We start from the raw sequence: 72,089 nt of genomic DNA, 5'->3' as shown, positions 1-72,089 counted from the left end.
TGTGAGGACACAGAGAAAAGAACTGACATCAAAATTCCCATGGAAAAATGCCACATCTGCAAACACTTCTGACCTTTCTTTAAAAGTTACCAAGAGGCAGGGATGGAGAAGCACCAAGCCTCTTTTTCCTCTACATAAAACTCCATCAGCCTGACAGCCACCACATCTCATTCAGAAGCCCCTCCAGCTGCCTGGTACCAGCCTTATACCCCTATTACTATACAAAATACAAGAATTACAACTCTGAATACTGAAAAAGATAATTCTATAACAAAGGGCCTCACTCAGAATCCACACTACTTGGAGAATGGCAGGAAGTTATAAATAGCAATTATTTCTCCTTCTTACAAAGGTTTCAAAATATTTATTGGTCCAAAATGACTAGAAATCTAGGGTTCAAATAAAAAGTGAGACTAAATGTAGGATATCCCATTTGCCACAAAATATATGAAAAGTTCCCAGGCTATAGAGCTGGTTGGGCCTAGTTAGAAAAAAGAAGAAAGGAACCAAGCAGGGGAACTTGATGATGAAAATTACCTGGGTCCTACCTTGACTCCTTCCAGGCTATGGCATGAAATAGCCATGGATTTCCACTCTACCTCTGACACACACTGGCCCTGCAACTGTGGGAAAGGGACGTACATTCCTGGGTCTGTTTCCGCATTTCTAAACCAGAAATTAAATTAGTTACACTAAACGATTACTGTGAAGAATAAATGAGACCGGGTGCAGTGGCTCACACCTGTAATCCTAGCACATTGGGAGGCTGAGGAGGAAGGATCACTTGAGCCCAGGAGTTTGAAATCAGCCTGAGCAACATATTGAGACCCTGTCTCTACAAAAAAAAAAAAAAAAAAAAAAAATTTAAATTAGCCGGGCGTGGTGGTGTGCACCTGTAGTCCCAGCTACCCAGGAGGCTGAGGCAGGAGGATTGAGCCCAGGAGTTTGAGGTTGTAGTCAGCTAAGATTGTGCAACTGTACTTTAGTCTGGGTGACACGAGACCCTGTCTCAAAAAATAAATGAATAAATGAGATAACATATATAAAGTAGGTATTACATTGCAGATAAATTTGATTTACTAGTTGTATTTCATTTTCCATTTAAATTTCCAATTTTTTTTTATTTCATTTGCCTTTACAATTACATCTCTAGCACGTGACACTACTTTTCAATTTCAAGTCGACTTTTCAGATTAACTTTTTAAATGAATTTGAGTTCAGAGACTTACTTGGCGTCAGACATGGCATCATTTCTAAAGGTGGTTTGTAAATAACTGAGGTCTGACCAGGCTAAGCCTAAGTCATAGTATGTGCTGAAAACTGTGCTCCCTTTTGTGTGTGAAGCCACAGAAAATATAAGTCAATATCCTGGTCATGCAGTAACACACAACTCAGCACCACAGGCTGTCAAGTGGTCAAGCAGTCCCTAGGTAACCCTGTGGTGGCTAACAGGAGGACAAGGATCAGTGCTGCAGTTGTTACTAATATCTTCGCTTCTCACATATCCACAGATTTAGCCAGTAAGAAGACAGTGGGCCCAAATGGATCGAAATAGGTTACCACTAGCAGACACAGCAAAAGCAAGATCAGCATTGTGTCAGGTCCATTTCCCTATTCCCATGGTATGACACTGAACCACAGGTCCTCAGTGACAGAACAGATAGATGTTGGGTCTCTGCTGGTGAGGAGCCCACAGCCAAGCCACTAATGTAGTGAGTAGTTTTATACCCCACAGTTGTACCCTGAGATGAGGCAAGGAGGAATGTCCTGTGCTCAACTTAACCTGGGGAGATGGATGAATAATGGCCTCGTGTCAGCCTCCGAAAGGACAAGATATGGAGGCAGGTGAGAAAATGCCCGTGGCAGCACCACACCATGCTGCTTCTGTCCCCTTGATCCAAGTGGAATCAGAAGGTGTTCTTCCAAGACTCGGGTCAGGCTGCAGTCTAGCATGGCCTACACAGCCTGTGTGCTGACACGCACCATCTCCAGGGCAACACGGCAGAGCCACTACTCTACAATGTCTGGCATAAAACAAAGACCCTCTGTGAGGTGCCTATAAACATGCCATCAACAATAAGGACTCCTAAGCAGGGGAGATGCTTATGTTAGGGTCATTACGAACCATCAATTAAATGACTACAGAGACGTGCATGCATGCATGCCATGTTACAGGAAATATCTGGGATGCTGGGAGTCAAAATCCAATGATGCCTGGAGCTTGCTGTGGGGGATATCACACCCTGGTGGAGCAGACAGGCACTTAAATCCAAGAGCAACTGAAGTGCAAAGGAGACATACAGGAAAGGGCTGGGGGTGGGGGTGAAACACTGAATGGAATGGCCAAGCAGCAGGTGGAAAACAGGACAAAAGACTCATTGTGAGAGTGAAACAGACCAACTGGACTTCCCATTTCCATTGCTCACTGGGGTTGCATACTTGATTCTGCTGAGAGAAGCATGAATGACATCTGACATCTGACACTTCAGAACCAGAATCACCAAATTGGACCCACACTTAAATAATCAGAATGACCCCTTTTCATTAAAAAAATACAAATCTCTCTGCTCAGCCCCATTTCATACATGAGATAGCTGACAATAAGAGAAAATAAGTATCTTACTCATCGTCAAAACACTAGTTCCTGATGCAGTCAGCTTTCAACCTAGAATTCTTGCAACTCCTGTGGACTTTTCATGACAGTGATCTGTTTTGCTCTTAGAATTATCTTCTATTGAATTCACATTTAACATAAATACTTTTCCTTTCTCGGTGTGCCCCATACAGTTCTTTTCTTAAATTCATCTGGAGGTTTTCTGTACACTTTAGTTGCCAAACTACCAAAATAGTTTTCAAAGTGAACCATACCACTTTGCATTCCTCCCATCAGAGTATGCGGGCTCTAGTTGCTCCACGTTCTTGCCAGTGCTTGGTATGGTCAGTCTTTTTAATTTTACCTACTCTAATAGGTGTCTAGTCATATTACCTGGTGGATTAATTTGCATTTCAGCATGTTGAGCATATTTTGAGGTGGTTATTTGCCAGCCACATATATTCTTCCCTGTTCAAAATCTCTCATTCATGTTTTATTGCATTGTCATCTTTTTTATTACTTTAAGGATTTATTATTTTTATTATTGGTATTCTCATAGTTTATTGCAATGCCCCTTTATCTAAGTCATTATACATTTGTGTTGAATATCCATGACCATTTTTAAAGAGTATTCGTTCATTATTTTGTTCAGTAATTTCCTCTGCCTTTTTCTCTGTTCTCAGTCACTGAAAATTTTCTTAATCTACTTCTCAGCCACCTTTATAAGACTTTTTATTGTTTCAAACCTTTTGTCATTTTATTCAACTTTCTGGAAAATTCACTGAACTTGTTTTTGCAAGTCTTCTGTTGAATGCTTGTCTAGGTCCTGATTTCTAGGAGATTGAAGTCAACTTCACTACTTTTTCCTAATGGATGCATAAATCACAAATACACAGTCTAGCTAATTAAGATCCCCTTGTCTAGTTCCAATTCCAATATTATGGCAGCTTCCTTCAAAATATTGGAAACTCATTCTTTCCCTCCCTAGTGGAAGGGTTTACACTACACTGGAGCTGTATGTTACCCATAGACTTACAAGCGCTGACATTCCCCAACCTTGACAACAACTTAAAGGTTCTTTTTTAAGGATAAAAGATGGCCCCTGGACAGAGGAATTCTTAAGTTATGTCAACTTTGGAGTACTTTCATTGAGCTAAGCTCAATTTGGAGCAAGCTGAAAGCCAGGGAAACTGACTGATTCTGTTACTCTACTCAAGTCACCTGACGACTGTCTTTGCTTCAATTTGGATGAGGTGGGACTCAAAGGGAAGACAGAAAAGGCAGGCAATAAGGGAAGATGGGAGTTATTTTCCTCACAGAAAAAGATAAAGATAAAAGATTCCTGGGGTCGGGTCTGTTTAGACTTGAGTCTTCCCGTTAAAGGTGTTTGGAGATGTCTTTGTATTGCTCAGGCTTTGGATCACAGACCTTTGTCAGGGGTTGTGTGGCTGGGTCAGAAGCCATACTGAAGATGGGTGCCAGCCCCCCTCAGCCAGGACCTTGGGGAGGAGATAATTATCTAGACTTCCTCTGGCAGAATGTCATTTAAATGAAATCATAGACTATGTAACCTGTAGGCAAAGCTGCTTTCATTTACATGGTGTATATGAGCTGTTGGTTCTTCCTTTTGCTTGCTGAGTAGTACTTAACTGTATGGATATAACACAGTTTTCTCAACCATTAACCAATTGAAGGACATTTGAGTTGTTTTCAGTTGTTGGTATTAATAATTATGAATAAAGCCATAGTATCCATCTACAGGTTTTGCGCAAACATTAACTTTTTATTTCTCTTAGATGATTATCTGAGTGTGGGATTGCTGGGTCATATAGCAAGTGTATGTTTTACTGTATAAGAAACTGCCAAGCTGTTTTCCAAAGTGGCTGTATCACTTTGCTCCATTGCTCCCCTTCCCCAGCAATGTATGGCAGTCCTAGTTGCAGTGCGTTCAGAGAGCTCTTAGTGCTATCAAGGTTTGGGGGGCAGGGGGTTATTTTTGTTTTGTTTTTATTGTTTTGTTTTTTCATTTTAGGTATTAAAATGCGTATATAGTGTAACTCATTGTGCTTTTGATTTGTGTTGTCCTAATGGTTTCTGATGTTAAGAAGTTTTCTCATACTTATTGGCCATCCACATATCTTCTTTGGTGAAATATCTGTTCAAATTCTTTGCCTAATTTTAAATTGGTTTCCTTTGTTATTGAGATTTTAGGGTTATTTATATATAAACAAGTACTTTGTTATCCACATGTGACTGAGCTTTTATTTCTCTAAACCAGGTTTTTGAAGACCTTGAATTGTTAATGTTCAAGTGTAACATATCAACTTTTTAAATACAGACAGTGTCTCACTATGTTGCCCAGGCTGGCCTCAAACTCCTGGGCTCAAGCAATCCTCCTGCCTCGGCCTCCTGAGTAGCTGGGACTGCAGGTGTGAGCCCCGACTCCCGGCTCCAAATTTTTTATGGATTATGTTTATGGTGTCTTATTTAAGAAATCTTCGGGCCGGGCGCTGTGGCTCACGCCTGTAATCCTAGCTCTTGGGAGGCCGAGGCGGGCGGATTGCTCAAGGTCAGGAGTTCAAAACCAGCCTGAGCAAGAGCGAGACCCCGTCTCTACTATAAATAGAAAGAAATTAATTGGCCAACTGATATATATATATAAAAATTAGCCGGGCATGGTGGCGCATGCCTGTAGTCCCAGCTACTCGGGAGGCTGAGGCAGAAGGATCACTCAAGCCCAGGAGTTTGAGGTTGCTGTGAGCTAGGCTGATGCCACGGCACTCACTCTAGCCTGGACAACAAAGCGAGACTCTGTCTCAAAAAAAAAAAAAAAAAAAAAGAAATCTTTGTCTAGCTGAAAGCCGTAAATATTTTCTCCTATGTTTTCTTCTAAAAGGATTATTGCTTAACACTTTAAATTTAGCTCTATAACCTATACTCAATGTTTGTATGTGGCATGACGTATGGGTAAAGGATCATTTTTTTCCTATGGAGTCCAGTTGTTCCATCACTATTTCTTGAAAAGATAATCATTCTCCATCACCTTCGCACCGTTTTGAAAATAAATTTATCATATCTTTTGGTCTATTTCTGGACTCTATTGTGACCTGTTGATTTTTTCCAATATCACACTGTCTTGATTACTATAGGATTAAAGTGAGTCTTGATATTAGGTAGTGTGAGTTCTCCAAAATTGTACTTCTTCAAAATTGTTTTGGCTATTTTAGTTCATTTTCCTTTCCGTATAATTTTGTATCTTGGCTCCAATGAAGTGGTCGAGGGGTAATGGTCTCAGTGTAAGTTGAGGTAGTTTTGCTTTGAAGGACAGCAGATAAATGTTTCAGTGGCTACAGAGGGACATGTGGGAAATGGGTGAGTTTGCTCCCCCTTAGCTTGGGAATGATCCAATATAGAGAGAGCAGTTGATGACTTAGGAGAGAGGAATGATCCTTGCAGGAGCAAAGTCCCTTAGGCGGAGGCATGGGATCCTGAGCAGAGGTGAGGGGGCTGGTTCCAGTGAGGAGCATTGTATGCAGAAGGGAGGCAGTGAATGCCAGGGCAGGAATTAGTAGATTGAGTTTTGGAAGCTCTGAGAATCCCCACCAGATGGCTACTGTCTTCTCAATGAATCATTAGAGGAGGTTATTGGAATGGGAGGAGGGAGGGTTTCTAGCATCCTGGAGGAGTTTTGTAGTAGCGGAGGTAGAATGAGAGTAAAAATGCAAAGCAATTCTCTCATGGTCATGGATTTCAGGTAAAACAATTCAGAAGGTTTTAAAGTTTGCTCATCCCTCCTGAGTTGCTCAGATACAGGCATTATTATATGGTCATTATATTAAGAGGAGGAAGAGGAGTGCTAGCATACAAAATCGATATAATACTCGCCTCCTCGAGGGCACACTAAAAGTATTTGCATTAGTTTGCTAATACAAAGCTGCCATAACAAAGTACCGCATACTGGGTGGGTTAAACAACAAAAATGTATTTCCTCACAATTCTGGAGGCTAGAAGTTTGAGATCAAGGCATCAGCAGGGTTGGTTTCTTCTAAGGCCATTCTCCTTGGCTTGTAGATGACTGTCTTCTCCCAGTGTCTTCACATAGTCTTCCCTCCGTACATGTCTGTACATTCCTTATTTCCTCTTCTTATAGGGATACCAGTCACATTGCATTAGGGCCTACTCAAATGACCTCATTTCACTTAATTACGTCTTTAAAGACTCAAATACAGTCACATTCTGAGGTACTGGGGATTAGGACTTCAACATATGAATTTTGAACACAGACAACTCAGTCCATAATAGTATTATTATTAGTTTTATTTTAATACTCTCTTTACCACTATTGTTAATAAATTCCTTTCATTCTTGCAATTGCCCTGCAAGGTAGGAGGTAGTCACAGATGCTTAGGAGTTATATCTCCTGCCAGACCTCACTAGGAATGAAAGCACTAGTCAAACAGACAAAACACACACATGTGTTTTTGAGTGGAGGGTAGCTGAGATAGCAAGTCAATCTATTTGTTATTATGAACCCATTTGTTATCTTTGAACTATAAATACAAGAGAAAAAGGATGATTGAATTTTATGAATCTATATTATATCTACAGATATAACAGAAATTATACTGGACTTGGAGTCCAGTGAGATAGGCATGGCCAAGCAACTGCAGGAAACTGCCACCAAAGGTCCTTGTTCCCAAAGTCCTGAGGCAGGTGAGTGGTAAGGGATTCCTGAGGCCACTGCAAACATGAAGGAGAGATGAGGGTGATACATCTACTAGCCAAGCAATGTCAAAGATAGCCGGCAAACCGATATAATCCAGGAGAAAAGCATGGAGCAGATTATTCTTCACAACCCTCAGAAGGAATTTACCCTGCTGACCCCATGATTTCAGACGTCTTTCCTCCAGAACTGTGAGACAATACATTTCTGTTGTTGAAGCCACCTAGTTTGTGGTAAGTTTTTACAGCAGCCCTAGAAAACTCATACAGCTTTTGGTACCAGGAAGTAGGGTGCTGCCGTAACAAATACCCAAAAATGTGAAAGTAGCTTTGGAATTGGGTACTGGAGAGGGGCTGGTAATGGAGAGAGGCTGGAAGAAGTGCCTGATAGAAAAAGCTTACATTTCCTTGAAGAGACCATTGGTAGAAATATGGATGTTACACGAAATTTTGGCGAGGGCTCAGAAAGAAAAGAGGAGAGCTGTAGCAAAAGTCTCTGTCATCTTAGAGAATATATATATCATCAGGAACAGAATGTTGCTAGAAATATGAATGTTAAAGGTTCTTCCGGTGAGGTCTCAGACAGAAATGAGGAACATGTCACTGGAAACTGAAGGACACATGGTCTTTCTAATAAAGTGGCAGAGAGTTTGACAGAATTGCATTCTCTTAGATGCAAAGTAGAACTTGTAAGTGATGAACTTGGATATTTAGCTAAGAAGATTTCTAAGCAAAGTGTTGAAGATATGACCTCCTTTCTCCTTATTGCTGATACCAAAATGCAAGAGGAGATAAAAATTGAAAAAGGAACTGCTAAGGAAAAAGAAATCGGCACTTGATGATTTAGAAAATTCTCAGCCTATCAAGATAGCATGCTCTGGAAACAGAGCCAAGGATTTAGCAGAACAGACATTGGCTACAGAGATTGGGTGTGTGAGTCAGGGATCCAATCAGCCATCTCAGCAGAATCCAGGAATAGAGATGCAAATATCCAGGAAAGATCTGTGGAGGACTGATGGTCTGTTGGCATAGATCCTGTGAATTGTATCGGAGGCCAACAAGGTTTCTGAGAGTTTTGTACCCCCAGAAGAACAGCCAGCCTGAAATGAAAGGACAGGTGTGGGACAAAATAATGGAAGAATGACTTGAGGGCAGAGGCTGGCAAAGCTGTCACTCCCACTATGGGCCCAGATAGTAGGGACCCAGGGAGGTGGTCGAGCAACCTCCTCTTCAGTTCCAGAGGGCATATTCACCTCCCCAATTTCAGGGAGCAGGTGGGCTTCTGCCCGGGGAAAGGGACAAGGCCACCACCTATGGCCAACAGGGAAGAGCTGCCACCCCCATAGGCCCAGTGGACACACTGCTGAGCCAAAGAAGATTATTTTGAAGTCTTAAAAGTGAATGGAATTTGCCCTGCTAGGTTTCAGACTTCCCTGGGACCTATGACTCCTTATCACCTTTCAGTTTCTTCATTTGTAATGGTAATGTCTATCCTATGCCTGTACCATCATTATGTGTTGGAAGCAGATAACTTCTTGTCTGGCTTCACAAGTTCATAGATGGAGAAGAATTTTGCCCTAGGATAAATCATACTCTGAGTCTTACCCATTCCTGATTTGGATGACATTTAGATGAGACTTTGGATTTAAAGTTGATGCTGGAATGAGTTAAGACTTTGAGAACATTGAGTTGAGGTTAATGTGTTTTACATGTGAGAGGACATGAATTTTGGGGGTGGACTTTTACGGGTGAAATTGTGTCACCTCAATAAAACTATACCAGCATGCCCCAGAGATACTCCAGGTTCAGTTCCAGACCATGGCAATAAAGAGAATATCATAATAAACTGAGTCACATGAATTTTTTGGTTTCCCACTAAATAGAAAAGTGATGATTCCATTATATCATACTGTAGTCTATTAAGTGTGCAATAGCATTATGGCTAAAAAATATATAACTTAATTTAAAAATACTTTAGCATGCTGAAACATGCTAACAAGTATCTGAGCCTTCAGGGAGTTATCTTTTTGCTGGTGGAAGGTCTTACCTCAATATCGATAGCTGCTGACTGATCAGGATGGTGGTTGCTGAAGGCTGAGGTGGCAGTGACAGTTCCTTAAAATAAGAAAACAATGCAGTTTGCCCCATCGATTGACTCTTCCTTTCACAAAAGATTTCTTTGTACCATGAGATGCTGTAAGACAACATTTTACCCACAGTAAAACTTCTTTCAAAATTGGAGTGAATCCTCTCAAACTCTGCTGCTGCTTTATCAACTAAGTTTATGTAATCTTCTAAATTCTTTGTTATCATTTCAACAATTGTCACAGCATCTTCACCAGGAGTAGATTCTATCTCAAGAAACCATTTTCTTTGCTCATCCGTAAGAAGCAGCTTCTCATCTGTTGAATTTTTATCATGAGACTACAGCACACAGAATTCAGACACATCTTGAAGCTCTACTTCTTTTTTCAAATTTTAATCAACTTTATTGACTATATAGAATATCCTAGCACTCGTATGTGCCATTCATTTAAATTTTTATAATAAGATAATCAAGTTGGCTGGCTAAAAATTATCACATAAAATAAATATTAGTCTTTGATCAGAGGCAAGTATCTCATTCATAATTGACAACAAAATCAATACTAGCTAGGAAAGCACCTAAGAAAAGATACAGAAAGCTTCTTAGGAGATGGTTACAAAAATAATAGCAAGATAGAAAAGGCAGCCTTATTGTCCATGGAATGGAATATTCAGTGAGGTAATAAATTCTTTCCTCCCTTAATCTACCAAAATGGTAAGACTCACCCTGGTAGAAACATCCTATAAAATTATAAAAATTGAGACAGTGTGGTATTGCTGAAGAGTAGGAACATCAATATCAGTGCAACAGGAAAGAAAAATTAAGATTAGACCAACCATATACAAAACTGATAGAAGGCAGTGCTGGTCCTATAAATCATCGAGGAAGGGTCGCATCTGATCACTTAGAATACGATGAAATGCATCTCTTATACAATGAACAATGTCACAAAGAAATTTAGAAAAACACACACATCCTGGAAGATAATGACAAAACACATAAAACTAACAAATATTAATATCAAGAATTTTTATAAACCAAACTCATTAAACTAGTTATTTTCCAATATAAGAAACAAATGATTAGCCCAAATTATTGTTATTAAAAAGATCACAAACCAGCCTGAGCAAGAGCGAGACCCCGTATCTACTATAAACAGAAAGAAATTAATTGGCCAACTGATATATATATAAAAAAAAAAATTAGCCGGGCATGGTGGCACATGCCTGTAGTCCCAGCTACTCGGGAGGCTGAGGCAGAAGGATCGCTTGAGCCCAGGAGTTTGAGGTTGCTGTGAGCTAGGCTGACGCCACGGCACTCACTCTAGCCTGGACAACAAAAGTGAGACTCTGTCTCAAAAAAAAAAAAAAAAAAAAAATCACAGATTATGTTTGAGAGTTTTTTGAAACATAACCAATGTCACCCAGGTAGTTCCCAAATAATAGCCAAGTTAGTGACTAAACTTCTCTGGTACATCATTAAACAAAGAAAAAAAATCACTAAAACCTACATTTGTCTTAGAAGCAAAAAATAAGCAGGGACCTGTACACTTTGTATTTTATTTTCTCACCAATAGCATTATAATATGACCCCATATAGACAAAAATGCCTTCCTGTAGTTTCTATGTAGGCAAATTTAAATTAGTTTCAAAGACATTGATTTAAAAACTAATATTTTAGAAATAAAATTTTAAATTTACAATATACAATTTTAAAGTTCTTAATTAGAAGGCTTTTCCATTGGTTGATAATGTATAGCTCTCAGGCCAACATACTTTCTACAAGAAAACCATACAATATATTTACACAATTCCATTTCCATATATCATGTTGCTACTTCCCTCCTGTAAATAGATAAGGAGTTTAAAAGAGAGCACATGCAAATTCTAAGACATGATGCAACAGAATCCCAAAAGTCATTGTGTCTTCCAGTAATTCTCTTAGAATGCTTAAACTGCAATTGGCCTTCCCCCAAGTTCTTCTTTGTTTTCTTTTCTTCTTTTTTTTTTATTTCAGCATATTACGGGGGTACAAATGTTTACATTACATTTATTGCCTTTGCCCCACCCAAATCAGAGCTTCAAGCTTGTCCATCCCCAAGATGTTGCACCCCGCACCCACTAGGTGTGACAGGCTCTGCTTCTAATTCTTGTTCTCTTACTCTTTCTACCACATTTGCAGTTACTTCCTCCACTAAAGTCTTGAATTTCTCAAACTTATCAGTGATGGAATATATGGTCTGCTGTCATTTTGTGCAGTGTTCTGTGCATGTTAATCAGATGCAATTAGTTCAAGGTATTACTCAGTTGATTTATATATCGCCGGGTTTGTTTTCTATTAGTTCTGTCTGATTTGGTTTCAAGATTTTGAAGCTTTGTGATTGAGTTCTGTGCAGAAAAGAGTTAACATAGCAGGCCTGAGACTACCATCCTTAGAAAGGCCAGCTTGCAAGAAGGGACCTTGCCTGTCATCTGGGAACGTGGATTTCAGGAGGTTTCCCACCAATCTCTACCTCATGAGTGGTTTAATCTCCCTAAACCCTTTGTTCAGGCAGTATGTTTATGCTGTACACCAGCGTTCCTTCTGGGAATCTGCAATCTTGGGGCACGTTAGACAGAGAGTGCCTTTGTGACCAGTCCCCAATAAAAACTGGGGCACTGAGTTTCCAATGAGCTTCCTGGTAGACAACATTGCACATGTGTAGTCATGATTCGTTACTGGAGGGACAAATTGTGTGACTCCACTGGGAAAGGGCTCTTGGAAGCTGGACTGCTTTCCTCCAGACTTTCCCAGTGCACCTTTCCCCCTTGTAGATTCTGCTTTGTGCCCTTTTGCTATAATAAGTCTTAGCCTTGAGGACGACTATAGGTTGAGTCTCTGCGCCCTCCTAGGGCATCACTGAAAGTGAGGGTGGTCTTAGGGATCCCTGACACAGCCGTGTGGTTCACTAGCAAGACCCTGACTCACTAAAATATGGAGAAAGCCTTGTGTGAATAAAGGAAGAAGGAAGGGGGAGGGGTGATGTGCCTTTGACACCTGGGATACTATGGATTTACCCATAATATGAAGCAGCAGCTAGACTGTTGTCTTAAGAGAAATACATGTTACTTGCAGAACTGGAATATAACATGTTCGCTTGCAAGAGACTCGGCTCACAGGACCCCTTAGCTGCTTTTCCATGCTGGATGATGTGAGGGGGAAACTGCAGCCAGATGCTGACCATGGCTTTTGTTCTCTCCTCTGGGCAGGAGAAGAAAGGATCCAAAGGTTCCTAAAGGTGAGCTTTGGGTAGGCCAAAACTGTTAAAACTTTGAATTGCTCCCTCCTGTGTGTGTGTGTGTGGGGGGGAAGGGCAAGAAACATCAATCATTTCCCTGGGCTGGAGCACAGCCTTAGAGAAACCAAAGGGAAAACACGGGAAATGCACTCCAGCCTTGTTGTCAGCTTGGCTGCTGCTGCAGCCCCTCCCAGCACGGAGGCAGGACCTGCCTTGGCCACGGCAGTGGGAACCCTGTGACTCCAAATTTACTGCTAGAGTGTTCAAGGAATTTTCAATGAGATGAAAGCAGGGGGGATTTAAAACATGGCTTTACATTTGGTGACTCTTGCATCTGGTCGTATGATATTAATAATATTGATAGAAGATACCAGCCGTTTGACCATTCAGTGCTGCTGCCCCCAGCAAGGGATTGATCTTGCCCAGCCTGCTGCCTGCATAAATGACAGAGACGAAAGGGATGCAAGCTTATGTAAAACCATTTTTCACACTTTTATCAATTCAGGATTTTATCGTGACCATTTCCTAAACATGATGTATCTTTGTAGTTCAATTATATAAAAAGGTTTTTGTATGAAAATGCTTTTTTCCCTCGTGCTTGCAACCCTTCCAGACAAAAGGTCTGGATGAAAAAAGGGGGTGATCGAAGAAATGGAAAGTTTTGATCACAGAATGGTACACACTGACTGTCTAACAACGGGAGAAATACGAAACCTGGCGCCTTGTGAGAGGCAAGGAAGGGAGAGAGGACATTAGTTCCTGGAAACTTTCCACTTTTGCAGAGAAATACTCCCCATTGCAGCCTTTCCACGCTGTTGTGGGGGCTTTGAAATCACACTGCCTCTGGCCCACATCACAGCTGACACAGTTCTGACAGTGGGGCAGCAAGGGTGACCCCAGCTCCTGAACTTCCATGCAGAACACCTATGGATGTCATCCACACCTGTACAGAGGAAGAAGTGGCATCAGTGACTAATAGCACTGGAACTGACTGCCTCACTGGTGGTCCCTCTGAACCCAAAGATGCAAATGAATTGTTGGGTCTGGATGGGAAACCCCAGAGCGACAGGTCCCACAGTGGGAAGCCATATTGAGGGTCCTGGCGAGCTGTCCTGGCCAATCAATGTACATCCTATCCTGCAGGGGTGCCCCAACATTGCAGTCCCTAAGCCCTGGGCCGTGAAACAGCACTGCCCCACTGCCTGTGAGCGACCGGGCTGCAGAGCTGCTCCACCCCTTGTCCCCCGGCCTCCACCCCATCCGTGGAAAAATTGTGTTCCATGAAACTTAGGAACAGGGGAGGGGATGGGGGGAGCCACACAGCAGGAGGTAAGTGGCAGGCGACCAAGCGAAGCTTCCATTTCGTGGCTCCCTCTTCGTGGCTCACATCACTGCCTGAGCTCAACACCCTACCCCTGTCCCCCATCCATGGAAAAATTGTCTTCCATGAAAACGGTCCCTGAGCCAAAAAGGTTGAGTACAGCTGCTGTAACAGTTGTAAACTCCTGGATTCCAGGGCCATCACATGTGCCCCCTGACTAGCCTGACACTGCCTCAGCCCAGGTAGGCATTCAGGTCAGCTTCAGCTTACTGCCCACATTCTGTGCAGAGCTTGAATTGGGGGCTTGGCCCACGCAAAAAAGGTTAATACAGAAACTTACTAGTAAGTCACCTGCCTTTCTAAGATAGATCTTCATGGTTAATGGGATTTGTATTAGCTGACTGTGATGGTTACTTCCATGTGCCAACTAGCCTAGGCCACAGTACACAGGTATTTGTTCAAACACCAGGCTAGATGTCTCTGTGAAGGTGTTTTACGACTAACATGTGAATCAGTAGAATGGGCAAAGCACATTGGCCCCCAAAATGTTGGAGTAATCCAATCAGTTGAAGGCCTTAAGAAAAAAAAGACTGGGAGCCAGGCCAGGCACAGTGGCTCATGCCTGTAATCTCAGCTACATAGGAGGTTGAGGAGTGAGGATTGCTTGAGGCCAGGATTTTTAGACCACCCTGGGCAACACAGGAGACCGCATCTCTTAAAAAAAAAAAAAGAGGCCGGGCGTGGTGGCTCACACCTGTAATCCTAGCAGTCTGAGAGGCCGAGGCGGGTGGGTCGTTTGAGCTCAGGAGTTCAAGACCAGCCTGAGCAAGAATGAGATCCCTCTACTAAAAATAGAAAGAAATTAGCTGGACAACTAAAAATATATAGAAAAATTAGCCGGGCATGGTGGCGCATGCCTGTAGTCCCAGCTACTCAGGAGGCTGAGGCAGGAGGATTGCTTGAGCCCAGGAGTTTGAGGTTGCTGTGAGCTAGGCTGACGCCACAGCACTCTAGCCAGGGCAACAGAGCGAGATTCTGTCAAAAGAAAGGGAAGGAAGGGAAGGAAGGGAAGGGAAGGGAAGGGGAGGGGAGGGGAGGGAAGGGAAGGGGGAGGGAAGGGAAGGGAAGGGAAGGGAAGGGAAGGGAAGGGAAGGGAAGGGAGGGGAGGGGAGGGGAGGGGAGGGGAGGGGAAGGGAAGGGAAGGGAAGGGGGAGGGGGGAAGGGGGAGGGGAAGGGAAGGGGGAAGGGGGAGGGGAAGGGAAGGGGGAGGGGAAGGGAAGGGAAGGGAAGGGGAGGGGGGAGGGGAAGGGAAGGGAAGGGAAGGGGGAGGGGGGAGGGGAAGGGAAGGGAAGGGAAGGGAAGGGAAGGGAAGGGAAGGGAAGGGAAGGGGGAAGGGACGGGAACGGAAGGGGGAACGGAAGGGAAGGGAAGGGGGAAGGGAAGGGAAGAAGGAAGGGAAGGGAAGGGAAGGGAAGGGAAGGGAAAGGAAGGGAAGGGAAGGGAAGGGAAGGGAAGGGAAGGGAAGGGAAGGGAAGGGAAGGGAAGGGAAGAAGGAAGGAAGGAAGGAAGGAAGGAAGGAAGGAAGAGAAAAAAAGGGTGGGGTCCCTGTCCCCACATGAAGAAAAACTTCTGCCTTCACACTGCCTGTGGATTCAGGCTGCAACGTCACCTCTTCCCTGGGTCTCCGGCCTCACACTCTGCTCTGTAACAGTTGGACTTACCACCCCCACAGTTGTGTGACCCAGATCCTTAAAATTAATCAATAACTCATTCTCATTCTCTTTCTCTCTCTTCCTCCCTCACCTTTCTCCACACAGGACAATCCTAACTTATATACTGGCTAAATCTGGGACCCTCAAAGGGCATAAGTGAGATCAGTACCACAGGTTGGTCTCATTCTGCTACATGGGTCCTAAGACAGAGACCTCCCACTCTCTACACACTGACATCCATACAGCTCATCATTATGACACTGGGTTTGGTCATCCAACCATTTAGAGAGTCCTACAATTCCACAAGTGTTGACTGGCCTTCTTCTATGTATCGGGTCCTCTGCTGTATCCTGAGGACACAGGGATCTGGCAGGTTTGTTTCCAACCTTCCAGGAAGGACCTAAGAGTCTGGTGATGGATTGGACCTGGAAACACAACTCCAGCACAGTAACAGCAATGGACATAGCTGGTTTTGGTCACCGACTCATGAGCAACCAGACTATGAACATCTCTCACTTAATTTTACCCATCAATTAAAACCTTATCCTGGAAAATATCCTTCCGGTTGGTAAGTTGGATTCCTCTGACTTTTCCAGGCATGCTCAGTTACAAAGGAAACTGATACTGGAATGTTGTATCAGACTGGAATCCATGAATGGAATTGCCTTCAGTCATGTGATTTTCCAAAGCAGTCAATAAGTCTTTATATGTTTCCAGATGAGGCAACATACAAGCTTCCCTCAATTTGAAGGGAAGGTACATGTATGTATAGAAAATACAGTTTAAGTCTCTGCAAAAAAAGGTTTGCATCCCTGTAACAGCCCCCAAATGCCTCCAATCATTCCAACAACCTGAATTGCCTTCTGAAATTTCCAAAATGCCCAAATTGGGCAGTAATATTTCTGGTTATTGTGAACTAAAATAAGGTCCTAAGCCCCTCACTGACTGAATGGACGCCCTCTCAACCAAAGGGTACCCCAGAGAAACCTTAAAACTGAGTTCCTAGCCATGATGAGATGGGAGATCAGACATGCATCATTTTATGCCCACCCGTGCTAATAGCCATTAGGCTTTTATTCCTAAGGGCTAAACAGAAACCAGTCTTGTGATCTAGACCAGCATTCTTTCCTGATAAAAGACCACCGCCCATGAAGTGGTTTTAACCAGTCTGCATGCACAGAGAGGGTTTTTGTGTCTTTGCTTCACCTTTTTGATATAAGAGGGTGGCCATAGCATCCTATGTGCTAATGGTCCCTGAGAAGAGCCTATGCCCTTTGGGCATCTGAAAGGTAATTTCCTGTCACCACCTCCATCCTCCACCCCATAAAAGGGCAGAAAGCTGCATTGTGCAGGCACGATTCTCTTTTCATAAATATTCATGACTCCTCCCATAGCTTGCTAAATGTGTATATTTGACTACCCTGCTCAGGATACACTCCTGTTCCCATTGCCCTTGCCTTGAAGCACGTGTTCCTGGCTTCTACCCTGGGGCTTGGCTTTCCAGCCTGTTAGAATGACCACCCACAGGCTGCAACGCTTTATGAGACATAAAGGTCTCCTTTCCAAATTATGACCTTGTTACTTCTTCAGTTAGTATTATAAACCACAAATTTAGGATTAAAAAAGTACCTCCAAACTTCTTACATCAAAAGGATAGGAATGGTGCAGTTGGTGCCAGGATTTGGTGTAGAGCAAATAATCTGGCACAGTGGAGGAGGGCATGATATTCCCCAGGAAAGATTGTGGGCACCTTCCTCCTCTGTCTTGCTTTCTGTGATAAGAAAGTGGTTCAGGGACAGCTGGGATGTGTGGTGAAGCTTCATTTCAAAGGTTAATCACTGCCATGGGACGTTGATGCTCAGGATGGTTTTGGGGTAGTCATGGCTCTTGGCTCCTGGGACTGGTGTCCTTCTCCTCAGCGAGGGCAGCCCTCTACAGGCTAGGACACCAGAGTAAGGAGCCAGGCTAGATCTTTAGGCTACCAGAAAAGCTGCCTGATGTGGGATAGCAGATGAGATCAGGAGAAGGACAGCTGAGAGGAGAAGAGGGGAGATGATCTCCTCGGGTGAGGGGCAGGTTTCTGTGAGTGAAGATAAGACATTGGCCCTAAGTCCTGGTATTGCTCTAGGCTGGCCTTGAATGGACTGGTGGTGCAGGAAAGGAACAAAGGCTGGTGGGAGGTGGGACAGTAGATTGCATCAGCTCATATCCTATGTGCTAATGGTCCCTGAGAAGAGCCTATGCCCTTTAGGCATCTGAAAGATAATTTCCTGTCACCACCTCCATCCACTATCCTTGAAGAGAAGGGATTTGAGATAAACTGAAGCCTTCAGGGAGAAGGGCCAGTGGGAGTTGTGGTATCTTCTCCAAAGAGCTACTCCCTTACCCTGACCTACCCTTGTGACTCTCACCCTGTGTTCACTGTATTCTGCTTTCCTGTGTGCTGTGAGGTTGTTAGGGCCTAGGGCCCATAGATAGCCAATAACCAGCCATTAGCTTCTGTATTATGCTTGCTTGCTTAGGAGAGTGGGAAATTTTCAGTCGACCAGTATCTGACTTCACACCCGCCATCCTGACTCTGCTAGTGTGATTGTTTAGAAACTAAGGAGAAGGGTGGTGGTGCATGGCACAACTGCCCACAAAATATAGCCTCTAGGCCAGGGTCGAAGCGCCCCGGACCCCTGAGGCACCTGACTTGCTTCATGTACCCAGTGGAATGCGTTCTGGCTTAGATCACAGGATGCAGGATGTACTTCAACTAAGATTGATGTTGTCTGTAAATTAGGATACTTCAGAGATGTCCTCTCGGCTGAATCTTAGCTGCAGCCAGTGACTCCTACAAAACCCATCTCAAGGCTTCAACCCCCCCCCCACCACCACCATTGTGCTAAAACAAGATAAGACTGTAAGATTAATGCTTTCTCTCGCTTCTGTAAAAGTGCTTGCTAATCAGATTTTTAGAGTGTGCTTTTGGCTTTAAAAGGGGGCCGTTTTCCATTCTGAGTACTACTTTTCTGTGCCTGCCTCTCTGCAGGACAGGAGTGGCCCTGGCCAGTAACTAAAGACTCACAATTCGGCCCAATTCGGTTTCTAAGGTGGTCTTTTCTCGCACGTTGGACTATAACAAGGTTGGTCTTCTCAACTGAGTGTCTGCTCCAGGAAGAGTCGGTATACTGGAGACAGTCTTGCTACCAATGGGATTTAATAAAGTTCCTGAAAGTTTCCTAGGCTGGGCACTAAAAATCCCAGATTCTAGGGCACCATTGCAGCCACGCTAAATGAGATTTATTGGAGTGAATGGTGGAACCTGCATTTTTATAAAGTTCTTGCCTTCCAACTGAAATGGAAACTTGTCTGAGAACTATGAGAGCAGGGGAATAGTCTTATTTTCCCAGCTACCAGACTTTTTAAAAAATTTGTTGTGAGGATCGGGATCAAGATGGCGGACGAGAAACACCGCCAGACAAAGTGTCTCTGCAGAAAAGACAGATTCTAGCAGAAATTGGAAAAAATAAGCAAGAAGACGAGCATACAGCAGACGAGGGCCACAAGGAGGGGTACCTGAGACCCGGGGAGACTCCACGGGAGGAGGCAGCGGAGGAGAACTGGAAGCTGAGACCGTCAGAGCAGCCCGAGACCAGCGGGAAGGGTAAGTGGATCTGCCGCTTCCCCTCACCTGCATCTGGGACTGCTGGTGGGCTCCCCAGCGGGTGGAGAGACCTGCGGACACCAGCTGAGAGACGGCTGCCGCCAGCTAGCGGTGAGCCTGTAGCGGACGCGGCACCAGGCTCCCAAATCCCTCGGGGCACCTCCGTGTGCACAGACCCGAGCCGCGCGGCAGGTGCCATATTGCCTCCTTCTCTCCTCCGCCGACCCTACCCGAGGCTTCCCAAAGAGACAATATAGCCACGAGCCGGAGGCACCTCCAGGGAATGGGACCTTCCCTTTTGGGACCCTACAGCTGACTAAGGGGAACTCAGACTGTGAGCTCCCTACCCGCCAGCCCTCCCAGGTGCTGCTGGCACGGTGATCCCAGGAGAACAGTGCAGACCATGAGGGTGAGAGACATAGACCCAGCTTGGGCTCCCTGTGGGTAAATTGGGACCAGCACTCCTCTCACTGGAGGGGATACAGTTTGAACTCTGGGACCCAGAGGTCAGACCTGCAGACCAGATCCCATGCACCGAGGTCTCGCAGTGCCCAGGGAGATAGAGATAGAGCAGAGAAACAAGAGAAAAGAGCAAAGCCTACAAGAGATGTGGGATTATGTGAAGAAACCTAATGTGAGGGTCATAGGGTTACCAGAAGGGGAAGAAGACAACACTCAAGGATTGGACAAGCTATTTGAAGATATAATAGAGAAAAATTTCCCAGGCCTTGCTAAAAAATCTCGATACACAAGTTCAAGAAGCTCAGAGGACCCCTGGGAGATTCCATACAAACAGGAAGACGTGATGACATGCAATGATCAGATTGACCAAAAATATCAACTAAAGAGGCCCTTCTAAGAGCTGTAGGACGAAAGTAGCAAGTAACATACAAGGGAAAGCCACTTTGAATAACACCAGACTTCTCCAATGAGACTTTACAAGCAAGGAGAGACTGGGGCCCCATTCTCACTCTTCTGAAACAAAACAATGCCCAGCCTAGAATCCTACTCCCTGCAAAACTAAGCTTCATATATGAAGGAGAAATAAAGACATTCTCAGACAAGCAAAGTCTCAGAGAATTCACCAAGCCAAGACCAGCCCTACAAGAAGTACTCAAAACAGTATTACGCACGGAACACCATAATAAAAACTCACGAATACAAAAACAACCAAAGCCCAAAGATTAAAGGCCAGATAATACAATGGTTCAAGAGAGAAATCAAAGCAACAACATCCAACCCAACAGAATGAACAGTAATCTACCTGACCTATCAGTCGTCTCAATAAATGTAAATGGCTTAAACTCTCCACTCAAGAGACATAGGCTGGCTGAATGGATAAGAAAATACAGGCCAAGTATATGCTGTCTTCAGGAAACACATCTAACCTGCAAGGATGCATACAGACTAAAAGTAAAAGGGTGGAGATCAGTATTCCAGGCAAGTGGAAGCCAAAAGAAGGCTGGCGTGGCAGTTCTAATTTCAGACGATTTAGTTTTTAAACCAACAAAAGTAGTGAAAGACAAAGAGGGTCATTCTATAATGGTGAAGGGCACATTTCAACAAGAAGAGATAACAATTTTAAATATATATGCACCCAACTTAGGTACCCCCAGTTTCATAAAGCAAACCTTACTGGATCTAAGCAAATGGATTAATAGCAACTCCATAATCACCAGAGATTTCAACACCCCACCGACGGCTCAAGACAGTTCCTCCAAACAGAAAATTAATAAAGAAATAATGGTCTTAAACAAAACTCTGGAACAATTGGGTCTGACTGACCTTTACAGGACATTCTACCCAAAATCCACTGAATATACATTCTTCTCATCAGCTCACGGGACATTCTCTAAGATTGACCATATCCTAGGACACAAAGTAAATCTCAAGAAATTTAAAAAAATAGAAATCATACCATGTACCTTCTCAGATCACAGTGGAATAAAAGTAGAAATCAACCCTAACAGAAACTCACGTTTCTACACAAAAACGTGGAAATTAAACAACCTCCTACTAAATGATTGCTTCATAAATGAAGAAATCAAGATGGAAATAAAAAAATTCTATGAAGAAAACGACAATGGAGAGACAAGTTATCAAACCCTCTAGGACACAGCTAAACCAGTTCTGAGAGGAAAGTTTCTCTCCATAAATGCCTATAACCAAAAGGCAAAAAGATCACAAATAGACAATCTAACGAAACGACTCAAAGAGCTAGAAAAAGAGGAACAGACCAACCCCAAACCCAGCAGAAGAAGTGAAATCAACAAGATCAAATCAGAACTAAACGAAATTGAAAACAGGGAAGCTATTCAGGAGATTAATAAAACAAACAGTTGGTTCTTTGAAAAAATAAACAAAATTGACACGCCATTGGCTAAGCTAACGAAAAGCAGAAAAGAGAAATCTCTATAAGCTCCTTCAGGAACAAAAAAGGAGATATCACAACTGATCCCTAAGAGATACAAGATATAATTTATGAATACTACAAAAATCTTTATTCACACAAACTAGAAAATGTGGAGGAAACGGACAAATTTCTAGAAACACACAGCCTCCCCAGACTCAACCAGGAAGAAATAGATTCCCTGAACAGACCAATCTCAACAGCTGAAATAGAAACAGCAATTAAAAATCTCCCTAAAAAGAAAAGTCCCGGTCCAGATGGTTTCACACCCGAATTTTACCACACTTACAAAGAAGAACTAGTACCTATCTTGCAGAAACTATTCCACAACATCGAGAAGAACGGAAACCTCCCCGACACCTTTTATGAAGCGAATATTACCCTGATACCAAAACCAGGAAAGGATGCAACAAAAAAAGAAAACTACAGACCAATATCCCTAATGAATATATATGCAAAAATTTTCAACAAAATCTTAGCTAACCGAATCCAGACGCTTATCAAAAAAATAATCCATCACGACCAAGTGGGCTTCATCCCAGGGATGCAGGGATGGTTCAGCATATGTTAATCTATAAATGCAATTCACCACATAAACAGAAGCAAAAACAAAGACCACATGATTCTTTCAATAGATGCAGAAAAAGCTTTTGACAAAATTCAACACCCTTTCATGATATGAACACTTAAGAAAATAGGCATAGAAGGGACATAGTAAAAATGATACAAGCCATCTATGACAGACCCATAGCCAACATCATTCTGAATGGGGAAAAATTGAAAGCATTCCCACCTAGAACTGGAACCAGACAAGGCTGCCCACTATCTCCACTTCTGTTCAACATAGTGCGGGAAGTCCTGGCTACAGCAATCAGACAGCAAAATGGTATCCAAATAGGGGCAGAAGAGATCAAACTTTCACTGTTTGCTGATGATATGATGTTGTATCTAGAAAACCCCAAAGATTCAACCAAAAAACTCCTGGAACTGATCAATGAATTTAGTAAAGTCTCAGGATACAAAATCAATACACAGAAATCAGAGACGTTCATATAGGCCAACAACAATCAAATTGAGAACCAAATTAAAGACTCAATAGCCTTCACAATAGCAACGAAGAAATTAAAGTACCTAGGAATATACTTTACCAAGGAGGTAAAAGACCTCTACAGGGAGAACTATGAAACACTGAGGAAGGAAATAGCAGAGGATGTAAACAGATGGAAACCCATACCATGCTCGTGGATCGGCAGACTCAACATCATTCAAATGTCTATACTACCCAAACTGATCTACAGATTCAATGCAATACCTATTAAAATCCCATCAGCATTCTTCACAGATATAGAAAAAATAATTTTACGCTTTGTATGGAACCAAAGAAGAACCCGAATATTAAAATCAATTCTAAGCAACAAAAACAAAATGGGAGGCATTAATATGCCAGATATCAAACTATACTACCAAGCTGTAGTAATTAAAACAATATGGTATTGGCACAAAAATAGGAATATTGACCAGTGGTACAGATGTGAGAATCCTGATATAAAACCATCCTCATATAGCCATCTCATCTTTGACAAAGCAGACAAAAACATACGCTGGGGAAAAGAATCCCTCTTCAATAAATGGTGCTGGGAAAACTGGATAGCCACCTGTAGAAGGCTAAAACAGGACACACACCTTTCACCTCTCACAAAAACCAACTCACGCTGGATAACAGACTTCAACCTAAGGTATGAAACTATTAGAACTCTAGAGGAAAAAGTTGGAAACACTCTCCTAGACATTGGCCTGGGCAAAGAGTTTATGAAGAAGTCCCCAAAGGCAATCACAGCAGCAACAAAAATAAATAAATGGGACATGATCAAACTACAAAGCTTCTGCACAGCCAAAGAAATAGTCATGAAAGTAAACAGACAACCTACAGAATGGGAGAAAATTTTTGCATCCTATGCATCCGATAAGGGACTGATAACCAGAATATACTTAGAACTCACGAAAATTAGGAAGAAAAAAATCAAATAACCCCATTAAAAAGTGGGCAAAGGACTTGAACAGAAATTTTTCTAAAGAAGACAGAAGAATGGCCAACAAACATATGAAGAAATGCTCAACATCTTTAATCATCAGGGAAATGCAAATCAAAACCACAATGAGATATCACTTAACTCCAGTGAGAATGGCCTTTATCAAAAAATCTCCAAACAATAAATGCTGGCGTGGTTGCGGTGAGAGAGGAACACTCCTACACTGCTGGTGGGACTGCAAACTAGTTTAACCTCTGTGGAAAGCAATTTGGACATGCCTTAAAGCGATACAAGTGAATCTACCATTTGATCCAGCAATCCCATTGCTGGGCATCTACCCAAAAGATCCAGTGACACTCTACAAAAAAGACACCTGCACTCGAATGTTTATAGCAGCACAATTCATAATTGCAAGGCTGTGGAAACAGCCCAAGTACCCATCAATCCAAGAATGGATTAATGGTGGTATATGTATACCATGGAGTACTAAAATGTGGTATATGTATACCATGGAGTACTATTCAGCTCTAAGAAACAATGGTGATATAGCACATCTTATATTTTCCTGGTTAGAGCTGGAACCCATACTACTAAGTGAAGTTTCCTAAGAATGGAAAAACAAGCACCAGATATATTCTCCAGCAAACTGGTATTAACTGAGTAGCACCTAAGTGGACACATAGGTACTACAGTAATAGGGTATTGGGCAGGTGGGGGGGGGAGGGGGGTGGGTATATACATACATAATGAGTGAGATGTGCACCATCTAGGGGATGGTCATGATGGAGACTCAGACATTTGGGGGGAGCGGGGGAAATGGGCATTTCTTGAAACCTTAAAATCTGTACCCCCATAATATGCCGAAAAAAAAAAAAACACAATGAGATATCACTTAACTCCAGTGAGAATGGCCTTTATCAAAAACACCCCGAATAACAAATGCTGGCGTGGATGCGGAGAGAGAGGAACACTCCTACACTGCTGGTGGCACTGCAAACTAGTTCAACCTCTGTGGAAAGCAATATGGAGATACCTGAAAGTGATACAAGTGAATCTACCATTTGATCCAGAAATCTCATTGCTGGGCATCTATCCAAAATATCCAATGACACTGTACATAAAAGACACCTGCACTCGAATGTTTATAGCAGCACAATTCATAATTGCAAGGCTGTGGAAACAGCCCAAGTGCCCATCAATCCAAGAATGGATTAATAAAATGTGGTATATGTATACCATGGAGTACTATTCAGCTCTAAGAAACAATGGTGATATAGCACATCTTATATTTTCTTGGTTAGAGCTGGAACCCATACTATTAAGTGAAGTAACCCAAGAATGGAAAAAGAAGCACCACATATACTCACCAGCAAATTGGTATTAACTGAGCAGCACCTAAGTGGACACATAGGTACTACAGTAATAGGGTACTGGGGAGGAGGGGAGGGGGGCGGGTATATACATACAGAACGAGTGATATGCGCACCATCTGAGGGATGGTCATGCTGGAGACTCAGACTTGTGGGGGGAGGGGGGGAAGGGCATTTATTGAAACCTTAAAATCTGTACCCCCATAATATGCCGAAATAAAAAAAAAAATAAAACTTAATCCTCCTATCTAGCTGTAATTTTGTATCCTTTAACAAATCTCTCCCTATACCCCCCTTTCCCCATACCCTTCTCAGCCTCTAGTATCCTCTGTTCTGCTTTTTACTTCTATGAGATTAACTTTTTGTAGGTTCCACATATGAGTGAGAACACATGGTGTTTAACTTTCTGTTCATGGCTTATTTCACTTAACACAATGTCCTCTAGTTCCATCCATGTTGTTGTGAATGACGAGATTTCATTCTTTTCTATGGCTGAATAGTACTCCATTGTGTTTATATACCCCATGTTCTTTTCTTTCTTAAGATACAGGGTCTTGCTCTGTTGCCCAGGCTGGAGTGCGGTGGCACGATCATACCTCACTGCAGCCTTGAACTCCTGGGCTCACACAATCCTCACTCCTCAGTCTCCCAAGTAGCTGGGACTACAGGTATATGTCACCATGCCCAGCTAATATTTTTCATTTTTGTTAGAGATGGGTCTTGGTATGTTACCTAGGCTGGTCTTGAACTCCTGGCCTCAAGTGATCTTCCCGCCTCGGCCTCCCTAGTTGCTGGGATTACAAGTGTGAACCACTGTGCCTGGCTTTACATTTTCTTTATCCATTCATCTGTTGTTGGACCCCTAGGATGATACCATATCTTGGCTATTGTAAATAGTGTTGTAATAAACATGGGGGTGCAGATGTCCCTTCAATATAATGATATCCGTTCCTTTGGATAAATGCCTAGTAGTGGGATTGCTGGATCAGATGGTAGTTCTATTTGTAGTTTTGTGAGGAACCTCCATACTGTTCTCCATAGTGGCTGTGCTATTAATAGTTTACATTCCCATCAACATTATATAAGAGTTCCCTTTTCTCTGCATCCTCATCAGCATTTGTTATTTTTTGACTTTTTGATAATAGCCATCCTAATTGGGGTGATATGATACCTCATTCTGGTTTTGATTTACATTTTCCTGATGATTAGTGATGTTGAACATTTTTTCATATACCTGTTGGCCTGTTTTCATATACCTGTTTCATATATATGTTATCTTTTGAGAAATGTATGTTCAGATCACTTGCCCATTTTATAACTGGATTTTTGTTTTCTTGCTGTTGAGATGTTTGAGTTCTTTGTATATTATGTATATTAATCAGATGAATAGTTTGCAAGTAGTTTCTGTAATTCTGTAGGTTGCCCTTTCACTCTCGTTTCCTTTGCTGTGCCTTTTAGTTCGATATAATGTCATTTGCTTATTTTTGCTTTTGTTGCCTGTGCTTTTGAGCTTATTAATAAAATAATTTCCCAATGTCCTGAAGCATTTCCCCTACGTTTTCTTTTCTTTTTCTTTTTTTGACACAGGGTTAGAGTGCAGTGGCATCATCATAGCTCACTGCAACCGCAAACTCCTGGGCTCAAGCGATCCCCCTGCTTCAGCCTCCCAAGTAGCTGGGACTACAGGTGTGTGCCACCGAACCCAGCTAATTTTTCTATCTTTTGCAGAGATGGGATCTTGCTATGTTGCTCAGGCTGGTCTTGAACTCCTGGCCTCAAGCAATCCTTCTGCCTTGGCCTCCCAAAGTACTAGGATTACAGGTGCGAGCCACTGTGCCTGGCTTCCCCTATGTTTTCTTCTAGTACTTTTATAGTTTGGGGCCTTACATTTAGGTCTTTGGTCTGTTTTGAGTTGGTTTTTGTATAGGGTGAGAGGTAGAGATCTAGTTTCATTCTTCTGCATATGGATATCCAGTTTTCCTAGCATCATTTATTGGAAAGACTGTCCTTTCCCTAATGAGTGTTCTTGGCATCTTTGGCAAAATTCAGTTGGCTGTAGATACGTGGGTTAATTTCTGGGCTCTCTATTCTGTTTCATTGTTCTATGTGCCAGCTTTTATGCCGGTACCATGCCAGTTTTGGTTATGAGAGCTTTGTTGTATATTTTGAAGTCTGGTAGTGTGATTCCTCCAGCTTTGTTCTTTTTGCTCAGGACTCTCTTGGTTATTTGGGATCTTTTGTAGTTCCACAAATATTTTAAGATTTTGGTCCTATTTCTGTGAGGAATATCTTTTGTATTTTCATAGGGATTGCACTGACTCTGTAGATTGCTTTGGGTGGTAATATTTCCATATCCTAGCAATGAAAAATCCAAGTAATTAAGAGAAAAATTTCAGGTACAATAGAATCAAAAGAAAAAAAATACATAGGAGTTAATTTAACCAAGGAAGTTTAAGAGTTGTACATTGGAAATTATAAAACATTGTTTAAAGAAGTTAGAGATATGGAAAGACACTCTGTGTCCATAGATTGGAAGACTTAATTTGTTAAGATGGCAATACTCCCCAAAGGTATCTATACATTCAGTACAAGCCCTATCAAAATCACAACTGCAGTTTTCATAGAAACTGACAAGCTCATGCTAAAATTCATATGGAAATTCAGTGACCCCAAATAGCCTAAATAATCTTGAAAAAGGAAACTAAAGTTGGAGGACTCATTCTTTCCAATTTCAAAATTTAATGCAGATGTATTATCAATAGCTGCTTTAAAATAAACTTAATGCAAAGCTACAGTGATGAAGACAGTGTAGCACTGGCGTAAGGATCAATGGAATCAAACTGATACTCCAGAAATAAACTCATACATATATGATGAATTAATTTTGGACAAAGAAGCCAAGACAATTAAAAGGCAAAAAAAGAATTTTCATAAAAACTTGCCGGGACAACTGGAATCCACATATAAAAGAATGAATTTGAGCCCCCATCTCATACCACAGACAAAAATTAAGTAAAAATGAATCAAAATGCAAATGTAAGAGCTACAACTACTATAAGAGAGCATAGGAATAAATCTTTCTGACTTTGGATTAAGCAATAGATTCTTAGATATGCCACTAAAAGCTAAAGCAATAAATGAAAAAAATTAGATAAATCTGACTTCATCAAAATAAAAAAGTTGCCTCAACGCACACCATAAGAAAGTGAAAGAATGACCCACAGAATGGGAGAAAATATTTGTAAATCATGTATTTGAAAACAGTCTGGTATCCAGAATGTTAAAAGAACTCTCAAAAACTAAAAATAAACAAAAAACTCCAATTAAAAATGGGGTAAGCGTTTTAACAGACATTTGAATAAAGAAGATATACAAACGGCCAAAGAGCACAGGAAAAGATGCCCCAAATCATAAGTCATTAGAGAAATAAAAATTGGAAACACAATGAATTACCACTTCATACCTAGTAGTATGGACATGATTTTTTTAAATGACAAGTAATAGGTGTTAGGGCAAGATGTAGAGAAAATGGAACCCTCATACATTGCTGATGGGGATGGAAAATGGTGCAGCTGCTTGGAAAACAATTTGGCATTTCCTCAAAGAGTTAAACGTAGGGTTACTGTGTCACCCAGCTACCCCAGTCCCAGGTATATGCCAAACACTGAAAACCTAAGTCCACACAAAAGCGTTCGTACAAATGTTCGTAGGGCATTATTTGTAATAGCCAAAGAGGACTGGCAACCCAAATGTCCATCAACTAATGAATATATAAACCAAATGCGGTGGTATATCCCCATGATGGAATATTATTCAGCCAGAAAAGCTATGAAGTACTGATACATGCTACAACATGGTGAAACTTGAAAGTGATCATGCTAAGTGAAGAAGCCAGACACAAAAGTCACATACTATATGATTCTATTGATAGGAAATGTCTAGAATAGGTAAACTTACTGAGACAGAAAACATTGTCAGTTTTCTGAAAAAAAGAGAGACAGACAGAAAGTAGATTAGTGAATACCAAAGGGCGGGGGCGGAGGGTGGAAGGGGCAAGGGCTGCTAATGGTATGGAGTATGTTCTGGAATTAGTGGTGATCAGTTTTTCGTCCGGGTATTTTGAAGTTGCATACGCATTCATGATTGTTATGTCTTCTCAATGAATGGAACTCCCTACCATCATATAGTATCCCTCTTTGTCCTTGGTAAAAATCCTCATCCTGAAGTAAACTGTGTATGATGTTAATTTAGCCTCTCCATCTCTCATTTGAGTCAGGATTGTTGGGCATAGCATTTTGCATACATTTAGTTTATTAATTTAGTTATATTTAAAGTGGAATTCTTTCTGAGCATAAAGAATTTGGTCTTGCAATCTCATCCGATCTGAAAAACAAAGCCTTTTAAATGATACTTTTAAACAATTCACACATAGTACATAAACACTTCACTTTTATACCTACAGTCTGGCTGTATCTTTCTATTCATGACATCTATTTGTGTTCAGTTTTCCTGTTTCCTCACTCCTTTTGAATTAGGTGAGCATTTTTTTATTCCATTTTATCTCCACTATTGGCTTCCTAGTTATACATCCTTTATAGTTTTTTTCTAGAGGCTGCTCTAGTGTTTACAATATGTATTTTTACCTCATTACATTACAGATAACAATGCTATTCTGCCGCCTTACGCATGCTACAAGGATCTTACAACTGTATACTTCCCTTTCCTCCTTCTTACCCTTTCTGCTATGGTTGCCTTACATTTTATTTCTACATATGTGATAAATGCCATGGTACATTGTGCTATTCTTGCTTTAAATAATTATCATTTAAAGAGATTAAAGTATTTTTCAAATTTTGTATTGATCCATAATTTTACCTTTTCAGTTCTATTCAATGCTTTGTGTACTTCCAAATTTCCTTCTGATATCATTTTGCTTCTCCCTGAATAAATGCTAAACCATGTATCTGATAAGGGCCTAGTATGCAGAATGTATAAAAAACTCTTAAAACTGAACAATAAAAACACAACCAAATTAAAAATGGGCTAAGATTGATTAAAAGAGTACATCTCATGTTAAGTGTTCATACCAAAATAAAAATCCAAACACACAGAATGGGCTAAGCATTTGAACAGATATTTCTATCGATAAGACACACAAATGGCAATAATCACATGAAAGCATGCTGAACAGTAGTAGTCATTTGAGGAAATAAAAATTGAAAGAAACCATGATGAAGCACCACTTCACATCCATTAGTATGGATATAATTTTCATCATGAAAAATAACAAGTATTGGGCAGGATAAGGAATAATTGAAATCCTCCCACATTGCTGGTGGGAACGCACAATGATGCGGCTGCCCTGGAGAAGGCCGGCAGTTCCTCAAACAGTTAAGCAGACAGCTACTGTATGACCAGAGCTACTCCACTCCTAGGTATATACCAAGGAGAACAGAACACATCAGTCATACAAAAAACTTGTACATGAATGTTCACAGCTGCATCATTCATGACACCCAAACAATTCAAACCACCCAAACCTCCATCAGTTACTCCATCAGTTACTACATATAGACCAAAGTGGTGCTAAATGCATATAATGGAATACTAGTCAGCCATAAAAGGAATGAACACTGACACGTGCTACACCACAACACGGATGAGTCTTGAACGTGTTCTGCTAAGTGAAAGAAGCCAGACACAAGAGAACACATAGTGTATGATCCTATTTACCTAAAGTGTCCAGAATGCACAAATCCATAGAGACAGAAAGCAGGTCAGTGACTGCCAAGGGCTGAGGGATGGGGAGAATGAGGAGGAACTGCCAATGCTATGGGGTATGTCCTGGAATTAGATATTGTTGATGGTTGCCCAACATTGTGAATGTACTAAAAAGGAATGAATTATACAACTCCACAGGGTGAGTTTTAATGTTCATGAGTTATAGCTCTAAAAAGTAAACTCTTTTACAAAAAGAAGAGCACATACAATTGGATATATTTTTGGCCACTCTGGCATAGTCGACTACATCAGAAGACATAGTAGGCAGTATGAAACTTAACTCTATCAGTATGATCATCAGAGGTGACCATCGTACTCAGTTCAGGTGCTTCTGTGCCCGTGTTTTCTGAATTTACAAACTTCACGTGAGCACACACAGGCATGCGTGCACACACACACACACGGGGCGAGTATGAGCACTTCCTAGTCACTACTCTCGGTGAACAGCGAGGAAACCTCCGTGGCTAGTGCAAACTGCTTCCCCTCATTCTGTGTCAAGGCCAGAGGGGGCTCCAGGGCATAATACGGATACTTCAGCCGTCATTTAACCTTCCAATGGTGGTTGGCTAGTAACAGGCACTTAGCATTTCCCCCCCAGTGCTTCCTCCCATTGTCACTGTACACACAGCTCTGTGCCGGTGTGAATGTTTCTCAGCAGTGGAACTGCTACTCCAAAGGATGGTTTCCTTAAACCACCATCAGTGGAGCGCCTCCTCTGGGCCTGACACTGCTCTAAGTGCTGATGAGAAATCAAAGAATAAGGCCGACAGATGTCCCTCTTTCCACTGAGGGAGGAAGGTGCTCAACAGTAACGCTGAAAGGTGCAGCCTCGGAACGCTGCAAAGATGTTCTGCCAGTTCACACTTCCATATGTGGGGCAGGGAATGAATGCCCCTTTGCTGGCACCCTCAGGGCAACTCCTAGGGCAGGGGCTCTTGGCAGGAGGCTAGAGTCTACCCAAAGCTCTCCAGAACATCCTCACAGTCTGTGACTGGCGAGATCTACTAGAACATTTTAGTACAAGTGGGAAGGAGATGGAATGGGCCACTGAGGAGAGCTGGGGTCATGCAGGCCATACCCACTGAGATGTTTTGGGAGAGAGGGAAGCTAGGGATGAAATGACCCATTGGATATAGCTGTGACACTGCCCTGTTGGGCAAGTCCCCAGAGAATGTGGGGACATGAGGAGAGGGGAGAGGTTGGATGAGTGGTGGGTGGTGCCCTGCTCTACTGGAATGTACCACGGGATGCCCAGATGAAGCAGTCTGCTCTGGGTGGTACCACTGGGAAGGGGAGCCTTGTCTTTCAAAACAAATCACTGTGTGCCAGGTGCAGGGGGCTCACCACCAGCAGGGATATCCACACCTCTGTGACCAGGGTGAGGCCTCACCTCTCCTGAGGTCACCATCCTCCCATTTCTGGCCCCAGCCCATCGGCTCTACACATTCAAGTGGGAGCCAGGGACGAGGGCAGAGGAGCAAGTGAATGGTTCCAGGATGGATGAGCAGGGCAGATGGTCAGGACGGCACTAAAATCTGTTCAGTCTGGATGGCACTGCCTGCTCGGATCTTCCAGGGGCAGAATTCTCATTGGTGGGGGCAGCCAACTGTGCTACCCTGGGAGGTAGCAGTTGTAGCGGTGGGGCTTAAAACAGTGGACCTGGAGCTGGAAGTGGAGGGTTCAGGATCCTGCCCAGGAACTTGGCAGACTCACCAGCAAGAGGCTGAACATGCTGCCGGGCCACTGGCATCCCTGATTTGGTCTTTTTCGCCTTCTACTCTATCCGCCCATTCTCTTTCTTAAAAATCCCATACAAGATCCCATTGTATTCATCTCAGAGCCCAGTAACAGTTCACAAGTGCACCGAGAAGACCGCCAATGTCTGGCGTCTGTCCACCAGAATACCTGTGCATCCTCAATGGGCAGGGACAGTTCAGAGAGGGCTCGTGACCCTTCCCCAACCCAGGTTCCTCCATGGAGACAGTGACCTGCTCAGGAAAAAGAAGTCAACGATTAAATCATGGGATTTTAGGCCTTAGACAGGGGGAGATGTTTGGGTGAGTGCATGTAAGTAGGAGACAGGTGGGTTCCTAATACAGTGAACTTCTCGCCAGGCATGTATTCAGCCCTGACCGTGTTGTGTTCAGAGCTCTGCAGGAAGTGTGGGAGATGCAAGACTGGGTTCCTTTCGTCCTGGGGGAGCGCACCTCCACCAGAGCATCAGAGATGGGTCGGTGTGCATGTCCCCCAGGAGGCTGTGGCCCACCGGCCAGGCCCAAGACAGCCTCCATCCCCTGTTCCACAGCCTTGCAGCTGGTTTTGCCCATGAGCAAACAGCCCTGTCCTAGCCCAGGTCTCCTGGTTGGGGACAGAGGCAGGGAGATGTCTGTGCTCCTTCAGTCTGTACAAAGCCCTAGAGCAAGGTAGAGCCCCTCAGGCCCCCGTCCCCTGTGAAGCCAAATTAGGCATGGAGAAGATGGGGACAGGTCTCTTCCCCAGGCATAAGGAGGATGAGAAGAAGGGGCAGCTGGGACATACCCCCCAGTACAATACCGCAAACCCCTTCTGCATCCCCTTCATCTGCCTCTGGTACACTCACTCTCAAGGATCTGCGGGTGTCCTATTCAGGGCAGAGGAGGCAGAGGGAAGCCAGATAGCTGCAGTGCCTCCTGGCCCCACTTGCTCAGGGGGATGTAGCAGTGCTGTTCAGGGCAGGCAGATAGGATGTCCCCAAGGAGTCCATGGGGCTGTGGGACACCTGGCCCCAGTGGCCTCCAGCACTGCTGTGAGCCACACAGGCCCAACCTCCTGTTCCACCCGGGCAGACTCCCCTTCCCCATCCCAAGGCAGCGGCTCCTCAGCAGAAGGACAGCTGGGGCCTGGGGCAGAGTGGGACCCCCCCAAACCTAGAATGTATGTCCATTTTGATGAGTAGAGGGCTCCACTGTGTGTCAGGACCAGGTCCTTCCCTCCAGAGTATGGCCCAGGCCCAGAGCAGCTCAGTCACTGCCCAGAAACAGCCTCTGGGCAGAACCTGGGGTCTTCCCTCCCCTGGAAGAGAAGGAGGTTACTCAGGTGCCTGAGGGAGGGTCTCACTCACTCATGGAAGATTTCCAGAAATGGTCTCCCTAAATCTCATTCTCTCCCCACACCCCATCGCTTCCTTTCCTTCATAGGCTTCGGGTAAGGGAAGGGGCCTATCACTCATGAGGCTCGGTGGTATCTCGCTGTGGTTCTACCTGACATGCGTCCTGTATCGGGTGACTTTTTGCATGTCTATAAGGCAAGATGTCATTTCTGAGTTGTTTCAGGCAGGGTCTATGTCCAGACTTGAGAGCTCTGACCTATTGGAGGTCTGTGGCACAGGTCATGAGGTCTCTGAGCTGTTTCTGGTCTTTGTCCAGGCCATCAGGTCTCTGACCTGTGGGGCCTTGTGTCCAGGGTGACAGTTCTCTGGGCTGGTTAGGAGTCTCTCTCCCAGAGTGTGAGGTGTCTGATCTGTTTCAGGTGCTGTGTCTAGAACATGAGGTACCAGTGCAGTTCTCCCTCTGTGTTTAAGGAATTGGGCTTGAGCTCTCCTGCGGGTCTGTGTCGAAGACGTGACATATGGGAGCCTCTTCAGGCTCCATATCACACAGTTTGATTGAAAGAGAAGAGGTATCTGACTGTTTGGGGGCTCTGCTTCCGGAGTGTGACCTCTCTGGCCTGGTTATAAGTCTGCATCCCAGGGACTGAGGTTGCTGATGTTTAGAGGGGTCCACTGTGTCTCAGGTTGTAAACTCTGGGCTGTATGGACATTTGTGTACCACACTGTGAGGTCTCTTAAGTGTGTGTTGCACGTAACATTGTGCCCCAGGTCTCTGCGTTCCCTGTCCCAGTCCTCTCCGCTATTTATGTGTGTGCTTCCCAGGGTGTGTGCTCTAACATTTTGTGGGCTTCTGGGTCCAGGGTGTGAGGTAATGGGGCTCATAGGTTTTGAAGTTGCTAAAATGCATGTGGGTCTGTATTTTCGAATCTGATGTCTCAGAGCTCTTTTTGTGTCTGTGTTCTCATTCTCAAATGAAAAAGAAATTCTGAGGAATCTGAGTTCCGTGAATTGTTCATTGTTCTGTGTCCACAGTCTTGAGACCTCTGAGCTGCCCTTTCCTAGGTTGGTATCTGGGTTCCATTTGTGATTGGACTATTTGGTGTGGGATGTTTCAGAGCTGGTAGGAGACCTGTGTCCCACACTGATGTCTGGTCTGTCTTTCGTTCCATGTTTCTCTGAGCTATTTGGGCGGTTACCTCAAGATAAGAAACAATGTAGGCTGGGCGCGGTGGCTCACGCCTGTAATCCTAGCTCTCTGGGAGGCCGAGGCGGGAGGATCGCTCAAGGTCAGGAGTTCCAAATCAGCCCGAGCAAGAGTGAGACCCTGTCTCTACTAAAACTAGAAAGAAATTAATTGGCCAACTAGAAAATATATATTAAAAATTAGCCGGGCATGGTGGCGCATGCCTATAGTTCCAGCTACTCGGGAGACTGAGGCAGGAGGATCGCTTGAGCCCAGGAGACTGAGGTTGCTGTGAGCAATGTTGACGCCACGGCACTTACTCTAGCCTGGGCAACAAAGCGAGACTCTTGTCTCAAAAAAAAAAAAAAAAAAAAGATAAGAAACATCGTCACATAGCAAAGTCCAGACAGAGGTTATCTCTGACCTCCTTCTGAAGTTTCATTCTGACAACTGTCCAGAAACACCACACCATGGGAAGTTGTTCAGAATTGACTGAGAACGTGTCCACTCCAGCTCCCCACATCCCAGCTTCCTTGTCTAGTCCCTTGAGTTTAGGTGGCCGGCTTCCCTCTGACTCTCCCCTGGGGAAGGAATCATGCCACTGCTTTGAAAGTCACAGGGTTTCCCTCGGCCCCACCTGTAGAAATCTCATCGTGGGGAAGAGTTTATTCTGTGTCTCTGACAAAAGACACAGAGCAGGAACCCCCTCTCTTGGGGACAGTCAGCACCCACACATCTTGTCCCCCATTGTGTGCTTAGTGTCCCGCCAGAACTCACTGACAGTCCAAAAATAACCTGGACACAACTTCCATGTTGCAGCTCTACAGAACACACACTTCAAAGCCTGGATGCCCTCCACCCTGCTGGGATAGTAGGAGATTCTAGCTCTTTGGATCACCTTTCCAAACCCTAACCTGACAAAATTCTAAAAAACTGTATTGCAGCCCCTTCCCCCAGTCACACACATCCTGTGAAAGCAGAATTCAGGGCTGGAGGTGAGAGAGGTGGCAAGGGATGCAGGTGAACGCCATCTCCAGCCAGGAAGAACGTACGTGCCCGAGACTGGCTCAGCTGGAATGTAGGAGCAACGTGTCCAGAACATTCAGTAGAAATCTGAGTTGGGCTGAGGAAAGAGTAAACTACCACAGAATGTTACCTCCATCTCCAACAAACACACAGATGACTTCTATTATCTTGTGAGGATCTGTGTGATACACTCTGCACCACAAGGCAAGGATTCAGAGTGAGAAAAATCATTGCTCCTTTTCTGGAAACACACACCCTGGGACAATCCAAAAGGGTTTATAACTTCCCTTGCTCTTGCATAAAGTGCACACGTTGGGATCACATGGCAGGTGGAGGTGAGTTTCTCTGCAACCACTGGGGCTGCCGTTTCAATCTGATTTCAACAGAGCAGGAAGCTCTGTCTGCCCTACTAAGGGCCACTTTCTAACATATTCTCGGTCTGATGTAAAGCAACCCCTCTCTTCATTTTCATGCATCCCCAAGCCTGCAAAGGATCAACGCCTCTGCACCAAGGCTGTCATGCAAGAGCACCCCTGTCTCCCCAGGGTGGGAAAACCTCCTTCTCGCTGACATGTTTGTTCTTCAGAAACTCTCCTTCCTGCCTGAGCCTTGTTTTTGGTCATAGTCACATGGTCACACGCACACAGGGCTCCGTCACATGGGGGAGAAGCAGACCCACAAGGGTCCCATAGCCTAGTGGGGGAAGCAGACTCGTTTCTTCAAGCAACAAATCCTTAGTGAGGGTCTTCTATGTGCCAGGCACTGCCCGAGGATTTCGGATAATACATACATCAGTGAACCAAATCAACAGAAAGCCCTGCCCTGGATCTCACATCGCCCGAAGGAGAAGTCGTAGGCGGCACACAGTAAACGCTCCATGTGGTAATTTAATCAACTGGACAGTATGTTAGGAGGTGATGGGGGCTGTGAAAAAAAGAAAAAGTATTTAGATCATGGTAATAAGCTCAGGAATGTGCGGATGAACTGGGTTAGCTGCGGCTTAAACTATTAAACAGAGTGACCTGGGTAGGCTGCATTGAGAAGGTGACATTTTGACAAAGACGTGAATGGGTAGAAGAGTCAGCCAAGCAGGTTTGTGGAGTCAGGGCTTTCCAGAGAGAACAGGTGGGGGAAAGTGTCAGAGGCAGAGCATGCCCAGCACAGCAAAGATGCTACAAGGATGTCAGTGCAGTTGAGAGCAGGGGTAAGGGCTGAACAGGGACAGGAGGTAACAGGGACAGGATCCTGCTGGGCCAAGTAAGCTTCTGGTCAGTCAGCTAGACCAGGAAGGACAACCAAGGGACATAGATACTGAGGGCACATCTGTGTGGACCAGCTAAGTTCAGGCAAAGCAGGGACACAGGGGAAGACCAGTCTAAGACAGGATGGTTTGGGCAAACAGCCAAGACAACCAGGTGAGGTGGACAGAGGTTACCTGAACTTGACTCATGTCTTCATCCTGTCCTCATGTCTTGGTCGCCGCGGACATCTGGGCTGTAGCCACAGGACCACATATTCAATTAGCAGGCCTGAGTTCACTCAACCATTCTCCAAATGAACAGTGCAACTATGTGCACTGGCCACAGGGACATGGGAAACTTCTGGGGACTGACCAGTGCGGTCCCACTGGGAGGCTAGACCTGAGACTCACAGTGGAACAGATCAGTCAACACGTGTCTAAAGAATTTAGTAGCCTCTTTTATTAGGAGTTCTGGAATTAGGGATGGGATAAAAGATACTATCCTCTTCCCTCAACCCAAACGGAAGAGAATGTGACTGTAGAGATGTCCTCTGCTCACTCAGTTCTCCTGTACCATTTCTAGTGCTGAAAGAACTGCTACGGTCACAGCTGCCCATTACTGACCAGCACCCTGGACCAAGGTCCTTCATTCACTGAATGAACATGTCCTAAGAGCCAAATGGACAGGAGGTCTCTACGTACTGGACACAGGTGGTGGATGCAGGGATGCACTGCACTATCCCCTCTGAGCAGGTGAGCTGAGGTGGGGTGAGGCGAGCAATGGCAGAACTCATGGTGCCCTCAGGACACCCCTTCCTCCTCGCCCAAGGGGTGTGTGCGTGAGAGGCTCCTGTCAGGACAGACTTCTCTGGTCAGGAGAGGTTTGTGCGGTAGACCCTTTGGTTATCCACACTTTACACGAGAGAGCGCTGAGAACAGAGAGCTCAACACAGCAGGAGCAGGTTTCTACTCCTGGTTGGTCTTTGGGGCTCCAAACCACCTTTCAGTCTGATCAACTCCAGAGCTGTGTGGCAGCCACTAAAAACACTCCCTCTGGCTGTTTCCCTCCATATTCTTATCTGTTAAACAGAGTGAGGCCAATGGAGACATAATTTGGGGGTGGGGGTAGACTGCAAAAGTCGCTCTCATATGGCAAAGTGCCTCCCCTAGAGGAGCCCTAGAAGTCAAAGTCCTGCTCAGCTGTTAGCTCCCGGGCAAGCCTTTCACACCACGGGACTCCAGGAGAGCTCCTCAGATGGAAGACATGCAGCATCTTAGGGCCTTTCAAGGTGTCTTTGTCCTGCATTTCACAGGGACACGGTGTTGGAAAGACGCTATCCCATCACAGGACAGTATCTGCATCCCGTCAAGGGGGACTCAAGCAAAGTCTGTCGTGGAAAGTGTGTGAGTGGAGTGGACAGAGGCCTGGCTTTGGAGTCACACAGAACCAGATGTGTGATTCCCAGATGCAGCCTTTTCAGCATCGGCGACCTAACCTTTTTCAGTTTGGGTCCTTGTTTGTAGATGGAGGATTTGACACTTACTTCTCTAGGTCTTTGGGAAATAAAACTCAGACATGCGCAGCACACACTAAGTCCTCGCTAGCCAGGCTCCAGGAAGTCCCATTCACATTGTGCCATGTGTTAGGGACACCTCAGTGAGGAGGCAAGCATGTCAGGGCCCCAGAAAACCCTGCCCCCAGACTGTATTTCCCATTCACTGGTCCATTTGGGGATTTAAAAGGATCTCCAACACATGCCCATCAGTAAAAATATTGAACCAGTAAGTGTGCCTTTTTATCCAGATACTCCCAAGGTAAAATAGAAATGGCTCTCCTTAACCTTAGGGCTGAAGGTAAGCAGGAATCAGGCAGAGGAGGAGGGAGGAAGTGCAGGCCAGACAGAAGGGACAGCAGGTGTAAGGCTGTAGACAGCAGAGAGAGAGGGAGGGACAGAGAGGGCATGGGTGGGCATCCGATGAACACAAAGGTTTAGATGTCTGGAACATTAAGTGTGGGGTGCAGCAGCAGGTGTCTGCTACAGCTGAGGTGTTTTGAGGTAGGCTGGGCCAGATGTGCCTAGTCTGGGAGGTTGGACATTATCCTAAGAGCAACAAGCAGCCCCTGCAGAGTTTGAGCAGGGGTAATACGACACCACAAGGAGTTATGAAAGGTCCATCAGGCACTGGGACAGAGGATGCTTGGGGGATAAGGGGACAAGGCTGGCAGTGGGAAGACTAGCTATGATGACCCTGGTGGTCGACAAGGAGAGAGATGAGTGTGACTGGACTAGGGAACTTCCTGTTGTAATGGAGAGAAGTGTAAAGACCTTACTTAGACGTGGGAGGTCAAAGTGGCCAGACTTAGCCACTGTGGGGGTGGTGAGAGAAAGGCAGCAATCGGGATGGCTTTAAAGATCCCCGGCCTAAGCTGCTGGGCAGAAGGTGCTGCTTTTCACTGTGTTAGGCACCACTGAGGAGGGGCAGGTGTCCAGAGAGTGGGGGTGGATGGGTTCAGCTTGGGACATATCGAGTATTAGGTGCTCTGGGACTCAAGCACTTGAAACCTGAGTGACTCTCGGGAGCTGACCTAACCTCTCTGTGCCTATGAAGCCTCACCTGTAATAGGAGAATGATAATAATAATTAGGAATAATGACTAATTTGCTGCATCCTTTTGGTATAGGAGAATGTGTCTTTTTACATAGCAGACTGGCGTTTTCTTGTCAGGTCCTCCCAGGTAAAATGGGAACCTCTATCCATGTATCAGCTTGATTTTACATACCTGTTTCGGGTATTGTAACCATTGGACAGGTACTGCCAATGCTAAAAAAAAAAAAAATAGAAAAATAAATAAATTCAAAGTAATAAGTGTATTATCACATGTGTGCAGTGTAATAGTCCATCAGCCCGTCTCTCAGAGATACCTCCAACCCCTCAAATGTGCTAATCTTCCTCTTGTAGCCCCTCTCTCCCTCCAGAGGGTGGGCTAGGGCCTTTGGGACCCTGGATCTCTAACACTCCTTTCTGTGAAGTCACCTCTGCTGCCCAGGGACCCTTTGAGTGCAATCTGCCTTTGGGGTGTCAGTTGGCTCAGCACGTCTGTAGTTTCAGAGAGAGGACTTAGCCGGATATGTGAGTTTGGAAATGATAGGTGATGGCTGCATAGCAGAGAGGTGCTGAAGCTGCAGACACCTGGATTTAAATCAAGCCTCCACCATTTATTCCTGGTGTGACTTTGGGCAGGTTACTTACCCTCTCTCTGACTCAGTTACCTCACTTGTAAAATGAAGATGATGATAATATTCTGGGATAGTTATGCATTTTTGCTGCCTTCATTTAGATCACAAAAATATTAAGTTTCAAAAATTATAAAATGGTGTTCACAGGTCGGATACTTCCGGGGGGAGGGGGGGAGCATCTCTCTGCTAATTTGTGCAACTGCTTGGACAGTCAGGAAAGATGCCTTGCTTATTTTGACCTGTTGACAATGGGGCACTTCACCTGATTCCTGAAATAAGCCACAACAAGTAACTCTCTGCATGCTTTCCTGTTCTGGAAAAGGGCTGCCCACAAAGGACCACTCTATTCATGTGACTTAGATAAGGGTTGCTGTGTGGCCACTCTGGGCCAGGACTCCCACCAGACTCGAGGATGACAGACACTCCCAGTCCTTGTTCTTTGTCTCACGAAAACACCCTCCTCCATAAACCACCCCATTAACACTTGGTTACGCCTCCCTATAAAAGTAAAGGCAAAAGCTTCCCGCCCAGACACTCTGATCTCCAGACAGGTGCGCTCTCCCTAGGGCAGTAAGCTGAACAAATCCAATTTCCTGACTTGTTTGCTTTCTGTCTTTCCTTTCGAGTGTAAGCCAGACAAACCCTCCATCTACACACAATTATCGCCGACGCACAAACAGTTAGTAAATAAACTAATTCAAAGAGCTGGTGCCACTTCTCACCTGTACGCTGTACACAAGAACTCCCAGCCAATCACCAGAGAAGTCGGCCTCCTCCAATCCCTCCAGCCAGCTCCTACGCGCCTCCCCTGTGAAGTTACCTCTGCTGCCCGGAATTTCTTCCCACGGCTTCCGGAAGCATTCGTCGCGTCCAGGACGGGAGGACCGCTCCTAGGACGCCCCAGGGCACTGCCGGGAGGGCCGGCCCTGACACCACGTCTCAGCGGAGCAGAGCAGGGCAGCGCGGTAGCCACAACTCACCTGGCCGCCCCAGGAGAGAAACCTGATTTCCTTTCCCTCCCGGCGTGCACTGCGGCCCCCGGCAACCAATCGAAGGTCAAGTTTCTCTCAGGCGTCCCATCCCTGTGACGTCAAACAGCCACCACCACCACCACCACCACCCACCAGCCCCCGCCCCCACCCCGGGCACGCACCGCCTTCCCCGGTGTAGCCTTTCTAGCCGGCCGTGGGAGGGCTCCTCTCCGTGGTCTTAACCCTTCAGTTCCGAGCGGGCTACGCCACGTCCCAGGGCAGAGGAAAGAAGGCAGCGCGCTGGCGTCTGGACGGCGGGAACCGGCTCCGGAGCAAGAACGCGTGTGAGAGAGCCCGAGAGAGGGAGACAGAGAGAGAATGAGCCCGGGAGTCAGGGGGAGAGCGTGAGCGAGAGAGAGACGGATGGAGAAGGGGGGTGGGAGACTCGGAGAGAGACAGCGAGAGACAGAGTCTCCCTAGAACTGGACAGGTGTGCGTTAGTGTCTTGGGACTAGAATCCTTCTGTTTGGCCAGCGGGGAACGCTGCTTTCTGAGCGAACACCTGCTGTCCTCTGACGCCCTTCTCTCCTCAGCGTGAGAATGGCGGTGGTACAGTCTGCGTGTGTCGTATTTCTCCTTCCCTAGTTGGGGATGGCCATGTTTAAGCGGAGAAAGCCCATCCTGAAACTTGCTGCGGGCACTGTCAGGCATAGGGATGTAATCGGGCAGCAATCAGTGTTCAACAGGTTCAGGAAGAACTTGTTTCCTTGGCGTCACCTCCCTCCCACCCACCCCACAATAGGACGACGGAATGACTGAAGCATTTTCAAGGAAAACTACATGTCCGGTATAGAGACAGTCAGAGAAACTCTTTCTAGGACGTGTGAGAGAGATGGGTCCTGATGTGGCATAGGAATAGACATGCGTTCAGTAAGTAGGCTCTGTGACTCCTTCATTAGCGTACAATTAGGGAGACCTTTTTATTTTAATCAAATAACCATCCAAGCTGCAGTGTTGAATATTTAGAGAAGGAAGGCATCTTTGCTTGTCCACTTTGCTGGAGTGCAGCCCATCCGGGACAGCAGACCTCTATGCCATCCAAAAGTTGGTTTTATGATTAGTCACAGATTGCCATTTGCATTTCCAGTACAATTTCCCTATATTAACATACCCCTATTGGGTGTAATGAATGTGTGTGTGCCTGAGGGTTCTTTTGTGAGTTTGTGTTTGCAAAAAGCAATAGTGAATGGACTTGCTTGGCTGAGGCTCTCAGGGTCCCAGCAAGGGAGAAAAAGGACAAAGAGAAGGGATTTCTGTATTTTTAGGAAGAGAATTTCAACGGTTGCCTGTCAGAGGGACAGCGTCTCTTACCTGGAACTTTTTGGCATTTAATAAAATGTTTTGTGAATACTTTCCATAGGGAAGCACTGGTTTTAGTGTTCTAGCTGGATATTGATTGCATGTAAAATTGTGCTTGGGATTGGGTGATATAGCTAAGTTAAAACTCTGAATCGCAGTGATCCATTTCCTTTATCCAACCTTTGGGTGGAATCAAACTCAAGATAAATGTTCAGTTCTGGGCTGAGCAATTGTGCGTGGCAAGGGAAATTTACATTTTTTTTTATAGTAAAAGGCCTGATGTGCTAAAACAAAATCTATACTGTATTTAGCAGGTTATAAGAATTTGAAGGTAAGGAGAGCCACAGGTAAAGTATATGATGGTGGATGTGGATTAAAACAGGTGACAACATGGAAACAGAGAGAGAGAGAGAGAGAGAGAGAGATTGAGATTGGTGTACTGAATAGTGCAGAGACTTTGCATTTTAACAGACCTAAGTGAGAAATGGTCCCCAGCACTGTGTAGCTGTGTGACCTTGACTGAGTTGCTGAACCTCTCTGATCCTCAGTTACCTCATCTGCAAGTGGGCATGATAACATTATGTAACATAGCAGGCCCTGGGAGAAGTCGTTCCCAGCCACTTGAACTATGGGGCCCTCGTCTGCTTTCCACGCCTCCCCTGGCTCAGGCCAGCCAGGGAAGAGACAGGCTCTCATGGCGAGTTCTGTCGTTATCTTCACTACACCTCCCTGTCTCCCAGACTGTGAGCACCCTGAGGATTGTTATCCTGCAGGAAACAGTCCCCTGTGAGCCACATGTACCAAAGCACAGATCCTGGAACCAGGCGCTGAGCAGGGGCTGGGGCACATTTATCTGTGAGTGACGATGACCCGTGTTACCCACTTGGTGCAATGTAGCCATGGTTATACCGGCACTTGGTTCATTGGAAATGATATAGTCAGCCCTCCATACCCCAAGTCCCACCTCCCAGGATTCAGCCAACTCCAGATCCAAAAGATTAGAAACAAAACAATACAAATTTTTAAAAATACAGCATGACTATTTACATAGCATTTACATTGCACTAGGTGTTATAAGTAATCTGGAGATGATGTAAAATATATGGGAGGAAGTGCGTAGGTTGCATTAAAATACTATGCCATTTTATAGCAGGGAGGTCACCATCTGAGGATTTTGGCCTCCCTGGGGGTCCCAGCCAATGCCCCACAGACACAGAGGGACCACGGTATTGTAAACAAGTGGATACAGCAAATATCTTGGCTTAATTTTCTGTTAATCCTAAGGGTTTTTGTGTCTTTCCCCCCCCACACACTGTCCAGAACCATATCGTACCCATATTGTCCCCTTCGCCGTGTACAGCTGTTGTGATACCTGCTGTTTCTCCACTGGAAATAACATAGTGTGAATGAGCAAACATGGCCGATCCTGTGCTGAAATTTCTGTTCATCCAGGGCTGTGAGGAGCATCCTGTCCTCTACCCCCACTCTGTCCACAAGTATCTATTAATAGTATCAGTATATTCCCTTCATGCTATACCTGGGTCAAGATTGTACTTCCTCAGACTAGATGTGCCCTGGGGACGGGGCTGTGTTGGATAACTCACTGAAGGGATCGCTGAGTAGAGGGGCCCTCGGGAACACCCGTAGGATGAACGCACCCAGGCCAGTCAGGTTATTTTATTTTGTAAGTGACAGGTGTAGCAGTCACTCTGGCCCAGATCCGTAGAATCTATGACGTGAATACAGTGGCGGGTGACCTCAGGTGAGTCCACGTGAGCTCTTCTCTCGCAGGAGACTTTCTCCTTGGCTGCCTCTTGCTGCTGTGGCCACTCCTCCTTGGGGCCTTCCCCTGTGCCCTCCCCTGTACTCCCGCTGCTTTCCCACAGACTGTGTGTCTCTTTCCCACCTGCTGTGAGGCCCCAAAGGCAGGGGCCATGTTTCCTTGCTCTGTTCATTTTCCCCTCTCACACTCAGAAGTGGGCATCGCTGGGTGTTTACTGGCTTAACTGTTCCTTTGTACTGACGCTGCTAAGAGGAGCGTCCCCTCCATTGTAGACCTAGATGCAGGATGCAGGTTATGTGGGTGGGCGTAACAGAGAACGTGTGTGCCGGGTGCAGGACAAATGCTTTCATTAATCTGAGTGGCGTTGCACGGCTGGGACTCTGACTCTTTATTCCCCGGCATTGCACCAGGCTAGGGGCACAGTTCTCAGCACCCAGCTACCTTGCACAGATCCCAGTCACTTAGCTGTATGATTTTGCCATTTGGAAAAGTGTCAAGCTACTATTTAATGGATGTTATTAAATGAAATTTGTTTCTTATCCCTAAAATAAATTCATTTTATAAGGGTATTTATTTCACATCATTGTGCAACATTGAAAAATCTATGACTTGTCACTGTCTTAATTGTGAGAATGAGTGCAAAGCTGTTCATAGGGCGCCTTGCTGGACATAACATGTTTTGCCTCGTTGGCTATTTTCTTTCTCCTTCCCAACATGAGAATCAAGCTAACGAGGGGGAGCAGATTGTGAGGTTTGTTCTATGCGGCATTCCCGGCACTGAGAACACAGCCCAGCACTAGAACGTCATAGGAAATGGTTGCAGAATCAGTTACCTGACCCCAGGGCCAGCTCTGGACACCCGGGCCAGCTCTGGACACCCGAGCCAGCCCCCAAGACTTTCCTGTGTGAAGTCTGTCCCTCAGGATCACTTTCTGCCTTAGGCATCTGGGCAGGCTGAGAATCCGGTGAGGCGGTGCCGGCAAGGGTGGCTGCATCTGCAGTCGTTTTCTTTCTGGCTGTTTGTGTGATCTTAGGGACATTATTTAACTTCTCCACGCAGGAATGTCCACCTTTGCAACATGGGAAAATATGGATTCTGCAGGGTTGACATATTAAATGAGATGTTTATGAAGGGGCCCCAGATTCTCCACCTTAGGTTTGACAGATGTTTGTGAATGTCCACTGGGGTCGAGGCTCTGTGATGCGTGAAGAAGACAAAGTCCCTGGGTACCATCAGCTCCTGGCCTGGTGAGTGGGACAGACAAATAACCATCTGTTGACAACTGAGTGGGGCTGGGGCCGGGCAGGGGAACTGCAGGGTATTATGGGAGCTCAGAGGAGGGTTCCCCATTCAGGACTTGTGAAGGAGGTCAGCGAAGGCTTCCTGGGGGAAGTGCTGTCTAAGCTGAGGCCGAAGGGGGAATAAGAAGGGCAAGTCTTGCAAGGAGCCTCTTTGGTCCTGAGCCTTTCATCTATGGCCACCATGGTCATCCCATTCTACTTGTTGCAGACTGATTGAGAAACAGGGCTGTGCCCCAGTGCTGGCCCGTGGGAAAGGAAGAAACTGTCTGCTGGGGGGCTTCTGGGATAGCTCCTTGCTCACAGAAATGCTGCAGGAATGGAAAGTGCCTTTCTGCACTCGGATATTGCCCTATCTGGCTGTCAGTCCTGGAGCAAATGTAGCAGAAAACAACAGATTAGAGAGATGGTGCTTGGTGGCAACAGTGGGTCACAGGTTATACCATGCCTAGGCCACCCTTCCTGCTGACCTGCCTTTCTGATTCGGCCCAATGGAGGAAGAATTTTCTTTATACTCACAGACAAAAGCAGACTTCCTGCTACAGGGAGCACTGTGGAATGTTTTTGGAAGGAGCAATACAGTGTAGTGGCTAAGGACACTAGTTGTGATTCTAGGCAAGCTTCCTTCCAACCCAGTTCTGCCGTTTGCAGTCATATCATCTTGAGAAAATTACCCTCCTTACCCGTGAAATGGAGTTTTTACTATTACTACTAATGCTGCCAAACTAAGAGGGGTATGTTTGTGAGTATGTGATGAGACATGCAAGGGAAGTCTATAGAACTGATCCTGAGATGTCACCTCTCATCACAACTACCGGCAAGGCCACGGGGTACTTCGGAGGAAGGCCCTTACAAACTGCATCGCCCACAGAAGGAAAAACATGACAATCTCATTAGACTTCTCTGGCCAGCCCTAGAGCTTCTTTCATTCTCTGCCATACTCTTACCAGGTTTTCCCTCTTGCACCGAAGACCTCTCCCCAGAATGCTGACTGTCCCCTTGTGGGCTCCCCATCTGGGAACCATAAACACTCGTCGTCTTATATTGAGCGATCCATTCACTGCAGCTGCATTTCTGTCCTCAGGTAGGTCGGTGCCACTTCTGTTCTGGGGCGTGCCCCGGTGCAAGTCACAGGGTGTGTGATTCCTCGCTGTTCTTGTGCGCCATTGGAGGCTCTCTGTGACCTGCTCCCACCTTGTCTCTCCAAAGTCCTCTCCCTCTGCTTCAGGTCCCAGAGCTTTCACTCACACTGGCTTCCACCATGGACCCTGGCAATGAACTCTGTCTCCTTAAGCCTCAAATTCCTCATTGGTAAAATGACAATAACTCTACCTACTTTAGAGAGAAACCTACATGAGATGAGGGATATAGAACACCTAGCTCACATTCCCTGGCATGTGGAAGGCACTAATTACACATAAGCTGTTTTCTGTCACGCTGGTTTTAATACAAAGTACTGGACATGTGATAATGTGGTTACTTGGAAATTGGACCACAGAAAGATGTGGTATATTGTGGGTGTATTAGGGTTTTTTCCAGAGGAGAAGAACCAATAGGATATCTATACGTCTATACAACTCTCTCTCCCTCTGTCTATCGGGAAGTTGATTTATTTAAAGGAGTCGGCTCAAGGGATTGAGGGTACTGGCAAGTCTGAAATCTGGAGGGCAGGTCACGTGGCTGGAAATTTGAGTAAGAGTTGATTTTGCAGTCTCAAGTCTGAAATCTGCAGGCAGGCCAGCGTGCTGAAAACTCAGGCAGGGTTTCTATTTATATGTCGCAGTCTTCAACCGAATGGCTGCTTCCTTGGGAAGCATCGGTCTGTGCTCTTAAGGCCTTCAACTGGTTGGAGGAAGCCCACCCCTGTCATGGAGGGTAATGGGCTTTACTTATAGTCTACAGATTATAATAAGTGTTAATCACATCCATAAATACCTTCCCTGCAACATCTAGAGTGGTATTTAACCAAATGACCTGCACCGTAACCTAGCCGAGTTGACATGTGACATTAACCATCACAGTGGGGAAACCCTGCACCAAGGGACATCCCCTCCCCGTCTGAAGCTCTGGTGACTGCTCTTTCTGGGTTCACTCGTGCCCAGCATCTTTTCCCTCTCTTCAGAAGCTGTGTTTGATGCAGGAAATTTGAGGCCGATGTATTTTTGATGTATTAAGCGGGTTCGATGTTAGATTGTTATTCCTTGGGGACAAGTGACTGATGAAGGAATGAAAGGGGGTGATGATGAAGGAAGGGAAGAGACATTACTGCCCCAGCTGCTCCTGTGTTCCCACAGAGGGGACTTCTCCAGGCCTCATTGTCCTTAATGTCTCTGTAAAGGATCCTGAGTAGCTTCATGGGTGTGGTTTGAGAAACTTGTGGTGCACCTCGAGATAGGACAGCAAAATATTTCATTTTACAGAGTCGAAGCAGGGAAAAAGAGAGAAAAGGGTGTTCAAAACACGGGCCGGTTGTGAATTGATGTCTGCAAAGTCTCAATATTTCTTCATACAAAAGTGTTTGTGAGGTGATTTTTGTTGTTGTTGTTGTTGTTTTTCTTTCTGAGGATTAGCTGCCTGCATGAAGAAATACGATCCTGAGAGAGACTGTGGGACATGTGAAAATTGGTTTGGAGGTAATTGTGTTAAGAAGATCATTTTCCACACGTGAGTGTTTGTGCAGGCTAGAGATGGCCCACAGGATGTCACTGAACTGACTAGTTGGAAACACAGATTTCAGTTACTCAAATGTTAAAAAACTCTCTCTCTGGGACGGATGTGTTTGGAAGTGTGCACTGTCATGTCATACGATTCAAAATATTTCTAATATTGTTCTGTGTTTCCTGCCCTGGTGTGTGCTGGTAGACACGATTCGGTAATAAAAATTTCTCAGTACCAGTAGCCTCTGAAGAAAACTAGTGAATTCTGGGTTTCCAAGTTTGCTAAAAGAACAGATCCTGGGATGTGAGGTAATGTTTCGATTTAGCATTTAATGTAAATTATTTTTAGATTCATCCAAGATGTGTTTATTGAAAGAATGACTGTAGAGAGAGGCCCTTATTCTAGACTTGACCACTGGGGGTTTTGATCTGACATTTTTTCTTGGGAGTATAGTTTAGAAGCTTTAACACACACATAGATTCTTGTAACCACCACTGCAGTCAAGATCCAGAACAGTCCCCAGACTCCACAACACTCATCTGGAGCCACCCCTTCACAGTTACACCTTCCTTACCTCTGCTGCCTGCCACCAAGTGATCTGTGTCCTTCTCTGTAGTTTTGTCTTGTGGAGAGTGTCAGCAATGAAACCATACACTTTCTAGCCTTGTGAGGTGGGCTTCTTTACGATGCAACATCTCGGATGAATCTCAAATGCCTCTATCGATTGTCTGTTCTATGTTACGGTGCTGACCATTATTCCACTGTATGCAATACCAAGTTTCTTTCTCCATTCTTCCATTGAAGGACATTCGTGTTGTCTCTAGTTTGGGGCGATTAGGAATAGAGCTGCTTTCAGCATTTATGGGCAGGCTTTTGTGCAAATCTAAGTTTTCGTTTCTCTAGGGCAGGGGTCCTCAAAGTTTTTAAACAGGGGGCCAGTTCACTGTCCCTCAGACCGTTGGAGAGTGTGCACTGTGGGCCCGGGACAAGTCGGCTGCTAAGCAGGACAGGCAGCGGTGGCAAAAACACCCGGAGGGCCGGATAAATGTGCTAGGCGGCCCGCATGTGGCCCGAGGGCTGTAGTTTGAGGACGCCTGCTCTAGGGTAAAGAACCAGGAGTAGGATTGTTGTGTCCTGTGGTAAATGTCTGTGGAACTTAAAAGAAACCACCAGACTGCTTCTCAAACTGGCTGTACTGCTCGCTTCCCCACCAGCAACATGTGGGTGTTCTAGTTGCTCCCATGTTGTCTAGCACTTGGTACCACCAGTACTTTAAACTTGGGCCATTCTAATAGGTGCAATGGGGTATCTCATCTCGGTTTTAATTCACATTCCCCTAATGGTTCATGATGTTGGATGTTGTTTTCCTGGGCTCGTCTTCAATCAAGCCTTTCCCCCATTCTAATGAGGATGTTGGTTGTTTGTTGATTCTGAAACTGCTTTCTCTATTCTGCAGATGAGGTCTTTATCAGGTCTGTGATTTACAAACATTTTCTCCTAATGTACACTTTTGCTTTTCATTCTCTTCACGCACTGTCTTTTATAGAGCAAGTGTTTTAAACTTTGCTACAGTCCACTTTGTTCATTTTTCTCTTACACGGATCGTGCTTTTGGTGTCATGTCGAAGACTCTCCTTTCATCAACTCACAAAGATGTTCTCCTGTGGTTTCTTCAGGAAAGTCATATGATTGTAGCCTTGACGTGTACATCCCTGAACCCTTTTTAGTTAATTGCCTGTAAATGTCGAGGTTGAGGTTCATATTTTTCCATGTGGATATGCAACACCATTTATTGAAAAGATCATCCTTTCTCCTTTGAATTCCCTTTTACATCCCTGTCTAAAGTCCTTTGACCATATTTGTGTGGATGTATTTATGGACTATTTTCTTTTATTGATTTGCATGTCTACCCCTTTCTAACACAGGAGTCCCGAGGACTGCAGCTTTATAGCGAGTCTAAAAATGAGATAATGCAATTTCTCCAAATCTTTACATCTTTTTGAAAAATTGAAACTTCCACATAAATTGTACAATCAGCTTGTTGATATGCATATAATATAAATTTCCATCAAGGATTTCAATGGCCAGTGCATTGGTTGTGCAAAGCAAGTTGAGCATAATTGACTTTTTCCTTTGTTGAATCTTTCAATCCACAAACATATTGTTTCTCTCCATTTAACTAGGTCATCTTTGATTTCCTTCATTAGCATTTTATAGTTTTCATCATACAGATCCTGTAGATATTTTCTTAGATTCATACGCAACTATTCTAGTGCATTTGTAGCTATTATAAACAGTATTGTTTCTTAAATTTAGGTTTCCACTTACTCACGTGATTGTTTTCTGTGTGTCCACTTTGTCCCCTGTGTCTTTGTAAACTCGATTATTCCTTCCAGGAGTTTGGGGAAGATACACTGGAGTGTTCTGTGTAGAGGATCATGTGATCTACAAAAGGGTCATTTTTAAAAATTTCTTGTGCTCTGATATATGTGCCGTTTGGTTTTCTGGCATTATTGCCCTGTCTGGGGACTCCAACATGATGTTGAATAGCCATGGTGAGAGTGGACATCCTTGCCTCGTTCCCAAGCATTCAGGCCTTGACCATCAAGTGGGGTGTTAGTTGTAGGTTTTTCTGTATGTGCCCTTTATGGCGTTCAGGAAGTGTCTTCTAGTCTTCATGTGCTGGAGTTTTTATATCATCCGTGGACTTTGAATCTTGTCGAATGGTTTTTCTGCACATGTTGATGTGATCGTGTTGTTTTTCTTCTTCCTCTGATGACTCAATCTGTGGATTATGTAGATGGATTTTCAGTTATAGAAGGAACATCCCTTGAGTTCTTGGTATAGAACCCCCTCGATTGTGGTTTATTCTTCTTCTCCTATCTTGCTAGTTTGTTGTTGAAAAATTTTGTGTCTGATTGAGAAAGAGTATTGATTGGTCTGTAGTTTTCTTGGTATCAGTGCTGTGGTAGCCTCATAAAATCAGTTGGAAGTATTCCCTCTGCCTTATTTTCTTGTGTAGAATTGGTGTTATTTCTCCACTTAACATTTGGTAGAATACGCCACTGAAACTGCCTGGGCCTAGGGATCTTTTTGCAAAGGTTTTTAAACTATGAGTTCAGCTTCATTAAGAGATACAGGACTGTGCACACAGTTCAATGTTTGAACCACATCTTACGTGACGTTGGTAGCTTATGGTTTTCGAGTACGTGGTCCATTTCATCTGAGCTGTAGAATTCACACAGAGAGTTGTTTGCAGGATTACTACATTGTCCCTTTTATGCTCTCTGGGTCTATAGTGAAATCTCTTCTTTCATTCCTGCTATTGGTACCTTGTTGCTTCTCTCTGTTTTTACCCTGTCACTGTTGCTACAGGTTGATCAATTTTATTGATCATTTCAAAGAACAGGCTTTTGGTTTAAGTGAAGTTATCTATTTTGTATCTGTTGGAAATTTCCTGGTTTTCTCCTGCTCCTATTTTGTACACATGCTGGGAATTTTGAAATGATTTCCATAGCTTGAGCAGCCTTTTTGACTAGACGCAAAATCAGTGATCACGAAGGCGAAAATACAAAAGAATGTGCCGCCAGGTATAAAATTTAGGAAAAGTCTACTTTACGAAAGGAAATAAATGCTTGTGAGAAGAGCACGTGCTAGTCAATCAATACATTGATTGTTCTTAAAATTATTCTATAGAATGGGTTGGAAAGTGTCAGCAAGGAATTGGCATCACTGAATGCGTTGCACCCTTTTGCATCCCGTGTGACAGGGATGCAATGATTGGTGTTGTTTCTAACACCTTTGCTATATGCCAGCCACATTCTGTGCTCTAGGCAGGTATTATCTCAGTCAATGCCCAGAAGCCTAGGAGGTGGGTCTCCTGAGTGTCCCCCTTTTACACACAGGAAATGGAGGGACGGAGAGGTTAAGTAAGGTGTATAGTGACGGCTCTCCTTTCTTCCCTTATCACCTTTTGTTTCAGTCTGGCCACACACCCTCCTCGCTGCCTTCTGGATATCTGAGAACTTCCAGCTTCACCTTCTTGTCCAGACGCAAGGGCCGGGCGGAGCTTCCAGCTCAGACTAGACCTCCATGGATCCACCCCAGAAATGGAATCCAGTGTCGATGTCGGGATCTTCCCAGATGACGGCTGCAGAGAGTGCGCAGGTGGGCACAGCAGCCCCTCGGCCTTCTTCCTCAGGGCAGCTGATGGTGGGCCTGGGTAACCCGCCCCCTGGTCCTGGCTCCAGCCACCCTGCGCCCCTGCCAGAGGGGCTGCTCCAGCAGCGGTACCGAGAGGAGAAGAGCCTGCAGGAGAGGCGGTGGGAAAGGCTGGCGATCCCAGAGAGGAAGAAAGCATTCCTGGGCCACCTGAGGCGCAGACACCGTGACCACATGGCACCTTACCCGGCTGAGAGGGAACCCAGGATCGTTTCCTCAGGGAACAGGGATCAGAATCGATTCCGATGCGAGTGTCGATACTGCCAGAGCCATAGGCCGACTCTTTCTGGGATCCCTGGGGAGAGAAGCGGGGCCCCTCCTGCTTCCTCCTGGGAGGCGCTAGTGCAGGGCCTCAGCGGCCTGACCCTCAGCCTGGGTACCAGCCAGCCCGGCCTTCTGCCCGGAGGGGCGCTCCAGCAGCAGGAGAGAGAGGAGAAGCGCCAACTGGAGAGGCAGCAGGAGAGCAAGAGAGTGTTCCAGAGGCTGCTCAAGCAGTGGTTAGAGGAAAACTGAGACACTGCTCGTCACGCGAGGCAGATCAGGAGGGATTCAGGCGCAGATGCGGTGTTGCCAGCTCCCGGGCGTGGGACCAGACAGTGAGCTCTAGTTGGAGGACGGCCGATACCTGTGTCATGACCAGAATCCTCCCAGCATGATGTTGGAAGGAAGGTCCTACTCTCTCGTGCCTGTCATTCTTGGATCGCTGTGAGGCATTCTGTGGCAAGGGAGACTGCGTACCAGGGGTCCTCACCTCATCTCATGTGGCTCCCATGGTGCATGTTGTCACTTTCCCACCCCGGATCTCCATCTTTGCTCCCTACCTTGTTGTCAGTAAGAGATAAAATGTCTGTGTAGTGTCAATGGCTTGTTGCTATCCATGTGCTTTTGTGCCATTTAACTGACTGCCTCTGAGAAGCAGTGCTAGGTCTGTCAAAATGCAACGCGCCACCCTGAGGTCCAGTTTCAAGAACCGGAAGCTGAACAAAGTGTGGGAAAGGGATGTGGAATGAGAACTCGGTGGTTCACCATTGTACTGTTTGTGTAAACTATTGTGAATATGATAAGCTAAATGTAAGTAAATGTTTCCCTGCTCTTTAACAGTCGAGTCGTATTCCTCCTCGCAGGAATTCCGATGGGGTACCTCATCGTCAATACCAAATAAATATGTGTATGAAAGAAAGTAACCCAAGAATTCAGGTTTGTTTATCAGTAGTGGTTTGTTTCCTGTCGGATCTGAGATCATTACCTTGAAATCCCCAGCAGTGGCTCAAGAGTTCATCAAGGGGAACTCTGTGCTGGGGGGCTGGGGAACAGGGGAGGGTGCACCAGAGAATGCAGTCCAGTCGCTGAGGCCCTGAGGCAGGACCAGCATCCAAATCAGCTGGGTGGCACAAATGGAAGGAAGAGAGTACTCCTACTCGCGGGAGACGTGGAAGCAGAGTCTGCTGCCCACCTTGGGAGCCCCTGCCCCTTGGTGCCGATGCCCTGGCTTAGGGGATCCAGGGGTCATTCTCTGTGGTCTAGTGTGCCTGGGTGGTGACCGCAAACAGCAGTTTTGTACCTGCTTTGTGAGAACCAGAGCATCCTCTACTTATTTCAAAATCGTCTTGGCATTTAGACACGTGTCTTTTAATTTCAAGAGCCACCACTGATTCAATCTACCCTGTTTTCCCCTACAGAATCCTGAGATGTGTACCCAGCAAGTGACCGTACGATTCTTCTGAACTAAAAGCAAATTCTGCTTTGTGTCAGTCTGTGTTTTTAGGTAGACCCCAGAGCTGTGTTGCCGCAAAAATCTACGCGTCTCCTGCCCATGAAAGGGGCTTGAAAACAGGTACGATTCTTAGATTCTGAACTTGGGATCTCATTGGAGAGCTTGACAGTTAAACCGCCCCTGCCAGGATTCCCTCCCAGCTCCAGGGTGACGGAAATTAAAGAGGGCTTTTCTTTCTTGAAACTCAAAGGCCTCAATTCAGACTGGCGAATCGGGTGGGGTTGAGAAGGGGTACCGTGACATTGCACTTTGCCTGTTGTGTACTAGGTGTCCGTGCATATTTCCGGGGTTTAGCTCATTTTGTCCTCTCCCACAGACCCATCATCTGGCAACATTTTCAGTCCCCTTTTAGGAATTTGGAAAGCAGAGTACAGAGAAGTAGGGAACTTGCCCAAGGTCACGCAGGCGGTAGGAGGTGGAACTGGCGTGCAAACCTAGGAGGGCTGGATTCAGAGCTGGTGCCATTCACCTGTTTCTCTCCGTAAGGGTGAGAGGTGAAGGGCAAAGCATCAGGGGCTCCAGTGGACCTGCCATAGCTGGTCGCACCACATCTTAGTAAGAGACATCATTGAATCCCCGCCGCGATGCAGTGGGGCTGATATACGCATCCCCACGTTGCAGAGGGTTCATGGAGGCCGTGAAGTGCTGCGCAGAGACACACGGCCTTTGTCTGACTCGACACACACCGAATTGCTTGCTGTTGACCTCCCCAGTCAATTCTGACCCACAGTGCCAGTGACAGCAACCGTTTAACCAATCATCACGGCTTCAGTTCGCTCGCTTTGCCTCCCCCACCCCCTCCTGTTCTGTGCTGTGCTGGCTGTTGTGGGGAAGTGAAGAGGAATAGCCGAGGGCATCTGTGCCCTCCGGGACTGAGCATTTCATCAGGGAGAGAGATCAGACGCTGCCTCAGTCCATTCTGTGTTGCTGTAACAAAACACCGAAGACCAGGTGCTATGGTTTGGATATGGTTTGTCCCCCTCCAAAACTCGTGCTGAAGCTGGATCCCCAGTGTGGCAGTGCTGGGAGGTGGGTCCCCGTGGGAGGGGTTAGGGTCATGGGGATGGATCCCTCATGAATAGATGAGTGCCCTCTGAAGCCCCCTCCTGCTGGGGTGAGGCAGTGACCACTCTCACAGGAATGGATTCCGTGTCAGGAGAGCAGGTTGTTAGAAACAGTCTCCCTTCCTCAGTTTCCCTCTCTGGCTTCCTCTCGCCATGTGATCTCTTGGCACCCACCGGCTCCCCTTCCACTTTCTGACATGAGCCAAAGCAGCCCAAGGCCGTGAGTGAGGAGGTACAGATGCTCAATCGGCACGTGCCAGCCACCAGAACCGTGAGCCAGAGAAACCCGTTTTCGTTATGTATTACCCAGTTTCCAGTGTTCTGTTCCAACAACGCAAAATAGACAAAGATGCTGGGTAATTTATAAGGAAGAGAAATTTATTTCTCATAGTTCTGGATGCTGGGAAATCCGAGCTCAAGGTACCGGCTTCTGGTGTCTGGCGAGGGCCTTCTTGCTGTGTCCTCCTGTGGGGGTAGAGGGAAGGACGAGTGGGGATGAACCTTGGGTGTCCTCATGGGGCAGAAGAGGGAAAGACAGGGCATGCCCACTCCTCCCAGCCCTTAACATAAGCGGCCTTGATCCCTTCATGAGGGTGCCACCCTCATGCCTTAAGCACCTGCTGATAGGCCACACCTCCTGACACTGTCGCATCAGGCATTAGCTTTCAAGATGAGTTTTGGAGGGGACAAAAATATTCAAACCATAGCAGATACGCGTAGACGTATCAGAGATGAGCTGATTGATCCAACTGTGTGGCACGAGTTGCCGGGAGATGAGAAGAGTGACAAGAAGCTGGGTCGTAGAATGTGGACATGGGGGGCTTTGCTGAGGGAGGTCATAGCTGCAGAGTGACCCCTGGTCTGCAAGAGGACGCCTGGAGAGTGGCTGGGCGGCTGTAACTGGGGGAGTCAGCATGCCCTCCACATGCCCACCTCGAGGACTTGGCCCCCATTCCCATGTATGCAGTGTAGGAGGGGACGTGGGGGTGACAGCCACGACACCATACTATCTGAGGTTGCAGACGAGAAGCTGCAATCCAGCGATGTCCAGGATTTCAAATTCTAAACCAGAGACACAACCAAAGGCACCGGCGGGGCAGAAAATGTTGGGAGGGAGGAGGGTGCAAATGTGATACACAATTAGAAAATCTGGGTAGACCCGGAACAAGTAAGGAAAACCAAGGAGTAAATTAAAAACCATCCCATGAGAGAGCCCAGGGCCAGCTGGCTGCATTTGGTGAATTTTATCCAACATTCGCAAAGGAAATAATCCCAGTCCTCCACAGGCTCTTCTGGAATGTAGACAAGGAGGGCCCATTCCCCAGCACACTCTGTGGGAATACTACTACCCTGCACTACAGCCGGACAGACACATCACAAGCGCACTGTAGACCGATATCCATCCCGCCTATGCGTATGGACGCAAGAAATCTCAACAAAGCGTTAGCAAACCAAATCCAGCGACATGTACAAAAGGCCGTACAACATGACCAAGTGAGATTTATCGTAGGAATGCAAGATTGGTTCAACATTCAAAATACAGATGAGGTATACACTCCATTAATATGATAGACAATCTTCACAGACAAAGAAAAGGGATTTGACAGAGTCCAAGACCCATTCATGATAAAAGCACTGAACAAACTATGTCCAGAAAGGAAGGTCCCCGACGTATAAAGGGGATCTACAAGACAGTACAGCTCACATCATACTTCATAGTGGAGAAATTCATTGTTTTCCCTTGACATCCGGAACAAGGGAAGGGTGTCTGCTCCCGCCACTTCTGTCCAACATCATGCTACAGGTTCTGGCCATGCGAGCATGCAAGGGAAACAAATGTAAGCACAGAGATATTAGAAAGGAAAACATCTGTCCACACAAAGACACCTACTCAAATGTTCATAGCAGCGTATGCGTGAAGCCCCATGGTGGAAACGGGAAACGTCCACCAGTAGGCAAAGGGCTAAACAAGATGTGGCACAGCCACACAGCAGGACACGACTGAGCAGGAAGGAACAAAGTGCTGATACATGGACAGCATGCTGGAATCCCAAAAACGTTATGCTCAGTGATAGAAGCCAGATACAAAAGATGACTTACTGCCTGAGTCAGGTTATGGGAAATGCCCAGAAAGGGCAGATCTACAGGGTCAAAAGTAGGCTTGTGCTGGCCTGGGGCTGAGGTAGTACTGGGGACTGACAGCTGACAGGCAGGAGGGGTCTTTCTGGGGTGATGGCAGTGCTCTCAGCAGGACTGCAGTGAGGGTTCCACAACTGTGTGAATTGACTAAACTTCACTGTCCCCTTTAGGTATGTGCATTTTATGGTTGGAGATGAGACCTCAATAAAGCTGTTCTTAAAATATAATGCAAATGTGAATGTAAGTCATGGATGAAAAGGTATGCCATAGTTTCTTTTGTGTTCGTGTTTTTGTTTCTGTATTTTGCTTTCCAACAGTAAGGTTCCCCCCACCCTTTCCATGGTCTAGGTCTTGCCCATGTCTCCCACCTCATCGCTGGCCTCCCGTGTGTGGACGTGAAGCTCCAGCCAGCCAGAGTCACTGTGCACATCTGGGCAGAAGGAGTGCTGGTCAGTGCACGTGTCCACATGTGTGTCTGTGTGTGTGTGTCTGTGTGCCAGTGTGTGTGCCGGCGTGTGTGCGCAGGCACCCTCTGGTCGCACATCACTAATGAGTCACCCTTCCACGTCTGTGGGTGGCTCCCATAATCCCTCCTGGCCCTGAACTCCGCTTCCGTGCTTTTCTATTCACACGTCCCAAGGGCTCGGCTTCGGTTTCCCTGGTAACCAACCTCAGCCCTCAGCTTCAACCTCTGGTCACAGCAAGACATGGAGAGTGGGGAGGGCTGGTGCCTCACCCACAGGGCCCCTGCCTGAGCTGCGTGAGCCCGTGGGGATGAGCGGCAGCGCGGTTTCCAAGACAACCGAACTCCAGATCCCTTTCCAGCTGTGAGGCCCTTCTCCCTCCCTGCGGCCGGCCTGCGGGCTGCCAAGTAGGAACAGGGAAGTGGTGGCATAAACACACCCCTGAGGCCCTGAAATTGTTCTATACATGGCTGTAGAATAGATATGTCACAAACAGCTCTCAAAAACAAGGAACATGATGAAATTTGTTTTTAATTCAGTAACAACAGACAGGGCTATGCAGTCTGAGATTGTATTGACAGACAGGACAGGACAGGACAGGTGAGGTGGAATGTGTGCCTATGTCCCTCAACCTCAGCTGTGCATCAGAGCTCCCGAGGAGCATTCCTAAAGGGACAGATGATGCCAGACACCGTCCCCTTAGCAGGTCTGGAACGTGGCCCCGGCATGAGTATCATTTTACAGCTCCTCTCCTGAAGGCCTGGGCTGCAGCTGTGGAAACGGAACCATCGTTATGGAGGGAAACCAACATCAGAAATCGGAGGCCCCTCTTTAAAGAGGAAAGCAGGTCTTCATCATTCCCTGCCATGCTAGACAGATTTCTCGGGCTAAGGGAGAAGAACAGTTTCAAAGTGTGTTTGGAATCTTACACCATACTTGCTGTTCGTTCTCAATCTTTCTGAATCAACATGTTGATGTGAGCTCCATGCATCTCCTAAAGAAGCATACCACTTTTTATTATTTTTTTGAGACAGTCTCAACTCTGTTGCCCCGGCTAGAGTGCCGTGGTGTCAGGCTAGCTCACAGCAACCTCAAACTCCTGGGCTCAAGCAATCCTCCTGCCTCAGCCTCCCAAGTAGCTGGGACTACAGGTGTGTGCCACCGCACCTGGCTAATTCGTTTCTATTTTTAGTAGAGACGGGGTCTCGTTGTTGCTCAGGCTGGTCTCGAACTCCTGAGCTCAAACAATCCACCCGCCTCGGCCTCCCAGAGTGCTAGGATTACAGGCGTGAGCCACTGCGCCCAGCCCACTTTTTTTTTCTTGTGACGATCCCTTATGCTCAAGTTATTCTCAAAGCCAGTCAAGCTCTTTGGTAGGCACCATCACGAGACATAGCACAGTAGTTCTTTGAAAATCAGAGACTGCTCAGGTTTGCATCAGTCGGTGTGGATGAATCAGCTCTTACGCTTATTTGCTAAGTGTGTCTGTCTGGTGGTGTTTTCTCACGTTACCCTAATTGGTATTATCAAATGAATTCTTGTGCTTAGATAAAAGCCCAGATGGCACCAGGAAATGTGTGGTGCAAAATAAAAATTCAGCAGCGCGTTGTTCCATGCACAGCCATAGAGACCCGCCTCCGCACATTTGCTGCTCTATAGCTGTTTCTGCTGGATACTGACCTCCGTGTTTCTGAACGGTGGGTTCCTACCACCATGTCCTCATTCATCCAGCTACGTGTTATCTGTTGACATCTTGGAGAAGAGGAGGATTTTAGCCTCTCAGATATATCACAGGGCCCAGGTCTTCTCCTCGGAGTCCCTAGTGGGGGGCCTCCCATTGCAGGGCATACGCCTCTACTCGGGAGGCCTTTAGAGTGTCTGTGCCAAGAACAACGCCCTCACGGAGAATTTTTGCAAGATTGTGGTGGTTACGGAGCATTGCAGGGGAGTCGTGGGGTGAGTGAGGTCAAACCTAGGAGCCTTCGCAGGTTAGAGGAATTGTGTGGGTGGCAGTGTCCACCCATGAGACAGGGCACACAGGTTTGTGGTTCTCCTGCTGGTTTGTAGGGCTCGTGGACATCTGAGTGGAGATGCCCTCTAAGCCGCAGCCTGTGGGGGCTGTGGGCCTCAGCTGAGATTTCCCAGGAAGGGTTGATTATGGCGGAAGCCATCAGCATACCAGCGGATAGGGACAGAAACAAGGCAGATTGGTTTCCAATCGCTCTGGGTGGCGATGCGGGTACCGAAGATCACATATAGAGCAAGAAGAGCCCAGGAAAGAGGCTGGAAGCCAGGAAAAAAAAAACCTCGATTTTTGAGGTGATCAAAGAAAAAGGACCAAGGAGGAGACTAAGAAGTAAATAGTCTGAGGCAGAGGAGGAAAACCAGGGGGTGGCTGTCACAGACGCTGAGAAAGCAGAGTGTTTTGAATGAAGGGATGTCGACTATGGCCAAGACGGCATGCGGTACTTTAGTTTGGCAAGGCGGAACTAGCCAGAGATTTTAGCTGGGGAACATTCCACGGAGGTGGGGTACATCGAGGAAGGAGGGAGAGGCATCCCAGTAAGTATGCTGGTATAGTCTATGCTTTGGACAAGCTCGGCTGGAAAGGCATCAGAGACACAGGGTGGTCACAGGAGAGGGCTGCTGACTTTTCAGGGTGTGTCACTGTCCCCTCAAAATGTGAGAGGAAAGCAACAGGAAGCAGGTGCCAGAAATCCGTGATAATCCAAGGACTGCTCACTAGGTGACCGTGTCATGGAGAGGGGCATGGGCCGCAGGCATGTTTCTCCTTAGTTGAGGCTCGAGGAGCAGTGGTTTCCAAGCTCCAGCGGAGTTGCAGGAAGGCTTCCATCATCCCTCTCCCATCCAAGGTCTCATCACTGTGGCCCATGGTGGGATGGGTTGGGAGATACAACCTCTTCCATGCAGAAGGCCTATATGGGTGGTAATGGGGGAGATTCCCAAATTGAGTTAAGTGAACAACGCTTGAAGTCCAGGGGAGGGGTTCGGAGAGGGTCACAGCAGGTATCGGAGGGAGGAAGAGGCAGCTGGCAGGGCACAGAGCCCTCTTGTGATGGGGGGGATGTAAGAGGCTCGGGGTGATAGGGGCTGGAAACATGGGACCTTGGCTGGCCTGGTGATTCAGGTTGCATATCTGGCGCAAAGATGTTTCTTTGGCCAGGACGACAGAAGTGTGGGGAGCTATCAGGAGCTAGGAGAGATTGGCCTTGGTGTGCAGCCCCAGCCAGGATGGATTGGAAGCCTCTGTAACACTCAGTCCTGCTGGTGAGACTGGCCTTGATGTCTCATATCTGGTGCCGAGAAGACCGTGCTTTGGGGCCCTTTAGGGCAGGATCAGACATGCTGAGCCACAAAGCAACGTCACAGAACTCCCCTGTGATTCTGCCTCTGCAAAGCTGGGACATCAGAGTCTCAGTCCTCAGATCACCAGGAAGGGGGTGCCAGGGCTGTCGTGCACAGGGGGTGTTTGGATGTGTGAGGAGAGGCCCGAGTCTGGAGGTTCAGTGATCTTGCATCAGGCCACCTGTATCAGGCCACCATAAAATAAGAAGTATATGCTTCCCAGTGAAGGTGCAGGGTCCAGTCTAAAAGAAGAGTCCTGCCACGACTACCTGGCCACAGCCCAGGCGCTATCAGGAAATGAAGGTCTTTGTCCAGCAAACCCCATCGTTGCAAAGCTCCTTAACCGCTTCGGGACCGTGCTCACTGGCCGCGAAACCTTGCCCACAGCCAGCACTTATAGTCCGCACGATAGTTTGTGCTGTGCATTGACGACGAATCCATTTGCTCTTGTGCGATGAGGAAAGCTTTGAAGCACTGAAAGTTTGTTTTACTTCACAGGCAGCTTTGTTCACAATTTTATTTTGATGAATGAAAAATTAGAAAAGTCATATCACAGCTGTCGGCTAAAGTCGTTGTGCGCGTTCATCTGTGGGTATCGACTATAGTCGACGCTGGTACCGAAGTGGTTACATTCCCTTTGGGTGGTGGTGGCTGTCATGGTGCCTGATCTGAGAGGGAGCCCCCATGACGAGAGGAGACCAGACTGTGACAAGAGGAGAACCAAGCCCTTCCTCCAAAGTGACCCCTTCCGGGATCCTGGTTGAGACATGGGCCTGGTCCCTGGTTCGCATTTGTCAGACTCGAGGGCCTCAGAGCACTGCTGTTCCATCAAGAAAAAGTGGGGATAAAAACAAAATGGGAGGTATTAATATGCCAGATATCAAACTATACTACAAAGCTGTAGTAATTAAATCAATATGCTATTGGCACAAAAATAGGAATATTGACCAGTGGAACAGATCTGAGAACCCTGATATAAAACCATCCTCATATAGCCATCTAATCTTTGACGAGGCAGACAAAAACATACGCTGGGGAAAAGAATCCCTTTTCAATAAATGGTGCTGGGAAAACTGGATAGCCACTTGTAGAAGGCTGAAACAGGATCCACCCCTTTCACCTCTCACAAAAATCAACTCACACTGGGTAACAAACTTAAACCTAAGGTATGAAACTATTAGAATTCTAGAGGAAAAAGTTGGAAACACTCTCCTAGACATTGGCCTAGGCAAAGAATTTATGAAGAAGACCCCAAAGGCAATCACAGCAGCAACAAAAATAAATAAATGGGACATGATCAAAAGCTTCTGCACAGCCAAAGAAATAGTCATGAAAGTAAACAGACAACCTACAGAATGGGAGAAAATGTTCCCATCCTACACATCTGATAAGGGGCTGATAACCAGAATCTACTTAGAACTCACGAAAAAATCAGCAAGAAAAAAATCAAACAACCCTATCAAAAAGTGGGCAAAGGACATGAACAGAAACTTTTCTAAAGAAGACAGAATAATAGCTACCAAACATATGAAACAATGTTCAACATCTCTAATCATCAGGGAAATGCAAATCAAAACTACAATGAGATATCACTTATTTCCAGTAAGAAAGGCCTTTATCAAAACGTCCCAAAACAATAGATGTTGGCGTGGATGCGGAGAGATAGGAACAATCTTACACTGCTGGTGGGACTGCAAACTAGTTCAACTTCTATGGAAAGCAATATGGAGATACCTTAAAGCGATACAAGTGGATCTAACATTTGATCCAGCAATCCCATTACTGGGCATCTACCCAAAAGATCAAATGACACTTTACAAAAAAGACACCTGCACTCGAATGTTTATAGCAGCACAATTCACAATTGCAAAGCTGTGGAAACAACCCAAGTGCCTATCGATTCATGAGTGGATTAATAAAATGTGGTATATGTATACCATGGAGTACTATTCAGCTCTAAGAAACAACGGTGATATAGCACATCTTGTATTTTCCTGGTTAGAGCTGGAACCCGTGCTACTAAATGAAGTATCCCAAGAATGGAAAAACAAGCACCCCATATACTCACCAGCAAACTGGTATGAACTGAGCAACACCTAAGTGGACACATAGGAACTACATTAATTGGGTATTGGGCGGAGGGAGGGGGGCGGGTATATACGTACATAATGAGTGAGACGTGCACCGTCTGGGGGATGGTCACGCTTGAAGCTCAGACTTGTGGGGGGAGGGGGGCAAGGGCATTATTTGAAACCTTAAAATTTGTGCCCCCATAATGTGCTGAAATAAAAGAAAAGAAAAAAGAAAAAGTGGGGGCAGAAGGCATGATTTTCGGAGGTTGGAGAACCAAAGGGGGCAATGGTTATATAAATGTTTCTAAATCATACAGCTCCATATGAAGAAAGAATGTGATTACTGATTTTGTTTCTGCTAACTGTTGTTGTTGCTTCTATTATCAAATGGGTTCTCCTAGATGGAAAACACACTCAAGGGGCCTAAAACAGCCAACTTGCCCAGAAGTGCAGAGGCGACACGTGTCCTTGACTAGGAGCGTGTGATTGTTTCTCCCCCAGGGACCAAGGGCAGTGTCCTCCTGGAGGGCACTCCATGTCTAGGAGAAATGGGGAGGTTGTGCCTTGAAGAATAGGTTATCTGACAAACCACAGTGTGATGGGCAGGTGATCTGGAAGATAATTCTGCATCTGTCAGGAACACCTGAAATTCTCAGCCATCCTTCAACTCTTGGGAGAAAACTGGCATTATTGTCCTTCAAAAGAAATAAGAAGCAAAAGGCCTCCTTCTTTTTATAAGAAAGAAAAATGTTTACTGCATTTTTTGCAAGCATCCTTTTCTGGCTCTGAAACATTTTTTGATTCCCAGCCATAGGGCTCAGGCCCTGGGACGTGGGGTCTGTGTTGGTGAAGGACACTGGAGCCTGGCATTGTGTGGGAACAGGAAGCCCTGCTCACCTCACCAACACCTCTTATCAGTTACTCCACTGTGTGTTCTGTTCGTCTGGTCCTCTCCTTGTGCTGTGCTCTGTTGTTGAGGTCCATGCATGCCGGGTTCAAGTTGTCCTGGGTTAAAGGAGAAGAGGAGGCTAGGACACCCCAATCCCCCTCTAATGTGGCCTGATAAGATGGCAGGCAGAGGAGCCGGAGGAGATGGTGTGCAGGGACCACACAGTCACTCGTGCCCCTCAGACCCCACAGGAACTTTAGGTTCATTTATTCACTCAGACTGATCTGGTCTTCATCATGAGTATCTGCCCTCTGGACTGGACAGTGAGGGGAAGAAACCCACTGGATTTTTTTCTAATCTGGTGTCATCTGTTGCATTTCAGGGTACTGGCATAAAGACACTCCACCTCCCTATTCCTTTCTAAGATGGGGAATGGGTCTCCCTGGTGATGAGGACAGGGGGTCTATGACATCTTGTTTGCCGCATCCTCGTTGGTCTCTAAGGGAAGGATGACTCTTGTGTGCCGGGTCCTGCTGGTGGTGCTGACCTGCTCACCCATGTCTGTCGCTGGTGTAACTTGCATTTTTGTCTCTCATGCTGACTCCCTGGCTGACCCAGCCTCAGCCCACCTCTGCAGGCACCTGGAGATCCCTCTGAGTCCGGGTCGCATCCTCCACCCTGCCCCTGGCCAGGGCTGTCCACTGCACAGCCTCAGCTGCAGGGTCACCTGGCCCCTAGCTGGGTTGGACTTCCTTCACGGTAGCACCCCCGGCTTTTGAATCAGCCACTTTCCACATCCCCCTCTCAGGAAATGTAGCCCCCTGGGATCTCACTTACAACACAGTATACACCAAGATGAGCTCCAGAAAGCTAAATTTCCAAACTCTTGCCATCCCTCCGCCCAAAGGGGCTACCAGGTCATTCTGCAAAGTGAACCACCCTTGGGGCCCAAACATCCATGGGGTAAATCCCTCCTTTACCTGGAGCTCCTCTCCACTTCTCTGACACACCTTCCTCATCTGAGATGGCTCCCTCTGTCTGCCACTGCCCCTGGCGACCTCCTACCCCCTGTGACTGGAATGGGACACTTTCTTTGGCTTATCTATTGTGTTGACCCAAGGCTGGCCATACTATATCCAGGTCAAAAAGGGCCTACTTTGGAATTTATTCTTTGTCAGGAACAACAGGAGATTATATTGCTGTGATATCCCCTTCTCAAAAAAAATACATTGTATAAAAAGAAAGCTAAAGAACTGAATGGTCAGTTGTGCCAAAGACATCTAGGAGGTTGGCTCAGATGTGCATAGAGGAGTTAGGCAATGTGGTTATTACCGGTAGCCTTCACAAGACCAGTTTTATTGCAGTGATAGGGACAAAAGCTCTATCAAAGGGAGTTGAGGAGCAAACGTTCTCAGCAGTTGAAGCAGTTTTGCGTTGAAGGGCGACACATTATGTGCTAGTAGCTGCTGAAGGACATGTGGGAAGAGGGTGGGGCTCCCCCCTCATTTTGTTTGTGGAAGGCCCCGATATAGAGGGAGCAGTTGAAGATTCACAAGAGAGAAGTGATCACTGTAGGAGCAAAGGCCCTTGGGAGGTGGGAGGCCTGGGATCCTGGGTGAGGTGAGGGGCTGGTTTCCGTGAGGAGCACTGTGTGCAGAAGGGAGGCAGAGAATGCCCGGCCAGGCACGGGTAGTTTGGGTTTGGGAAGCTCTGTGAATCCCCACCTGATTGCTACTGTCTTCCCAATGAATCGTCAGGGGAGGTGATTGGAATGGAGATGGGTTGTATACTAGTTAGTGGCATAGGTGGGACCAGAGTCAGAGTGAGAAGCGATCCTCTCAGGGTCGCGGACCCATGTAAAATAATTCAGTCGGGCTTTAAAGTTTTTCTCATCAATGCTCAGGTGCTCACTTACAGGCAGGGCACCTGTGCGTTATTGGACACCATGGAGGAGCGCGGTCTCCCCTGAGGCCCAGGGCATGACTGCGGGCAGCGGAGACTCAGGTGGGGAGAGGAAGATCCCTGAGGACCTAGCGGCTCCGGGGGTGGCCTGGCCAGCCTCGTGGGCGTTGAGGTCGCCAGGAAGGATCAGAGGACAGAGGGCTGAGAGGAAGACCGTGAGTGCGCCACGGGAGAGATAGGTGGCAGAATGACAGGGGGTTCGTACAGGTCTGGAACGTGGAGCGGCGGGGTGACTGGGGCAGCCGTGCCTCAGGTCCTGCACATCAGCGGTCCCATCCCTTAGCAGATGGCTGGCGACGGAGGAGGGAAGGAAACCTCCAGACGGGCAGCGGGAGCGAGACTGGCACCGGCCTCACCCGGCGACGACGCGCAGGCCCAGAACCCGCCAATCCCAGGCCAGCCCCGGCTCCGGGCCGCCTATTTCCGGCGGCGCTGGGACTTCCGGCTGCTGTTGCTATGTTTCCGAGGGCGGGACTGGGGTGGGCTTTTGTTCAGGGGTCCGTGCCCCCGGACGGGTTCGCCGGGCCATTCTGCCCGGTCCCAGTGCCTTATCTGCTCCTCCCCTTCATCCCAATGGGCTTCCGCATCCCTCCCCAGCCCCGACCTCCAGGGCTCTGGGCTGAAAACTGGCTGAGAAGCTGGATTTTCCTGAGAGACTGGCGGCACTCGATTCTCCCGCCTGCAAGTGGCAGTGTTGCACCGTGGAGCCACCCTGCCCCCTCCCTTCGTGCTTGAAAAAAACGCCGCGGAGCCCTTTCGGGCGAAAAGGCCTGTTTTTCCTGGTGGGTGGGCCGACTGGGTCCTGGCTTTTGTATGGTCGCCTTCTGGGGGGGGTCCTTCGCTGAAACTCCAGGCCAGTGGACAAAGCCCTTTTGCTTTTCAAATTGGCATTTCTCCTGCTGGGCTGCCTCGGTCTCTTAGCAACCCCTATTTTGCTTCTGTGAGTGTTCTTGTTCTTTTTTCCCATGTCGTCCTGGGGCTTATGGACCCTTTTCAATATATTCTTTCTTTATAGAGGTCATTCAAACTCATTGTAGAAAATTTGGAGGGGAGATAAAGTATAATGAAGAAAATTAATCTGATCCACAGACCCACACCCAGCGGTGACCATTAATTACATTTTGTGGTGATTTCCCTACAGGTTTTGTCATTTGTAAACGTGCATTTTACATGTACTGTGATTCAGATTTGCGTGATTGCTTTATTTTTTTTTTAAGTACTCTATTTAGCATGAGTTTTTCTGTCCTAAACAATTATTTGAAAAAGTTCAAGATGTTTTATTAATATTTCTTCGTCAAACAATATGTAGTATAGAAGACAGAAAAATTATTTGTCTTTTGAACTAAAATAAAATTTTAAGGCTCAGGCCCCCCACAGGCTGACTGAACGGACCCCCTCGTGGCCAAAGGAATATCCTCAAACTAAATTGTCTGCCAGGAGGAGGGAGGTCAGAAATGCCTAGTCATGCCCCTCCATTGTTGGAGACATCCTGCAAGACAAACCTGCAGGTCCTCAATTTACACAACAAATCTATGTCCCCGTGGCTTATCTCTGATAACAGCTCCTTAGGTTGAAACATTCCAAGCCTTTAGACAAAAAGCTTCATGTCTTTAACCAATTACAAGCCAAAGAATCTTTAAACCCACCTATAACCTGTAAGTCCCCGCTTTGAGATGCCCCCCCCCCTTTGGGGGCCAAACCAATGTATGCCTCCTAGGCATTGATTTATGACTTTACTGGTAACCCCTGACTCCTTAAAAATGTATAAAACCGAACTGTGACCCAGCCACAGAGAGTCCACTTACTTGCTCAAGGCTGCTTGAGAGTGGTTCCGGGTCATGGTCCTCAAGTTTGGCTCAGAATAAACTTCTTTCAAATGTTTTAGAGTTTGGATTTTTCTGTCCACAGTCTTCCTAAAACAGTAGGTAGTTTGGAAGGGTGCAAAATATTATTTAATAATTCAGATGGAAAACAGAAATAACCCTCTCTATTTGAAAGGTGGATATCGTAAATATTTTAAGGATAGTAAGTATATTTACTTTGCTTTTTTTGTTGTTCATCAGTGTGTTTTCAGCATACCAATAGGACAGTGACTAGCTTTGCTCAGTATAGATATTTGTTTGAATAAAGGTATAAGTACCTGAGTTTTTCCAGGTGTTTTACTTTGTAAATGTATCATTTCATAAAACTTCACATTATTTGAACAGTTCCCTAGGTGGCTTGTTTTTTCTTTCAATTTAGCATTTTAGTGAGCAATGACTATGTTATTACCATTAAAAAATTTGTTTCTGGCAGTTTGCCACTTCCCCCATGTGTCTTTCATTTCAGTCTTGTACTAGAGGCCAGAAAGCATTCTGCAAACCAGTGTGTAGTCTAAAGTCTGGCAGACCAACGATATTAGTGAATGTGGGTGCCCTCTTTGAGGAGCCCTGAAACCCTTGATAATTGACTCTACCCTCTGTGTGCCATAGTTTCCACAAATGTAGCCTACGGGTGGTACCAGCATCTGCTTCAGTGGGTTGTTAAGTGAAAAGAAGCCAAATTCTGTAAAATAATTTTAAAGAGATTCATTCTGAGCCAAATTTGAGGAGCACAACCCAGTTCCATGCCCAAGAAGACTTGAGCAAGTGGACTTGCTGTGGCTGGGTTATAGTTTGGTTTTATACATTTCAGGGAGACAGGGGTTACCGGTAAAGTCATAAATCAATACATGGGAGGCATACATCAGTTTGGCCCCAAAAGGTGGGCCATCTCAAAGTGGGGGCGGGGGGGGGGGGGATTGCAGGTTATAGGTGGGTTTAAAGATTCTCTGACTTATAATTGGTTAAAGACATGAAGCTTTGTCTAAAGACTTGGAATGTTTTTAGATAAGGAGCTGTTAATCAGAGACAAGCCAGGGGACATATACATGTTGTGTAAATTGAGGACCTGTAGGTTTGTCTTGTTAATGGGTTACAAAGGATGTCTCCAAGAAGGGAGGGGGGCATGAGGAGTCATGTCTGACCTCCCTCCTCTTGGCAGACTATTTAGTTTTTGGATATATCCCCTTGACCAAGAGGGGGTCCATTCAGTCAGCCGGTGAGGGGGAGCTTTAAGATTTTATTTTAGTTTGCAGGGTCATGGCCATCAGAAATTGCCCAACAGCTTCTTATCTTGGGTCCTGGCAGCCCTAGATGTCATATTATTGTTGCTAAATCCATTATTTCGTATAACATGTGTAGTAGGTACATATTTTTAAGCCAGATTTTCTATGAGTGTGATAAAGCTCTTTTCTCTTCTTTTCTTTTCTTTTCTTTTCTTTTCTTTTCTTTTCTTTTCGTTTCGTTTCGTTTCGTTTCTTTTCGTTTCTTTCTTTTTTCTTTTCTTTTCTTTTTTCTTTTCTTTTCTTTTCTTTTCTTTTTTTTTTTTTTTTTTTGAGACAGAGTCTCACTCTGTTGCCCCAGCTAGAGTGCCGTAGCGTCAGCCTAGCTCCCAGCAACCTCAAACTCCTGGGCTCAAGCAATCCTCCTGCCTCAGCCTCCCAAGTAGCTGGGACTACAGGCATGCGCCACCATGCCCGGCTAGTTTTTTCTATATATTTTTAGTTGGCCGTGATAAAGCTCTTTAAATTTAGTTATATCTGCTATCTGTTCTTCAGCTTCCCATTTCTGCCTTCCGGTAGAAAAGTCACTCTAGTAATTTCTAGGAAAATTCATTCAAGGCAATGTGTAGGAGGAAAACAAATCAATACATTCCTCAAGTTTGCCTCTCCATAAAATGAAGAGAATTGTTTGTATGGAAATATTATCTGATATCTATCTCTGATTATAATAGATTTTCAGAAGTAGATTTACTAGATTGAAAGGCCCAAACACTTTTATACTCTTGGTGCATATTGCAGGATACATAATACCCATTTTTTTTTTTTTGTCACTGACATTCGATGAGAATTCTTGTTTTTTCATACTCTCACCAGCATTTATTTTTAAATATAATTTTCTTACTGATTTTAACAGTTGTATGTGCAGAAATTAACTCCCATTTGCTGCTTACATTGCATATAGTTTCCCTGTGTTTTGCTTTTTAATTATGTTTGTGGTTTTCAGATGCACAGATAATTTTACTTTTATGTAGCCAAATCTATAAGTCTTTTTATGCACGGCTTCATTCTTTGGTACAAAGCTGAAATGGTCTTTCCTGATCTACTTGCTCTGTTTCTTATTTTTATCCCTATTCTTCTTTGTGTTTCCAGTGTCCTGAACTAAGCTCCCCACTAAAAGACCCACAACAAATGAAAATTCACAATATCTAGGTATTTGGGATTGTCCCCAAACTACTTGGCGGAATCTCAGAGGAGTTCCCACTCCTTACAAGGCTGATTCTCTCAGGACCCTAAAATGTATTTTTTCCTGTGGCTATGGACTTGTAATTTAGCACACTTAGATGGTCTCTTATAATCTTCTCAGCCAATTTGGGCTTCAGCTTTCCCTCACCAGAAATGTTCCACCCCACAGATTTTGATTCAGTATGTCACCCAGGCATCAACATCATTTTAAACTCCATGTGTGAAGGCAGAGATGGCAGCTGTGGAAACAGATCTCTTCTTCAGAGTTGATGGCAGAGGGCAGGAGTTGTTGAGGGCAGGGTGGAGGCAGGTAAGAGATGATTTTGATATCAAAGTTAGAGATGAGGAGAGGGTGTGGATTAGAGTAGTAGCTTCCACTTAACCAGGATTGTTCTACCATTTTCAGACTAAAGGCCTTTTCAGTTTTGCACAGAAGACCTGCATGAAATCCATTTGCTTTTCTCTGTCTTCCAAAAACCTTATTTCATTGTCCCCAAGGAGAGAGCCAATTGCTCCCTTGATCCTGTCTAGTGGGCCTGGGAGTTCATAAAACCTGCTGACATTTTTTTCATATATTCACAACATTATTTTCCCCTTAGCTGCAAAGGGAACTCTTTTCTATTGTAGTTATTTTGGAATGTAGAGAAAAGATCAAGGGAAAAAAGTAATCACCCATGACCCAAGCACTCACAGACAACCGTCTTCAACATGTTTTGCTTATCACCTTCATTTTTATGTATTTGAGATAGTACAGTATCCAGTATTGAATTCTGAATTTTTTTCCTTGACATTAGGTAATTAGTATATTTTCCTGAAATTCAAATTTCCCAATACTCCAGCATAGGTATCTTCCACAACATATTTAACAATTCCTAGATTCGTTTTGAAATCTAAACTATAATGCTACAACAAACTTTTTCAGTAAGTCATTGCCCATATTTTAGATAATTTGCCTTGCATGGATTTCTACAAGTTGACATATATATTGCCAGATTCCTTTGACCAAGAACATATGGGAG

The 72,089-nt window shown here is 45.6% G+C and overlaps 1 protein-coding gene and 1 long non-coding RNA gene across 3 annotated transcripts; one reads left to right on the top strand and one right to left on the bottom strand.

The window, feature by feature from the left end:
- Positions 1–37,119: 37,119 nt before the first annotated feature.
- Positions 37,120–41,772, bottom strand: LOC105860717 (uncharacterized). Its single transcript, XR_012916704.1, has 4 exons — positions 41,449–41,772; positions 40,270–40,310; positions 37,684–37,742; positions 37,120–37,172 (listed from the first exon to the last, which is right to left on the bottom strand). It is a non-coding gene; the product is annotated as an uncharacterized LOC105860717 (long non-coding RNA).
- A 96-nt stretch (positions 41,773–41,868) lies between these two features.
- Positions 41,869–54,200, top strand: FAM156B (family with sequence similarity 156 member B). 2 transcript variants are annotated; one of them, XM_075999805.1, is made up of 4 exons: positions 41,869–42,039; positions 45,900–46,087; positions 47,089–47,222; positions 52,778–54,200. In XM_075999805.1, the coding sequence occupies exon 4, from the start codon at positions 52,888–52,890 to the stop codon at positions 53,527–53,529; it is 642 nt and encodes a 213-aa protein (XP_075855920.1). In that variant the 5' UTR covers positions 41,869–42,039; positions 45,900–46,087; positions 47,089–47,222; positions 52,778–52,887; the 3' UTR covers positions 53,530–54,200. The 2 variants fall into 2 exon arrangements, with proteins under 2 accessions (XP_075855920.1, XP_075855921.1); XM_075999806.1 differs by lacking the exons at positions 45,900–46,087; positions 47,089–47,222.
- Positions 54,201–72,089: the final 17,889 nt, after the last annotated feature.

Source organism: Microcebus murinus, unplaced genomic scaffold, assembly GCF_040939455.1.
Source record: "Microcebus murinus isolate Inina unplaced genomic scaffold, M.murinus_Inina_mat1.0 scaf008_hap2_Mmur4.0, whole genome shotgun sequence".
NCBI lineage: Eukaryota > Metazoa > Chordata > Mammalia > Primates > Cheirogaleidae > Microcebus > Microcebus murinus.
Note: the sequence above shows the minus strand (reverse complement) of the source record. Positions and strands in the feature narration are given on the sequence as shown.

Bases quoted from the DNA above. Each gene is read 5' to 3' on its own strand.
- FAM156B (XM_075999806.1), top strand. From the start codon at position 52,888: ATGGATCCACCCCAGAAATGGAATCCAGTGTCGATGTCGGGATCTTCC.